The 66968-nt window shown below is 41.4% G+C and overlaps 1 protein-coding gene and 1 pseudogene across 1 annotated transcript; both read right to left on the reverse strand.

Annotated features, from left to right (window-relative positions):
- Nucleotides 1–1362: 1362 nt before the first annotated feature.
- Nucleotides 1363–49071, reverse strand: PARL (presenilin associated rhomboid like). The gene is made up of 10 exons (XM_055308281.1): nt 48916–49071; nt 39309–39504; nt 38515–38655; nt 36162–36210; nt 20785–20880; nt 20045–20194; nt 18115–18185; nt 5643–5744; nt 5406–5503; nt 1363–1690 (listed from the first exon to the last, which is right to left on the reverse strand). Exons 1-10 carry the CDS (start codon nt 49038–49040, stop codon nt 1579–1581), a joined length of 1140 nt encoding a protein of 379 aa, XP_055164256.1. The 5' UTR covers nt 49041–49071; the 3' UTR covers nt 1363–1578.
- On the reverse strand, nt 15631–16191 carry LOC129498769 (nascent polypeptide-associated complex subunit alpha-like; annotated as a pseudogene).
- Nucleotides 49072–66968: the final 17897 nt, after the last annotated feature.

Consider the following 66968-nt stretch of genomic DNA (forward strand, 5'->3'; position numbering starts at 1 on the left):
CCTAGTGGGCAAAGAGTAGTAGGGACGACTGCCAAAGCTACAGACAGTAAGACTCATGCTTCCAGAGCCGGGCTCTGACTCTTCATGAGGCCTCTCATGGGGAGAATGGCACTTGGCTGTTCAAAGGCATCAGCATGGAGGGATGTTATGGACAGAGAAGTGATTTAGGGACTTGACCTTCTAAATGCTCCTTCACTAACCATCACAAAGCAGGAAAATACATGTCCTCATGGCCTATGTCCCTAGTCGGCCCACAGCAAGACATAAATTTCATTTTGGACCCCATACAGAATGTCCATGTGATCTCAGCCTCCCATCCTATCTCTGAGAAATGCTTCCTGCCTCATCTGTGTATTGCAGGGCTGGTGGCATAATATATTCAGAAATGCCAAAGCACAGCAGTGTGACCCTGAGCAGTTCCCATACATGACCATCCTGCTTCCTTACCAGCAAAGAGAGGGCTAGGTTAAAAAACAAAACAAAACGAGTGACATTATAGTTTAGGATAGAATCCTTTCTGCCTAGTAAAAATAAAGTATTTCACACTAGAGAAGAATCTGGGGGGAAAAGTACAAAGAATTGTCAAATTCTAGACAATTCCAATGTGCGGGGACATGCTGCCATTCAGCTCTCACCACTGTGAGGTGGGCACAGCTCACTCCTTTCCATAAAGCTTGACACCTAGCAGGAAATATGGCTGCACTCCTCTCCAGGGGAGGGTGCAAAAACCGGGATTACCTACTGAGGCCACCAAAAGACTAACAAGTCTCCTATAAATCATCTCAACAAACACTACTTTTAAATTCTCAAAATGCATTTCCTAGAAATAATTTTCAATCATGAGGGCAAGAATTCTACTAGAGTGAAGCTGTTCTGATGACCACTGTCTGCTATTTCAGTATGATGCTTCAATTCAAAGAATGCACATTTTCAAATGTAAGATGCAATTAGGCTCAGATTCAAGTCTGAATTTCTCCAAGATATTTCCTTCTAACTCTTAATTTAGCTACAATTTTAATCTAGAAAGCAAAGCCTAAAAATAGCTTTTTGTATATGCCACTCACTGCCAGAAAACATTACCTTTCTTGGGAAAATTTAGAAAATACTACAGCTGTTATTTCAGTCCACGCCAGCCAGAAGATTTTTTTTTTTTTTTACCTGTCAACCAACCAAAGGAAAGGGTAAGTGAGGAAGCAGAGATGCAAGAAGGCCAAAGTACAAAAACAAGCGTCTCTGAGTTTCAATTAGGCCTTTTCCTGTGCACTCCTGCCAAGTTCACTACTCAAACTATGTCAGATATAACACTAATAGCAAGACTCCAGGGCAGCATTAGTGCTCTTCAAAAGGGACACACACCCTCTGTTTACAAACTAGAGATATAAACCTTTATTTCACAACTTTGTCATAATTCACTTTCTGGTAAGACATGTACTGGAGACAGAGTTTAAAATACTGGGAAAACTAGATGCTGAGTGTCTTCCAAGCAGGAGCAAAGATGTGGTCACTCCAGGGCTGATGAGTTCCTGGGACTCTCCAGGCAGCACGGGGCACATGCACCAGTATCATCTGATCCCAGTTCTACTTAGAGCCGCCTCCTTTTTTGGGGCTGTTAGTCCTCATTTCATGCCAAATTTTCACTAGAGGCTCCCTGTTCTTCCAAATGAGTTCATGACCATAAGTAATATACCATCTGGGGAGGAGAAAAACAAACCAGGCTCAACATTCAAACAGTATGACATACAAATGTTAAGTACCATGATGATATCAAATTGACATTTAAAAACTGAATGCCATGGTTATTTACTATCTTGTTTATTAAAATAGCTGATTGATTTATTTGATGTAGATCAATGACTCACTGTTAATATGGAGTGTATGACAGATCAAGAGGAAAAAAAAAAAGGAAGAGAAGAGGGATGGGACTATGTGTAACACACACTACTTTTGTTTTTTTGTTTGTTTGTTTGTTTTTTTCCACACACTACTTTTGATTCACTACTGCAACTGAGCATCACCTCCCCATTACAGACATGAGGAAACCAAGCCTCAGAGAAAGCAATCTTCTCAGGAGCTAACAGCTTCTAAGGACTCACCTGAAGGTCTAGACTGATCCTAAGCCTGGTCCCTCTTCACTACATTAAATGTAAGAAATGTCAGCATTCAAATTCACTAATGATGGCTTCAATAGTTTAAATGCTTCTCGTCATCTTCCACCTGGCTACACAAAGCTATCTGCTGATCCAAATTCTGCCCACCTTTAAAAATATAGTTCCAATCCCTATTCCGCTCTTAAATACTGCCAAAAAGCAGCCTAAAGCAATGAGCTGAGGAAAATGAAGCACCGAGATGTTCAGTAACTTACCTTGCCCAGGCTGCACAACTAGCGATCACCAGAATGGACACTAGAACCTAAATCTGATTCTGAAAGTGGTGCCATAATCACTACTGCTGCATCTAGGGAGAATCTACCGTAAGCTGAGGAACACAAAGTTGAGAGACCACTGAGCAATGCCTGCCTTTAGAAGCCCACAGGCCTAGGTACTGCAAGACCAGGAGCTCTACCTGAGGGAGGCACAGGATGTAAGTATAACTCGGGGGCACCTACCTCTTCCTCTCTTGGGCGAGGGGAAGGCTGTGAGGGCTTCCTGGAGGAGACGGGGTTGTCTGGAATGGCTGTCATTGAAAGCTATGACTGAAACTTTTATTTTTGCCCTCCTTGCCCAAATAGATTTTATGTTCCCTGAGGCAGAGACCAGACTGTGTTAATCTTTGCATCTCTTCAAACACCTGACTGAAAACATGCTCTATTTAAATGGCTTAGATTAGTATCAGAATAGCAATTTAATGTTTCAATTTTTTTTTTAAGATTTATTTATTTATTCATAGAGAGAGAAAGAGGCAGAGACACAGGCAGAGGGATAAGCAGGCTCCATGCGGGGAGCCTGTTGTGGGACTCGATCCCGGGTCTCCAGGATCACACCCCAGGCTGCAGGCAGCACTAAACCGCTGCGCCACCAGGGCTGCCCCTGTTTCAATTTTTTAAAAGATTTTATTTATTCATGAGAGAGAGAGAGAGAGAGAGAGAGAGAGAGAGAGAGAGAGGCAGAGACACAGGCAGAGGGAGAAGCAGGCACTAAACCGCTGAGCCACCCAGGCTGCCCTGTATCAATTTTTTTAATGTTCTGTGTATGTTTATCATAAAGTACTTGTATCTTTTTTTCCCCCAAGTACTTGAATCTTAATATTCACTAAATATATTTTTAAAAAGATCATGAAAATAGTCACCATTAAAATGTTAAAAAAAATCAGTAAATATAGAGAAAGAAAGAGGACACTTAAAGAACATGCAAATTAATAGGCATGTTACAAAATTATTTTGGGCCTAAATCAAATTTTGTGGTGAACTTATTTAGAACAACAGAAAAAGGATCACCTAAGATTCGAATGCAATTGTAAAACTCTTGCAAGAAATGAATCACTTGTCAGGAACTCTCCATTAATGAAGTGTCTTCCCAGATCTTTGTAATACACTTATTTCAAGCAGAAAGTCAACCAGTTTAATATTACAGGTAAACTGTTCTGATCATACTTGGAAGTTCAAATATAATTGGTCATTTGGCTAAATTAAAATTAGGAAAACACTTTAAAATGACCAATTTCTAAGTTTCAGTTTGGTTTTTTTTGCAACAGCTGTATAGCCTAGTGCTCACTCTGAAACTCAGCTCTGCAAGGACTAGCTGTGTGACTTTGAACAGTTCCCTTCTTTAAAGCAGTTTCTAACCTCACAAGATTTAAGAATATTAAATCAGTCCTTAGCTTGGGCACACAGCAAATATTCAAAATATGTTAGCTAGTATTACTGCAAAAGTACAGAGCAAAGACCATAACATCTGATGAGGGAACAGAGTCAAGGCAATGTGCAGGAGAATACTAATATGGTTTTTACCGTGAGTAAGGATTTCTAAATCTTTAACTTTATTAATTGAATTAAAGATGTTATAAAAGATGAATTCTGGATATGACTGAGATCTAGTAAATGAAAGGGGTTGAAATTAGAAGAGCAAAGAAAAAGGATTCCTCTGCCTTTCAGATCCTGCATTTTAAAATACATTTGATCTAATTATTTTCAGAATGGAAAAGGTCATCTAATTATAGTTCAGAAGAATAAAAACCTGCTGAAGAGAAGATCCTTTAAGTATACATGGGAGGATCCAGAGAGATAAATTTAGAGTTCATAAAACAGAATCCTGTTTCCTAAGTCTAGGTTTCTCCTACTGTAATATCAGGTCAGTTTCTACTATTTATAATGTGCTGCTGTTAAAGCCAGAACTCACATACGCAATTCTTTAATCATCACTGAAAATTATAAATGGCATAATGGCATTTAGTTCCACCGCCTACTGGGCAAAACTGCTCCACTTAGAATAGACTTTTCTTCTTCTTTTTTTTTAAATTAAAAAACTTCAGTTTTGCATTGTCATGAAACAAAGTAAAAACCAAGTGAGGGCAAAAAGCAACATTTATGTAGGATAAGTAAGATAGTCCATCAGGGGACCCAGTACATGAGATAGAAATTACTCTGCTGAAGGGACTCTCATGGTCAGATAGGCTCCAGGAGTCCTGAGGAAGTTCTATGATCAAGTCATTCCAATGCTACTACATTTTAGGCAAAAGTCCACTGTCTGACACACAAATGGGAGATCTTGTGAACATTATACTACTATATTCAATATGGTGTGACAGAGGTAGAAAGGACTCTGGATCTGGTTTTAAATCTTTGCTTTGCTCCTAGCTGTCTGACCTGGGAAAGATCACTTTTGAGCCTGTTTCCCATCAGTAAAATGGAAGTAATAATAGTAGAATGGAAACTACTAGCTCAGAGCCTGCCACATAACTGATGCCCAGTTAAGTGGTCAACACTGGTTTTATGATCCCCAGCCTCTACTTGTTCAGGTAGCACACACCTGGACACTTGTCACAGGCAGAGTGTCACTCTGACTGCCCAGTGCTGGTGACAGGGAGGTGAGCAGCAGCAGGACAGAGGAGGCCTGAGCATGAGGAAAGGAGAGGACAACGCACACGGGGGGCTGGCAAACAATAGCCCAAGAGGGGCTAGGAGTTCTGACAGCTCTGGACTTGGGGTGAGTGGAAGTTAAGTGTAGGGTAACGGCATAGTCTCTCTATAAATGACTGAGGCTGGGGCAGGACCTGCTCTTCTCCCTTCCAAGCTCACATGGTGGAACTGGGCAAAGCTGAAAACAACTATGTGGCAGGTTTCTCAACCTCCCACCCCCACTTGCCCCTGCTTTCGTCCAGAGTTAACTGCCTTGTTCTGCCTTCCTAAAGGGTGGGCAGGAAGAGAGGACCAAGGAGGCAGCTTAGCAATTGGTTATACTCAAACTTACATTCCAAAGAGAGCTCCCCCGAGATGTGCTGCATGATCAAAAAATTTCCAGCCCAGGATCATTCCTGCTGTATCCATGGCAATAATGGCTTTTAGGGCCTGAAAGCCAGCAAAAGAGAATAAAACTGGTACAACTTTGATTCCTCCAGCATTGACATTTCTAATTTAAGGGCAAGAATTCAGTCAATGTAAAAATATCACCACTGTCCCCAGCACTTCACTTCATAAAAATACTCACATTCCCTGCCGTGAATGTGAACATTGGAAGGAAGATAATGGCAAGCCTCCCTTCTGGGATCTTTGTGCAGACAGCAGCAAGGACGGTCATGATTGCACCTGACTGCAAACAAACACATGTGAAAATGTGAAACTCTCAATATGCAACTGTTTCATGACTACAACGTCTAATGTAGCAATACTTTTTCCACAAAGTTTATAAGCCATACATTTCTAGGATGAGTACATATCTTAAAAGCCTTTAGTTATTAACGTAGAAAATATCAGGCAAAGGGGCTTCAAGCCCACTGCAGAGTAACCACCTGGAAAGAACGAGGAGATGTGTAACCACTAGCCTGTGAGTACTTCATGAACTTCAGGGACAGTGTTAAGCATGATACATGCATCATTTCATTTAATGACTAAAAAGAAATTCTCAAATTTCCACAAAGCCACTTCACCTAGACTGTGACGTGAATTTGCCCAAAGAAACTCACATGCATAAATTTCTTCCAAGTATAATGTTTTATCTTAAAACAAAAAATACCCTGTGAAACTTATACCCTACTTCATAGTAAAACTAAACTTTTTTTTTTTTAAAGTAGATTTTTATTTATTCATGAGACACAGTGAGAGAGAGGCAGCAGAGGGAGAAGCAGGCTCCATGCCGGTAGCCTAATGTGGAACTCAATCCCAGGACCCCAGGGTCATGACCTGAGCCAAAGGCAGACACTTAACCATGGGCCACCCAGATGCCCCAAACATTTTCTTTAAAACCTTTGAGTACGGATCCCTGGGTGGCGCAGCGGTTTGGCGCCTGCCTTTGGCCCAGGGCACGATCCTGGAGACCCGGGATCAAATCCCACGTCGGGCTCCCGGTGCATGGAGCGTGCTTTTCCCTCTGCCTGTGTCTCTGCCTCTCTCTCTCTCTCTCTGTGACTATCATAAATAAATAAAAGTTTAAAAAAAAAAAACAAAACCTTTGAGTAAGGGAGACCTGGGTGGCTCAGTGGTTGAGCATCTGCCTTAGGCTCAGGGCATGATCCTGGTCTGGGGATCAAGTCCCGCATCGGGCTCCCTGCGAGGATCCTGCTTCTCCCTCTGCCTATGTCTCTGCCTCTCTGGGTCTTTCATGAATAAATGAATAAAATCTTAAAAAACAAACAAACAAACAACTTTTGAGTAAATGTTCTGCTCATGTCCCATGGCTCTACATGACCCACCCGTCACAGCATCCTCCCAGGGACACACATGCATCTGCCTGCCTGAGAAGCACTTCCCCCCAACAACCTCCTACTATTTTAGAGAATAAAAATCTAAATCTCAGGGCACCTGGTTAGCTCAGTTGGTAAATCATGCAAGTCTTGATCTCAGAGTCATGAGTTCAAATCCCACACTGGACCTAGGGCTTACTTAAAAAAGAAAATCTAAATGTCACAACCTTATGATCAAGAAGTCAACCATTTCTTATTATAGTTGAAATTATAATGGCTGTATTTTTTTAAATCACGTTTTTCCAGATTGCTACATAACCTTCATAACTTAAATGTATAATGGCTATGAAGTATCTCCTGGATAAATAATGCTAATTTAAGTCTTAATGTCAGACATGTTCCCACTTCCTCTAAATGGTAAAATACTTGAGAAATTAGATCGTAATCGCTAGTTCACATTAAATCTCATGATAATCATTCAACCAAATACTTGAGGCCTACTTCATACCAGGCACAATGCAAGACGCTGCGAGTATAGAGGAGCACAAAATTAGCAGTCCCTTCCTGAATGGAGCTTACAGAAGCACAGACATAAAAACAAAATGTGATGAGCTAGGATAGTGAACTAGGGCATGCTATAGTGGCATGTGAAAGGAAGAGCTCATTTAAGCTCAGGCTGACGTGACATCAAATTTTGCACGGAAGGGTCACCAGGCATTGGGCAAGTAGAAGGGGAGGAAATGGGAAGAGTGTTCCAGGCAGAAAATCAGCTTAAACCAAGCCTGGATATCAGAGAGGACAGTGAGTGGGAGAAATACAAAGAAGCTGAGTACAGCTGGAGGCCAGGGAGGAGAGCAAAGGGAGGTCAGCGATTTAACTTCATTTGTCTTCTGCCAAAGTTCTCAGTTCTAGTCACTTATTAAAAATAATAAAGCTCCGGGGCACCTGGCTGGCTCAGTTGGTAGAGCATGTGACTCAGTCTCAGGGTGTAGGGTGTAGAGATTACCCAAAAATCTAAATAAATAATAAAACTTCCATGATAGACATTCTACAAAACATGTATCAAGGTCATGAAAGACAAGATCAAGAAAGCACAACAGACTGGAGAATACTAAAAAGATACGATAATTAAATGCAATATAGTATCCTAGAACAATAAAAGAACATCGTGGGAAAATGGGGAATCCAAATATAGTTTGCAGGTTAACAGTGCTCTACCAATGTTAATTTTTTAGTTTGGTAAGTCATGGTTATAACAGCTGTTACCTAATGTACCCCTAATGAGATGTATCCTTCACCCTTATAATAATCACCAGAGCAAAAACTTCGAGCCAGGATAATCCATGGGGTGAGGAGGTTGACAAACAAGAGATCCCGATACTTACATAAATCCCAAAGCATCTTCTCACAGATTATACACTGATTTTAAACAGTAAAAGAAAATAGTAACTTTACAGTAGAGAAACTGGATAACAACCAGTCGATAAATGGACAATTAGGAGCAAATGAGCATTATGTGCTTCTAGTTGTGTTACCCAAGGACAGACCACCATTCATGCAGCATTTCAACCAAAAACACACAATCAGCATCTCATCATGAGGAAATAGACAAACCCAACTGATGGATATTCTATTAAATAACTGGTCCGTATGGTTCAAAACTGTTAATGACATGAGGGGAAAAAAAGGCTGATCAAAAGCAACAAGCAGAACTACATCAAACCCAAAAGCTTCTGCACAGGAAAGAAAACAATCAAAATGAAAAGGTAACCTTCCAAATGGGAGAAAATATTTGCAAATCATATCTAATAAGGGATTAATTTTGAAATATATACAGAACTATAATTCAAAAGCAAAAAAACACAATCCAATTTAAAATGGGCATAAGATCTGCATAGACATTTTTCCAGACTTTTAGATGGCCAGCAGTCACAAACCACAAGGAAATATCACCTCACACCTGTCTGAATGGCTATTGTTAAAACAGCATGGAAGTTCCTCAAAAAATTAAAAACAGAGGGGCATCTGGTAGTGGCTCAAGTAAGCTGGGTGTCTGACTCTTGAATTCAGCCCAGGTCATTATCTCTGGGTTGTGAGATACAGCCCCGTCAGGCTCTATACTCAGCACAGAGTCTACTTGAGATGCTCTCCCTCTCACTCCTTTTGCCCCTCCCTCTGCTCGTGTATTCTCTCAATAAATTAAATCTTTAAAAAAAAAAAAAAGGATGTTTTTTTAAAAATTAAAACCAGGGGATCCCTGGGTGGCGCAGCGGTTTAGCGCCTGCCTTTGGCCTAGGGCACGATCCTGGAGACCCGGGATCGAATCCCACGTCGGGCTCCCGGTGCATGGAGCCTGCTTCTCCCTCTGCCTGTGTCTCTGCCTCTCTCTCTCTCTCTCTCTCTGTGACTATCATAAATAAATAAAAATTTAAAAAAAAAAAAAAATTAAAACCAGAATTATCACATGATCCAGTAATTCCACTCCTGGGTATTCATCTAAAGACACTAACTCGAAAAGGTGTATGCACTCCCATGTTCACAGCATATTTACAATAGCTAAGATCGGGAAACAACCTAAGTGTCCACCAATGGATAGGCAGATAAAGAAAATGTGGTATGTACATATGTGTGTGTACACACACACACACACACACACACACACACAGAAAGAGGAATATTATTCAGCCATTAAAAAGAAGGAAATCTTAGGGCGTCTGGGTGGTTCAATCATTTGGGCATCGGACTCTTGATTTCAGCTTGGGTCATGATCTCAGGGTCATGAGATTAAGCCTGGTGTTGCACTCTGGACTCAGCATGGTATCTGCTTGGGATTCTCTCACTCTCCCTCTGCCTCTGTGCTTCTCCCTGCTTGTGCATGCTCTAAGTAATCATTTAATTATTATAACTTATATATTTATATAGTTTATATATTTATATAATTTAGAGACTATAATCTCTAAACAATCATTTTTTAAAATATTATTTATTTATTTATTTATTTATTTATTTATTCATAAGAGACACAGAGAGAGAGGCAGAGAGATAGGCAGAGGGAGAAGCAGGCTCCCCACAGGGAGCCCAATACAGGACTCGATCCCGGGACTCCAGGATCACCCACTGAGTCAGAGGCAGACACTCAATCACTGAGCTACCCAAGCATCCCTAAATATATACAATCTTAAAATTAAAAAATTTAAAAAGAAGGAAATCTTGCCATTTGTGACACACGAATTGATTTTAAGGGCATTATGGTAAGTGAGATAAGCCAGGGAAAGACAAATACTGTATGATCTCACTTGCATATGAAATCTAAAAACAAAACAAAACAAAACAAAAAGCAAGCTCTTGTATGTAAAAAAGATTGGTGGTTACCAGAGTCAGGGATAGGGAGGGCCAAAATGGGTGAAGAGGGTCAAAAGGTACAAACTTCCAATTATAAAACAGTCATAGGGAAGCAATGTACAGCATGGCAATCATAGTTAATACTACTGTGTTACATATTTGTAAGTTGCTGAGAGAATGTAACTTAAAGGTTCTCATGACAAGGAAAAAATATTTTAACTGTACCCTGTATATGGTAACAGACTTGTTAACCATGTTTAACCAGACTCATTGTGATCACTTTGCAATTTATACAAATATAAAATCATTATGTTGTATGCCCAAAGCTATAATGTTATGTCAATTATACCTCAATTTAAAAATTTTTTAAAAGCTATGGAAGGAAATGTTCCAGCTTTTGGGATACCAGAGAGACATAACCACTAAATGCAATATATGATATTAGAGGGAGAAAAATAGCTACAAAAGACATTACTGGGACAATTTACAAAACTGTAATATGTTCTATAAGTGAAACTAAAGTATTATATCACTTTTAAATTTCCTGAATTTGGGGACGTCTGCGTAGCTCAGCAGTGAAGCGTCTGCCTTTGGCTCAGGGTGTGATCCTGGAGTCCCGGGATAGAATCCCACATTGAGCTTCCTGAGTGAAGCCTGCCTCTCCCTCTACCTATGTCTCTGCCTCTCTATCTCTCTGTGTCTCTCATGAATAAATAAATAAAACCTTTAAAAAAAATAAGCAAATTTCCTGAATTTGATAACTGAACTGTAGAAAGAATCAGAACATTCATATTCTTAGAAATATACACTGAAGTACTTAAGGATAAAAGGGCATGATATATGCAACCTACTTGCAAATAGTTCAGAAAAAATAGTATGTATATATAAAGAAAATGACAAGTGAAATGTGGCAAACTGTTAAAAACTGGTGAATATAGTTCAAGAATATTTTGCAGTTCTTTCAAAGTGAAACACAGACTAAATGTAAAACATAAAATAAAAGCCTTTAAAGAAAGCATAGGAGAAAACTCCTTGTGACCTTATGTTGGGCAAACATTTCATAGCTATGAGACCAAAAAAGCATGATCCTTCAGAAAAAATAACTTAGTAAATCAGACTTTATATAAACCAAACAGTCTTCCAATGGACACTGTTGAGAGAAGACAAGATATAGGCAAAAGAGAATACTGGCTCACTACAGATAATCTAATATGAAAGAAAATTCTCATTACTATGCATTTAATTAACTGAATGAACTGAAGGTAGACGCTATTAACCAACTGTGCCCCTTAAATTGTTTTAACTGGACAAAATATTTGAACACTTCAGAAAGACATATGGATAGCAAATAAGGACATGAAAAGATGATCAACATCATTAATCATTAAGGAAATAAAAAATGTAAACCACACTATATATCACTATATATTGGTTACAAATTAAAAAGATTGACCACACTAAGTGTTGGTGAGGACGTGAAGAAACAAAATCTCACACTGCTGGTGGGAAAGTAAAATACTATAACCACTTCGGAAGACTGTTTGGGAGTTCCTTAAAAGTTAAATACTTATTTGCCATACTATCTGGCCATTCCACTCCTAGGTGTTAACCCAAGAGAAATGAAAGCACACATCCATACAAAGAGTTTTACACAAATGTTCATAGCAGCTTTTCTATAATAGCTAAAACTAGAAACAACCCAAATGTCCATCAGGTGAATGCATATACACATTCTGGCATATTCATACAATGAAACATGAGTCATCCATACAAAGGAATAAACTGATATATACAACTTTATGGATGAATTTCAAAATAACTACAAAGTAATGAAAGCCAGAACAATAATAAAAAGGACTATATGCTAGGTGATTCCATTATTAAACTGTAGACAGTAAATACAAATGAAACTATCATGACAGAAAGTAGAGAGGTTGCTGCCCTCTACTGGAGAAGCAGTAAGGGGGGGCTACAGAGGAACACAATGACACTTTTAAGATGACAAGTATATTCATTTATATTTATTCTAGCAATGGCTCCATGGGTATCCTCATGTCTGAGCTTGCCAAATTATAAACTTTATTATTTTTTCAAAGATTTTTATTTATTTATTCATGAGAGATGCAGAGAGAGAGAGAGAGAGAGAGAGGGGCAGAAACACAGGCAGAGGGAGAAGCAGGCTCCACGCAGGGAGCCTGACATAGGACTCAATCCCAGGTACTGAGGATCAGGCCCTGGGCTGAAGGTGGCGCTAAAACACTGAGCCACCCAGGCTGCCCTTCCTAGATTTATTTTTAAACAAACCTAAAAAGGCCAACTCAACAAAACCCAAAATCAAGCTAAGACCTTATATTTCCCTCCAAATGAGGCCACCAGAATTTGATTACTTGATGTTAAAGAACAACACTAAAATTAAAATGGTTAGGTAGCTCTAGATTACTTCTCCATAGATGACTGTTCTTCATCTAAAGTGCTCACTATAGCACCTGCCTTTGGCCCAAGGCGCAATCCTGGAGTCCCGGGATCGAGTCCCACATCCAGCTCTCGGCATGGAGCCTGCTTCTCCCTCTGCCTGTGTCTCTGCCTCTCTCTCTCTCTATCATGAACAAATTAATTAATTAATTAATAAAATAAAATAAAATAAAAATCACTCACCATACCAAGAACCAGGAAAAACCTCAAGTTGAATGAAAAAAAGACAACACCAACAAGATGACACAGGTATTAAAATAGTCTGACAAGTATATGTTTTTTTAATTTATTTATTGGGACACCTGGGTGGCTCAGTGGTTGGGTGTCTGCCTTTGGCTCAGGGTGTGATCCCCGGGTCCTAGGAGAGAGTCCAGCTTCAGGCTCCCCGCAGGGAGCCAGCCTGCCTGCCTCCCTCTGCCTATGTTTCTGCCTTTGTGTCTCTCATGAATAAATAAAATCTTTTAAAAAAGATTTATTTATGAGAGAAAGAGAGCATGCAAGCACAAGCAGGGAGGATGGGCCAAGAGAGAGGATACGAAGCAGACTCTCCACTGAGTGTAGAGCCCAAAGCAGGACTGATCCCACGACCCATGAGATCATGACCTGAGCTGAAATCAAGAGTCAGATGCCCAACCAACTGAGCCACTCAGACGTCCTGACAAGCATTTTAGAGCAGCAATTATAAAAATGCTTTAATGAGCAATTACAAACATGCTTGGAACAAGTGAAAAAATAGCACAGAAATAGAAAAGCTCTCAAAGAAACAGAAGACACTGCTAACAATGTAAACTTTAGAACTAAAAAATACAGTACCCTAAAATAGAAACACTCAATAAAGGCCAAGTAGAATGGAAAGGACAAAATAGTGAACTTGAAACAGAGTATCAATTACCCAGTCTGGACAACAGAAAGACAAGACTGAAAAAATTAACTAAATTTCAGGGACCCATGAGATTGTAAGTGATCTAACATTATGTCATCAGAGTTATAAAGGAGGGAGGAAGGGTGAGGCTGAAAAAGTATTTGAAGTAGTAATGGCTAAAAACGTCCCAAAAGACAAACTCTAGATTCATGAAGCTAAGCAAATCCTAAACAAGATCAACACAAAGATATCCATGACAAGACAGAGTCAAACTTCTGAAAACTAAAGACAAAGAAAAAAATTTTTCAAAGAGATCAACAACACCTTACCTATAGGCAAAAAGCTATTTGAACAACAAAGAATTTCTCTTCAGAGACTATTGTGGCCAAAAAGAAGTGGCACAACATTTTTTCAAGTGCCCAACGAAATGTCAGCCTAGAATTTTTTATCCAGTGAAAATATCCAGAAATGAAGAGGCAGACATGTTCTAAGAAAAACCTAAGTATCACCAGCAGACCTACCTAAACGAATGGCTAATTCTCCAAATAAAATGAAAATGATGGAAGAATCCTGAAACATCAGGACAGAAGAACAATGGAAAAAGTAAAAATTATGCATAAATATAATTGGTTTCTCCTCCCTTGGACTTTTCTAAATGATGCTTAATTATTGTAGCACTTATAATAATAGTGGCTAATATTGTAAATATATGTGGAGCAAGTATTTAAGACAAGTATAATTTGGAGAAGACATAGGAATGAAAAGGGAGGTAAGGTTCACTTCACTCAACCACCACCAGCAGACTGTAATAAGTGATGTGTGTATATATATTGGAATACCTAGAGCAGCCACTAAAAAAGTTATACAAAGAGATATACTCCAGACACTATAGGTAAATCAAAATAGAACTCTATATGAATCTGGTCTAGTGACCATTTCATTTTACTTGCAACCCTGTAGGAAGAGACTAAAGATACTCTCCCCCCTCCCCCAAAAAAAGATACTTTCCTAACTTAGCAGAGAATTTTTATATACAGATTAAATGTGATACTTACATCAATGAAGTTATAGTAAGCAAGTTATCATAATGCTACTGAGCAAATCCACCCTATGAGAAACTACATCATTAAGTGAAAAAAATTTCTCTAACATTTTAACAAATGCTGTTTCCTACAACAAACATTTTATTGATCTTTGCCATCTCAAGATTAAGGGTTATATTTCACAGACAATAAACCTTTGAAAAGTAGAGTAGGGAAAGCTTCCTACCAATAACTACTAAGAAACAATTTTTAAGTGAGATTCTGAAAACACAGAGGTCTAACAAAACCGTTATCAAAATCCCGTCAGTATTCTTGCTCTCTAGTGCCAATATGTTAATTGGCAAATATTCTTTAATGGTCCTTTAACAAAGGATTATGATGAAGCCCATCATCTAATACAACTTTGTCGACAATATTTTTTTTCTAGCTTTCTCATTAAAAATGCCATTATTTCTGATGATTTCATTTCTTTATTATTGGGGACAATTTTATCCTGACATGGCTGTACAGAATTTTGATTTCTGAGCAGGAACTACCACTACCACATTTCTTAGTACATGCTCCTTATTATGCTAAGCATTCTAAACACACTTGCACTGCAGATCAGAAGAGATGTGCTATCCCCATTTTACATAGAGAAATTAAAGCTCAGAAAGGTTCAGGAATATGTTCTAGAAATCATAGATAAGTGGCAGAGCTGGAATGCAAACCCAGTCTAATTCCAAGTATCTGCCACACTCTTTTCATCTTGGACTTCAGTTTCTTATCTGTAAAATGAGTATACTTGTCCGGAGGCACATCAAAATGCCCTCCCAGGAGCGCCTGGGTGGCTCAGTTGGTTGGGCACCCAACTCTTTATTTTGGCTCAGGTGATGATCTTGGGGTCTTGGAATTGAACCCTGTGCTGGGCTCTGAACTCAATGCAAAGTCTGCATGAGGAGTGGTCTATCTCTCCTCTCTCTTCTCTTTTTTTTTTTTCATCCAACAAGAAGCCATAACTTTATTAATGATAGAAAACAGTACAAAATTTCAAACCAGCCAGTATTATTCTTTGAAACACCAAAAAAAGTCTCGTTATCATACGGTTACATTGTTACATTCCATAATAGCAATTACAATATCATTACTGTTGTTCTCAGGGCTCGGACTGCCTTTGCTCTTGACACATTTGCTTGTGACATGACCAAATTCTATGTCCTTAACCTCTACACCCGTTTCATCAACCTCCTTCTTCTTCACTCTCCTCTTTTTACCAGTTGAGTCTGTTGTTTTCTTGAATGTTTTGAGACAGCTTCACCTGAACTTTGAATTTCTCAGCAGCTGCTAGCTGTGCTTGCTGAGATAATCCCTCAATCTTGGCTTCCCCAAAATCTATTTAGGTACTGAAGCTGGCTCTTGTAGACCATCTGGTTTTTTGACAAACAGGATATCTTAGATTTCCGGATAGTGACTCTTGTTACCCTGTAACCTGTCGAAGACCCAGTTTGGACATAGCCTTTCGTGCACTTCTTTTCACTCCGGCTCTTTTTAGCTTACTGACTGGTCTTCATCGATTTCCAGCTCTGCTGCCAGCTGGGCTTGTTGTGTGGTTGCTTGTGTGGAATCCTGTTCCCTCAAGTTTCTGGTACTCGGATTCATCACTGTCAATTCTGTTCCATTACCCTGTCTCAGCCTGGGCTGTGGCAACTCCTGCGCGTAGCAGGGACGGTTTTCTGTGGCTTCAAACCAGGCATTTTGTGCGCGAACGCGGAACCAAATGGCGGCGGAAAGTATCTCTCTCTCACTCTCTACTCTGACCGTCCCCAACTCTCTTCCCAGAAATGAATAAATCTTAAAAAAAAAAAAAAAAAAAAGCCCTTCCAGATCCTCTCAGTTAATGAAAAAAGTCTCCCCACATTCAGAACACCTGAAGACTTCTGGAGAACACTAAGCCCTTTCAGTGTGTATTACATATAGTGTATAATGTTTTTTCCCCAACTAAAGTCAGAATCTATTTCTGACTCATACCAGTGGTCTTTGTTGCCTTCACATAACAGGTGCTTAGTTGGTTAATGAGGTAAAGGATAGGATTTGAAATATGTAAATTATATCAGCACAAAATTTTATAAATAAAACATTCCATTAAGGGAAAAGCAGGGCTTAAGAAATCCAGTAGGTTATAGGAAAAAGTATAGGTCTCATTAGAAAAATTAAGAACACACAAATTATGGGCTGATTACATAAGAATTCTTCTAAAACTGAATATCCTTAGAGTTGTTTTTTTTTTTAAGATTTATTCATCCATCCATCCATTCATTCATGAAAGACACAAAGAGAGAGAGAGAAAGGCAGAGACACAGGCAGAGGGAGAAGCAGGCTCCATGCAGGGAGTCCAACGTGGGACTCGATCCCAGGTCTCCAGGATCACATGCTGGGCTGAAGGCAGCACTGAGCCACCTGGACTGCCCTTCTTAGAGTTTCTTTAAATATGAAACCCCCTATTTCAATGCATTTAAGTGATCTGCATTTATATACGTAGAAAATAGGGTGCCTGGATGGCTCAGTTGGTTAAGCCACTGCCTTTGGCTAGGGTCTGCGGTTGTGATCTCCAGTTCTTGGGACAGAGCCCCGCATCCAGCTTCCTGCTTGATGGGGAGTCTGCTTCTCTCTCTCCCTCCAACTGCCACTCCCACCACTCTCTCTCAAATAAATAAATGAATCTTTTAAAAATAATAAATATGTATAAAATGAAGTCTTTAGAGAAATGTCATGCAAAGATTTCCATGTGCCTATAAATCTGCCACTAAACTCAAAAGAAAATGTATTTGTCTTTATGTTTTAAAGCATCCAGAACTTAGCTCCTAAAGACAGGTACTATGATCATCTTGCTCACTGGCTGTAATCCCCAGTCTTGAGTAGAGTGCCTACTAGTCTAATCTGCCTAGCAGACACTCAAGTAGTGACTAAACATCATAATCAAATCTGTAATTATTTTGAATTTTCCAATGCTAGATTAGGCTATCTGGTTTTAGAGACTGAACACTCATTGTTTTCACTACTCCTCTTGATTTGTACTGTTCCATCAAATATATATAAATGACCAATGGTTAAAAGCTATAGCCTGAGGTTTAAAGGGTCTACAAACATATAAATTCTAATTTTTTTTTATTTACTTATGATAGTCACAGAGAGAGAGAGAGAGAGAGAGAGAGAGAGAGAGAGAGAGAGAGAGAGAGGCAGAGACACAGGCAGAGGGAGAAGCAGGCTCCATGCACCGGGAACCCGACGTGGGATTCGATCCCGGGTCTCCAGGATCGCACCCTGGGCCAAAGGCGGGCACCAAACCGCTGCGCCACCCAGGGATCCCTATAAATTCTAAGTTAGATACAGATTAGTTAGTAGCATTGTCTCAAATGTTAATTTCCTGGCTTTGATAATTGTACTGTGGTTCTGTACTTAACAGTAGGGTAATGGGTATATAGGAAGTCATCATAATAATTATGCAACTTTTCTGTAAGCCTCAAATTATGTCAAAATGAAGCTAAAAACTAAATTTAGAAAATCTACATTAGAAACACTTACTGCACCAAGTGATGGTCCATATCTTCCTGTGGCAACTTTACACACGTAACTGACAAAATTGGAAATCACACCTGGGAAAAAAGTCACATTTCGATCATTATAGTGAAGTATAAAAATGGTTTCCATTTCTGATCTCCACCTCACAGAGACTAACAGTGTCGGATCTCTACCTAGGTCAGTACAAGGTGCAGGCACAAACACTTACCCTATCATTCTAGATATTTTAAAGAAGAGTCTGACCAACTGCACAACTTACTGAGTGACACAGATCATTCACTTTACTTCTCAGTCCTCACTTTTCTCATCTATAACATGAAAAAGACTATTTCCAAACTCACCAACTGTCTGGGAATCCTCTAGGCCATACTCCAAACACTAAATCAGATTCTCTGGAATAGGACCAGAGAATCTATATTTTACTCAGCTTGCCAAATGACTCTGCCACAGATCTAGACTAGATGATCTTTTTCAAGTCCCTCTGGCTCCGATGTCATCTAAGCTGAACATGGCTCATTTTAAACAACTTCCTACAGAGCAGGAAATGGCAGCTGACAGACTCATCTTACCTACAACACAACTAGTGCTTGAGAAAAGAACTACACACTTCTGTTGAAGGCCAAAGATATTGCTCAGTTTCTAGTTTGAAGGGACCAGATGCATGGATATTTAATTAACACTAAGCACTCATTCTGCGCCTTGCGGTAAATGCTTCTATTTAATCCTTTCTAAACCACCTTGTCAGGAGAGACTAAGTATCATTACCTCAGAGAAGTATATGGTCTTTTCCACAACATCACACAGCAAGTAGCAGAAATAGGATCTAATAAAACTAGGACTTCTGTCTTCATACTCTCAAGTGCTTTCTTTCACACTACAGTATGATTCCCAGATATACTGCTTTTAAATGAAGGGAGTTCAGGGGCGCCTAGCTGGCTCAGTCAGAAAAACATGTGACTCTTGATCTCAGGGTTCTGAGTTCAAGCCCCATGCTGGGTACAGAGATTATTTTAAAAAAATAAACTTAATTTTTTTAATTAAAAAAATGAAGAGAGGGCAGCCCCAGTGGCGCAGTGGTTCAACGCCGCCTGCAGCCCAGGGTTTGATCCTGGGGACCCTGGATCGAGTCCCGCATCGGGCTCCCTGCGTGGAGCCTGCTTCTCCCTCTGCCTGTGCCTCTGCTCCTCTCTCTGTGTGTGTGTGTCTCTATGAATAAATAAATAAAATCTAAAAAAAAAAAAAAAAAAGAAGAGATTTCAGAAATGAATTTTTATGCTGTGTGGTTTTTAATTAAGTATATTTTACAAAGAGAGGGGTAAAATTTAATTGACCAATTGCCAGTTTAGTAGCATCTAGAACCTGGAATCTACTACCACCATTTCCTAGTTGAAATAAGGAAATGGTGTTATCTCCAGGACCATGACTGGAACTGTTCCAGACTAAGATATATGCTTGCAGCAAAGTTAGAATAAACTCATTCTTGACAATTTATTACAAAGCTCTGATCCAAAGCTTTCTGGAAACTGAACACACCATGGGAAATGAGTTTATGGTTATTTAACAAAGATCCAGATGACTGAGACAGCCAGCAAGTCTTGGAAACACTGATTTATAAAAATGGTAGGCCTGATCTAAAGAAACCAAGCCTAATGAGATAAAAATGACATTTGTAAAATCTATACTAAACCTTAACTCCTGTCTATCCTGATTTAAAACTAAACATACCTATAATCTTAAGAAGAAACCAGCATGATGAGAAGCAGAAAAGAAAATAAGCCACCAGTCTGTGGCATCCTTCTCTATATACAATTTATACAATTATCTACATACAGTCTTCATATGTAGACTATGACTATAATCATTCCCTTAATTTCTCCTCCAGGTAGGTGGGAATGCTTATACTCTGAAAGATCCCCAGATTAAAGTTTATTACCTGCAGATAGGTATACTGCCATGAACTGCTCTTGACCCAGAATGTTCACTATGCTGGAGGAGAAGCTCCACAAAACATACATATTTGCAGCCATGTGAAACAATGAGAAATGACTGAATGTTGACAGCAACATTGGAGAACAAAGGACCTCTACAAGAGAATGAAAAACAGTCTGGTAATCATAGGACACACGACCATGATCTAAAAATGATCTGTTTTAGATTTTTTTCATTACTATTATAAAAAATTCAAACATAGTAAATAAAAATAGAGCCAGTTAAATAAGACGGTTTACCACAGTATTTTTCAAAGTGGCAAAAAGTTATCCTAAATTTCTCTCTTCTACTTTAGCAAGCAACCAATAAAAATTCTCAGTTCAACGAAAGCAACTTATCCTTACAGCAAAAATCACTTAGAAAAAGGATTTCATAAATTATTTCAATTACAGATATGCAGTTGTACATAATAGTATCCTCCAAGAGTAAACTTGTAGTGATCATGCATCTTATGTCAGTAAAAAATACTTATCTACTAGGTGCAAGGCACATTTTAGGTACCTGAGACATAACACTAAGAGAAATGAGGTCCCTTTACTCAAGGAGCTTACTTATAGTCTATCTTCTAGATTCTGCTTATAATATTGACAAGTAACTCATCCTTTTTATAGCATTTCAATTAACATAAAGCATATTTCTTTCATATTACATCTACTTCAAAATAAAGTCATTAAGTAGACTTACTTGAAGCTGGGTTTGATGTGAAATATCTGATCATTGTCCGCTGTAGAGAAGGTACTCTCCATAAACAGAATACAAAAACATTTGCTGCTATGATACCTACAAAATAAAGATTTATAATTTAGGGAGGTTAAAAATAGGAACAAAGAAAGTCTGATTGAAAGTCCACCTGAATAAGATTTTCTACCACAATTATTTAAGATTACTATATACTTATGGGTTGGGTGGGGGCAGGGCAAGCTAAGGAAAGTTGAGTGAATCAATGTTTTTAAGTATCAAACTATATGCACTGGTACAGTCAGAAAATTCCTGGGAAACTGCAAATGCTCTAGAAGCTAACTTCCTTCACTCAGATCCACTTTCTTCAGAACAGTTTACTCTTCTCAATAAGCAATAATCAGATCTATAATTACTGTTGCAAAATGGCAAGCCAGAGATAAGTAATATACAGATTTGGGTTCTTTGGCCAAGATCAGAAAAGCTATATTGTATAACACACTTCTTTTTCCACAGGGAATAATATACTTCTCAAACTTACAGAAACATCTATGTGTCATTGGGTAGATGAAGATCCACTTGTCTGAGAAAAATACTTCTTAGATAAGAATTCAGGAATGACCTGGAAGAATTTTCCAACTGCTTTTGAAACTGTTTATATGTGGGAGGTGAGTAACTTTCACTTTTAAGAAACTGATGTTGCTAGAACTATCACTAAATTGAGGTTTATTATTTAATGATAGAATTAACTATTCAGTAACATTTTAGTGAAAAATTGTTATTCTTGGGGTGCCTGGGTGGTTTAGTCAGTTAAGCATCTGCCTTTGGCTCAGCTCATGATCCCAGAGTCCCAGGATTGAGCACTGCATTGGACTCCCTTGGTCGGCAGAGAGCCTGCTTCTCCCTCTCCCTTTGCCCTTTCCCCTGCTCCCACTCTCTCACTCTCACTCACCCTCTCTCTCAAATAAATACAATTATAAAATTTATTCTTAAAAGTTACAAACGTTAAAAAACACATTAATTTTAAGGTACCACAACTCCTTGCCCATATAGTAGGCACTCATCTATTTGAATTAAAGGAATTTATTTTTTTGTTTTTTTTTAATTTTTTTTTAATTAAAGGAATTTAAACATTTATTCATTCCTCCAGTTTCTTTCATCAATAAGCAACTAAGGCCTTTCAGCTTCTTCAATCATAGTAAACACTGATTCCAGCAACATTCTGGTAAGAGGATTTATTTTAGAAGATATTCATTGTATAATCCCCACCGGCTGCTGTATCTTGGAGTTTCCTTTGGCTTTTATATTTACTCACTAAGGCTCTCAGGTATACCCTGGTATTACTAGTCTCTCCAGTTTTCACTCTCCCATTTGAGAGTCAGGCAGGAAATGAAGCTACCATTTTTCATAGATTCTAAGACATTTCCTCCATTTTAATATCTGTAATCAGGATGCATCTTACAACTGGTGGGTGTGTCATAGATGAACTAGAAACATTTTTTTCTTCGTGGCACATGAAACGGTGTTTTGCTGCATTAACTGAATGATTCCATCAATTTTATCATGTCTTACTAGTGGGAACTGACAGCTGTTATACACCTTCAGTAAATAACTAATTAGAAGTCTTTCAAAGATGGTGAGAAGGACAATATTCGTGAAAGGATGGAGAAAAGAGGTCACAAGCAGGGCAAGTGAGAGTACAATGTATACCTCCCAACAAGGAGCCTGAAACCCTGGGCAGGAAAGGTGGACAGAGGAAGGGTAGAGCCTCCTCAGGTGAAGGAACAGACCTCAAAGGGTTTATCCTAAGGAAGTGAGCAGTGATTAGTGTTGCTTGGGTTTCCTTAGTTACCCAAGAAATATAAGAAATATCTTTATTTTTTTTTATAAGAAATATCTTTTATAAGAAATATCTTTATTACCCAGAGAATTCTCTGAGGCCTAGGTTGTACATAGTGATTGGTACCTTGGGATAAAGAAGATCTGAGAATAGTTTGGCTCCAGGACTCCATGATCGCAAAGACAATCAGGCTTAAACAAAATTACTGCATGCACTCAAATGCAGTATTCAGAAACTCAAATAATGGTTCCCTCCTCCTCCTTTTCCTTTGAGAAGTAGCACTGCTTTTTTTTTTTTTTTTTAATTTTTTTTTATTTATTTATTTATGATAGGTACACAGTGTGAGAGAGAGAGGCAGAGACACAGGCAGAGGGAGAAGCAGGCTCCATGCACCGGGAGCCCGACGTGGGATTCGATCCCGGGTCTCCAGGATCGCGCCCTGGGCCAAAGGCAGGCGCCAAACCGCTGCGCCACCCAGGGATCCCCGAGAAGTAGCACTGCTTAAGGTCTTTGCTTTTATCTCCATTTAGAAGGAGTATTACTTGCCTCCTCCTGACTCAGTAAACTCTTAGACAAACTTGACACTGTTGATTTGGTAAGTGTGCTGCTGCCTCAACACCTACCTTTACCAAAAGGGATGCATGGATTACGTTAGAGAGAGTAATGAAGTAATAAGGACTTTGAAAAATTCTTTCCTTCACAAAGCAATGAAAAAATTGGCAAAAAAAAAAAAAAACTGTCAGAATCAACTTATTCAGAACTCCTGGAAACTAGCTAAAGGCCTGTAGCAACTCAGTATTTAAGAAAAATGGCAAATCTCAATAGGAATAGAAAATTTGGGGCATTTTAACTTGCCCTGGTCCCATTCCTTTTCCAGCTACAAGTTGAAGCAATAAGTTATGAAAACAATCCACATTTCCCATGCAGTCTCACAACCACGAGAGGTAGCACAATGGAGCTGGAACTCTTTTAAAGCCTCCTTCCCAAAGAATCGCTATCATCTGACCTGATAATAGTTCCCTGCAAGACTCCACTTGCAAGGATGTCTATTTTGGACTTGACTGAAACCTCAAATGCAAAATTCCTTTTCATAGGGGCCACTTGTCAGAAACAATATCAGGCAAGTGTTTTTACGTTCATGGCTGCCTAAGATGGTGGATAATTTTTGGAGTAAACAAAAGACCAAACAAAAATCTTAAAAGGAAAAGCTGAGGAATGAGATGTCCACAGGAGCTTATAAAGCTTCAATATAGTCCTAGGTTCTTGTATACCACAAACCTAACAAAAAAAAAAAAGACTTTAAGATAGTATTTGTTATTAGACACAAAGAAGGACATTATAGAATGATAAAAGGATCAAGAAGATATAACATCATCTTGATATATCAATATAGCAATTACAAACATACATGCTCCTAACAATAGAATCCCAAAATATATAAAGCAAAAATTGAACTTAAAGGAGAAAGAAATAGTTCAATAGTAATAGTTGGAGACTTCAATACCTTATTTGTAGTAACAGATAAAATGATCAGCAAGGAAATAAGACTTGAACAATACTATAAACCAAGTAGGCCCGACAGACATCTATATAACACTCAACAGGGGCACCTAGGTGGCTCAGTTGATTAAGTATCTGACTTTTGATCTCAACATGGTGAGTTCAAGCCCTATGTTGGGCTCCACACTGGATGTGACGCCTACTTAATAAAACAAAATACACAACAAGGCAATACATTTTTGGGACACCCCACTGGCTCAGTTGGTAAAGCACGTGACTCTTGATCTTGGGGTTGTGGGTTAGAGCCCCATATTGGGTTGTAGAGACTGCTCAAAAATAAAATCTTAAGGGGTGCCTGCATAGCTCAGCCAGTTAAGCTATCTGCTTTCAGCTCAGGTCGTGATCTCCAGATCCAGGGATCAAACCCTGCGTTGGGTGGGGAGTCTGCTTCTCCCACTCATGCTTCCTTTCTCTCTCAATCAAGTGAATAAATAAAATCTTAAAAAATAAGTAAAGAAAAACACAAACAACACATTCTTTACAAGCACACATGTAACATTATCCAGGATAGACCAGACCATATGTTCGGCCACAAACCAAGTCTCAATGAATTTTAAACACTGAAATTATATAAAGTATGCTCTCTGACCACAATGGAATAAAATTACAAATCAATAACACATTGGGTGAAGTCATAAATTTGTGGAAATTAATATATTCCTAAATAACCACTGGGCCAAAGAAGAAATCATGAAGTAAATTAGAAAGTACTTTGAGATGCTTGAAAATATAAATGTAACTTAGCTGCTATGGACTGAATTATGTTCCACTAAGATTCATTACACAGCCCTAATGTGATGGTATTTGGGGACGAAGTCTTTGGTAGGTAATTAGACTTAGATGAGGGCATGAGGGTGGATCCCCCTTGAGGGGATCAGTTTCCCTATAAGAGAGATAAGATACTGAAAAGCTTGCTCTTGCTCTCTCTCTGAAATATGACACAGCAAGAAGGTGGCAGAAGAGAGAAGAGACTTCTTACCAGAATCCAACCATGATGGCACCTTGATCTTGGACTTCTACCCTCCTGAATTTTGAGAAAATAATTTTCTGTTGTTTAAGCCACTCAGTCTATGGTATTTTGTTTTGACAACCCAAGCTGCTAAAACAATACTAAAACTTACAGGGTACAGCAAAAGTAGTGCTATAAATGCCTACATTAAAAAAGAATAAAGATTTCAAATCAATAACCTACATTCTACTTTAAAAAACTAGAGAAATAAAAAGAGCCAACCCAAAGCAAGCAAAAAGAAGGAAATAATAGTTTGGATGAAGGAACAGAAAAATAGAGAAATAAAAAAAAAAAATCAATGAAACCAAAAGTTGGTTATTTGAAATGACCAATAAAATTGATAAACCTTTAGGGAGATTGACAAAGAAAAAAAAACAAAAAATACAAAAAACACCACCTCAAGTTCCTAAAATGAGGAATGAAAGAATGTTACTACTGACCTTACAGAAATAAAAAGGATTATAAGAGAATACTATGAACAATTGTATACCAACAAATGAGAAATCAGATGAAACTGACAAATTCCTGGAAAGATACAAACTATTGAAACTGACTCAAGAAAAAGTCATGGGCACCTGGATGGCTCAGTGGTCGAGTGTCTGCCTGTGGCTCACACTGTGATCCTGGGGACCCGGTACTGAGTCCCTCATCAGGCTCCCTACAGGGAGCCTGCTTCTCCCTCTGCCTATGTCTCTGCCTCTCTGTCTCTCCCATGAATAAAGAAATAAAATATTTTAAAAAAATGAAAAACAAAAAGAAAGTCTAAATAGGCCTATAAGAAATAGTGAATTTATAATTTAAAAAAAAAAAAAAAAAAACTTCTCACAAAGAAAAGCCCAGAACCAGATGGCTTCACCAGTTTATTACTTTCCTAGGGCCGCTATAATAAATTACCACAGCCTTGGTGACTTAAAACCACAGAAACGTATTCTCTTATAGTTCTGGAGGCTGGAAGTCTGAAATCAAGTTGTTGCTAGGTCATGCTTCTTTCTGAAGACTCTTGGGAAGACTCTTTCCTTCCCTCTTCCTAGCTTGTGGCAAATCATGTATCTAATAAGGCTCTAGGATCCAGAATATACAAAGAACTCTTAAAACTCAATAAAAAGACTACTCTAAAACAGGCAAAGAATTTAAACAGACATTTCTCCAAATAAGCATGAATGGACAGGGGTACCTGGGTGGCTTTGTCAGTTTCAAATGTCTGACTCTTGACTTTGGCTCAGGTCATGATCTTAGCAGTTCCTCAAAAATTAAACAGAATTATTACATGATCCAACAATTCCACCTCTGACTATATATACCCCAAAGAACTGAAAGAAGGGACACAAAGTAGAAACTTGTACACGAATGTTTGTAGGAACAGAATTCATAACAGCCAAAGACTGAAACCCAAATACCCACTGACAGATGAACAAAATGTGGTGTACACATAAAATGGAAAAATGACCAAGCCTTAAAAAAATAAAAAATGAAATTCTGATACATGCTACAATATGGATGAACTGCAAAAACAGTATGCTAATAAGCAAAAGAAGCTGACACAAAAAATGTATTTTACAATTCCACTTATATGAGGTATAGGCAAATTCAGAGACAAAGAAATCGTGGTCACCAGGGGTTAAGAGGAAGGGGAAATGTACAGTGTCACTGATATACTAGAAAACAAAGACAATAAATGGAATCCTCATACAGTTCTTGAGGGAATGTAAAATAGTGCAGCCACTTTAGAAAACAATTTGGCAATTCTTCTAAAAGAAAATATGGAGAAAAATAGATATCCACATGCAAACAAATGAACTTAGACTCTTAACACCACATACAAAAATTAACTAAAAATGGATTAAAGACTGAAATGTGAAAACAAAAACCATAAAATTCCTAGAAGAAAACACAGGGGAAAAGCCTTGTAACATTGAACTTGGCAATGATTTCTTCGACAGGACACCAAAAGCACAAGCAATACAATCAAAAATAGACAAATGGGACATCAAACCTAAAAACTTTTGTCCAGGGATCCCTGGGTGGCGCAGCGGTTTGGCGCTTGCCTTTGGCCCGGGGCGCGATCCTGGAGACCCGGGATCGAATCCCACGTCGGGCTCCCGGTGCATGGAACCTGCTTCTCCCTCTGCCTGTGTCTCTGCCTCTCTCTCTCTCACTGTGTGACTATCATAAATAAATAAAAAATTAAAAAAAAAAAAAACTTTTGTCCAGGGACACCTCAGGGGCTCAGTTGGTTGGGCGTCTGACTTTTGATCTCAGCTCAGGTCATGATCTCAGGATACTGAGACTGAACCCCATGTCGTGTTTCTCACTGACAGTGGAGTCTGCTTGGGATTCTCTCTCTCCCTCTGCCTCTGTCCCTCCATTCCCCATCCCCTGCTCAGTTTCTCGCTCTTAAAAGCCCATGCACGCACACACACACAAAACCACAACAAACTTTTGTCCAAAATATACAACACAGTGAAAAAGGCAATCTACAGAATGAGAGAAAATATTTGCAAATCATTTATCTGATTAAGGGTAAATATCTAGAATCTATAAAAAACAATGACAATCAAAAAAAGAGTCAAATAACCTGATTAGATAGAATAGGTAAAGAACTGGGATAGACATTTATCCAAAGATGATAGCCAAATGGCCAACAAACATATGAAGAGATGTGTAATATCACTAAACATCACAGAAATGCAGATCAGAACCACAATGATGTGTCATCACCACACACCCATTAAGATGGCTACTATCAAAAAAAAAAAAACAGAGGGACGTTTCGGTGGCTCAGCGCTTGAGCATCTGGCTTTGGCTCAGGGTGTGATCCCAGGGTCCCAGGATCAAGTCCCACATTGGGCTCCCTGCATGGAGCCTGCTTCTCCCTCTGCCTGTGTCTCTGCCTCTCTGTGTCTCTCATGAATAAATAAAAAACAAAACCAAAGAAAACACAGAAGTAAGTAAGTCCTGGCAAGGATGTGGAGAAATCAGAACTCTTGTGCACTGCTGGTAGGGTTGTAAACTGTGCAACCACAGGGCACCTGGACGACTCAGTCAGCAGAACATGTGACTCTTGATGTCAGGGTTGTAAGACTGAGCCCCATTTTTGACGTGGAGATTACTTAAAAATAAAATACACAGTACAACCACTGTGGAAAACAGTATGGAAATTCCTCAAATTCAGAATAAAACTACCATATAATCCAACAATCCAACTTTTGAGATATACCCAGGTATATATCCAAAAGAACTGAAAGCAGGATCTCAGAGATATTTGTATATTGATGTTCACAGCAGCACTATTCACAGTAGCCAAGAGGTAGAAGCAATCCAAAAGTCTATCAATGAATAAATGCATGAACAAAATGTGGTATGTACATACAATGGAATAAACTACTTAGCCTTAAGAAGGAAGGAAATCTTTTTTTTTCTTTTTTTTTTTCTTTTTTTTTTTTGAAGGAAGGAAATCTTATCACATGCTACAACATGGATGAATCTTGAGGATATTATGCTAAGTGAAATAAATGAGCCAAAAAACAGAAGTACTGTTTGATTCCACTTAAATGAGGTAGATTAGTCAAATTTATAGAAACAAAGTGGCATGGTGGTTACTAGCGGCTGAAGGGGAGAGGGAAAAGTTGAAATTGTCCATAGAGTTTCAGTTTTATAAAACAAAAGAGTTCTATAGATGTTTTATAACAAAGTAAACAGACTTAACACTACTGAACTATAAACTTAAAAATGGCTAACATGGTACATTTTTTGTTTCTACCACAATTTTAAAAAGTTAAACAAGGGCAGCCCTGGTGGCTCAGCAGTTTAGCGCCTGCCTTCAGCCCAGGGTGTGATCCTGGAGACCCAGGATCGAGTCCCACGTCGGGCTCCCTGCATGGAGCCTGCTTCTCCCTCTGCCTGTGTTTCTGCCTCTCTGTGTCTCAAATAAATAAATAAATAAATAAATAAATAAATAAATAAACAAACAAACAAACAAATAAACAAACAAATAATAATAAGTAAAATCTTTAAAAAAAAAAAAGTTAAACAAGAGTACCATACAACCCAATGATTCCACTAGAGGTATATATTAGCAAAAGAAATGAAGGTACATCTACATGAAAATGTATACAAAAGGGTGCCTGGGTGGCTCAATCAGTTAAGGGGCTGCTTTCAGCTCAGGTCATATGATCCCAGGGTCCTGGGATTGAGTCCAACACCAGGCTCCCAGCCTGTTTCTCCCTCTCCCTCTGTCTGCTACTCCCCCTGCTTGTGGTCTGTCAAATTAATAAAATAGAAAAGAGACGGAGGGAGGAGTGAGGAAGAAAATGTAAAGTCCACTGCATTATCATAATAGCCAAAAGTGGAAAAAACTCAAATATCCATCAACATATGAGTAAACAAAATGTGATATATCCTTATAATGGAATATTATTTAACCATAAAAAGAAATCAAGTACTGACATATGCCACAACTTAGGTGAACCTTGAAAACATCACACGAAGTGAATGAAGCAGACATAAAAGGTCATGTATGTGATTCCATTTATATGAAAAATCCAGAACAGGCAAATCTATAGAGAGAAAATAGATAAGGGGATGCTTATGGCTGAGGGGAAGAGGAGGATGGGGAGTGATTGTTAACAGGTATGGAGTTTCGTTTTGAGATAATGAAAATGTTCTGGGATTAGAGTATGATAGTTGCACAACCTTGTGAATACAATAAAAACCACTGAACTGCATACTTTTAAAAGGCAAATTTTAAGATATATGAATAATATCTTGAGTAAAAGAAATATACATTAATTTGGGAATCACTCCTTGGTTCAGTAATCTCAGTCTATTTTTCTCATTTTCTCTAAAAGGACCTACTATCCCACCTGGAGTCCAGTAGCTAAGAACAAGATCCCCTCCGCTGATGCAGTGGGCCAGCTCACCTCTCCACAGCTTCTCTACCTGAGGGAGGCTAGACCTGGCCAGTCCAGACACTATCAAATATATACATCCACGACAACCAAAGAACTGAGCTCAAGTGATTCCTACCTCAGGTTCCCTGGGAAGCACAATTATAGGCATAGGGATCACCCTATTGGCTTCACGCAGTGACTGTAATTTCTCTTCCTGGGCACCATCAACAAAACTAGCTAAGGACTGGTCCTACAGCTTCCTGGAATCAAGAGGAAATTCAGAAAGACCATCTATCTTAAATCTTCCAACTGGGATACAGATAGTTAGAACTGATAAAGGCAGATGGAAAGAATGGGGCAAATTCACAGTAAGGTAGACAAAGACATTTACACTAACCACAGAAGGGGTTATTTCTCTGCACCTTCCCTATAAATGAGAATACGTAATCTCCCCTGTGAGCAACTTTTAGAAATAAATGACTTAGATTCTGTAGGTTGTTGGAGGATGTTTAAATTTAAATAGATATTTATTTTTTTAATTTTTTATTTTATTTATTTATGATAGGCACACAGTGAGAGAGAGAGAGAGGCAGAGACATAGGCAGAGGGAGAAGCAGGCTCCATGCACTGGGAGCCCGACGTGGGATTTGATCCCGGGTCTCCAGGATCGCGCCCTGGGCCAAAGGCAGGCACTAAACCGCTGCGCCACCCAGGGATCCCCTTAAATAGATTTAAATAAATATTTAAAACTTATTTTAAGACAATCTGACAATAAACTTTTAAGAGTACATACTCTTTGACCTACGAAGTCTATTTCTACTAACTCATCCTAAAAATATGCTTGCAAAAGGGTGCAAATATCTCTACATAAGGATATTCACTGCAATATTATTTATTGAAGACTACAACTAACCTAAATATCCATTAATAGAAGACTTGGTACATAGTAATCATTTGCATGAACTACTACACGGCTATTAAAAAGAATACTCTGAGCCCAGGGTGCTGGTAATTTCCATTTTTGAACTTGAACTAGGTGCTAATTATAATTACATGGATGGGCTCATGTGAAAACTGTACATCTGACATGTGCATATTCTTCTATGTACATTATACTTCTATAAAACAAAGAATGTAATAGACTTATTTGCACTGATACAGTGTCCTTTAAGATATTAAGAGAATAATAAAATCAAGGTGCAAAGGAGTATAAATGCCTATATATAAATACTTTGGAAGAATATACAAATATAACTAAAAAGGCAGTAGTTAATATGGGAACAGAAACTGCAGAACTAGGGCAGCCCCAGTGGCTCAGCGCAGCCTTCAGCCTAGGGTGGGATCCTGGAGTCCTGGGATCGAGTCCCACGTCAGGCTCCCTACATGGAGCCTGCTTCTCCCTCTGCCTGGGTCTCTGTCTCTCCCTCTCTCTCATGAATAAGTAAATTTTTTTAAAAAACTGCAGAACTAGAAATCTATAGAGATTTTTCACTTTATATATTCTTTAACACTATTTTATCCCGTTACCATGCACATTTATTCATTTTACAATGACAAAGACTAACCTAAGTAGACAAAAAGGGCTCCCATTCATCCCTGAGTGCCAGCCTGCTGTATTAGGACAAGCCACTGCAGTTTGGGCTGTCAATAAACACCCAGATACCTTGGTTTGGGAGGTGGCAGTGTGGTTAACAGAAAGGTAAGTTAGTGGTGAGGTGATCTGCTATAGTAGAAAGTGAAAAGATATAATAAAATGTATATTAAACTAGGAAGTGCACTTGAGGGGGGGAAAAAAAAAGTTTATTTCCCTCATCCCTACCCTTTCTAGCTGTGTGAGCTCAGACAAGTTATTTAACTTCTCTGAGCCTCAGTTAGTCAATGTGAACAATCAGAATACCACCAAAAGGGCTCTTACAATTAAGATTAATAATAAGGGGGATGCCTGGGTGGCTCAGTGGTTGAGCATCTTGCCGTCAGCTCACGGTGTGATCCCACGGTCCCAGGATTGGGTCTGGCATCAGGCTCCTTGTGGGGAGCCTGCTACTCCCTCTGCCTGTGTGTCTCTGCCTCTCTCTCTGTCTCTCTCGTGAATAAATAAAATCGTAAATAAAAAGATTAATAATAGGATAACAGCACATATGTAAAGTACCTACCCTAGTACTTGAAGCCTAATTGGCACTCAAACATTAGTTTTGTTTTTCTTTACCCAGAAATAACTTGTCAGAAGACTGATAAGCTAAGAATTTCAGGAAAAAGTGACAAAAGTTTAAGATTAGTTAGATCCAGTTAACACTGCTTACCGCAACTTCAGGAGCAGGGAGGCAGACCTTAGCCTAGGAGGTATAGATCAAAATCTTTGAAAGGTATAAAGGGAAAGAAAATTGAAACTAGGGGCACCTGGCAGGCTCAGTTGGTAGAACATGTGACACTTTTTCTTTTTATTTTTTTAAAGATTTATCTATTTGAGAGAGAAAGAGAGCAAAACAAGAGTGGGAGGGGCAGAAGGAGAGGGAGAAGCAGACTCCCCACTGAGCAGGGAGCCCAACATGGGGCTTAATCCAAGACCCGGGGATCTTGACCTGAGACAAAGGCAGACATTTAACTGACTGAGCCAGTGAGGTGCCCTGAGCATGCAACTCTTATCTCAGGGTTGTGAGTTCAAGCCCCAAATTGAGTGTAGAGCCTACTTAAAAATGGAAAGAAGGAAGGAAATAAAAACTCAAAAATAAACTATTCCTGGTAGAAGGAAAATAGCAAAAAGATGAAATAAAAAAAAAATACACTTTTAGAGGTTGGGGCAGAAGGCGTAAGGCCCTAGGGTGCGATAGTGACTAACTTTGGAGCTGACGATACACATGGACTAGCAGAGAAAATAGGGCACTGTTTTCTGAGGTTTCTCTTCCCCTCCTCCTCCTCTCCATGTCCTCCTCCATCAGATACAACAATTTGGCAGGTTTCTCTCTCTCTGCTTTACCTAAATCCCGAAATAGTAACGTCAGCATTCTGCTGAGCTACTAGAAAACCTGGCAGGTATCTCACAGACATACCTGAAAGCTAGAAAGGTAGGGGAAATACTCTCCTTATCTATTTGAGAGAAATTGCGGGTTGCCTAGGGACCTCCAGTACAGGCTTAAAACCCCTGCAGAACAAGGCAATACAATAGGAAACTAACTGAAGTGTAAAAGCACCAGGGACAAGTCTAACTTGAAGAATGCTAATCAATGCTCCCACAAATACCAAGTGAACTTTTTTTTCAAAGCAAGGTGAAGTTTGGGAAGATACTTCTGTGTAGTAATTAAGATTAACACCAGAAAAAAAAAAAAAATCCCCAACCAACCAAAGGGAGAGCAGGGAGGATGAAGATCAGTTCTCTAGGGGCACTTTGGTGGCTCAGTTGGTTAAGCATCTGCTTCTGCTCAAGTCATAATCCCAGGGTCCTGGGGTCAAGCCCTGCATCGGGCTCCCTGCTCAGTGGGGAGTCTGCTGCTCCCTCTGACCCTCCCCCTGGCTTGTACTCTCTCTCTCTCTCTCAAATAAATAAATAAAATCTTTAAAAAAAAAAAAAAAGGATCAGTTCTCTAGTTCCTTTGAAAAAGTTACTCCCAGGGACAGCATCTCCTCAGCACTTAAAAGTCACTCAGATAACCTCATAATAAGGAGTTAGCATGACTGTTCATGTTTCTGTGATTCAAAGCACTTTACACTCAAGCTGCCAGTTAGATCAAAATGTCTGTCTCTCTCTACTGCTGTATCCTATGTGTCAAATAACGGATTTGACTAAGATAAAAAAAAGGCTGGGGAAAGAATTCTGATTTTTAGTGGTCTCCAAATACCAACTTCTTTGTATAAGGTATTTACTGGCATGAGAAATGTTTTACATTTTAATCCCAAGGTTTCTTCAAATATTTAATGACAAAATCTTTACTATCTTCAAAAAACACTAGGTGTCAACTAACTATGAGATACTTTGAAAATATCAAAGGAAATCAAAACTTTGCTACCCTAAGGAAATAATGCTAACTTTAGTTACTTTCAGAAAACAAGCAAACAAACGAAAAACCCTGTTAATCCCAATGAAAACAGATGAGCTATTATGGAGCTGTCTTTGAAGGTATTCTATTTATTAAGACCTTACTAAGCAATTCTACAGTATAGCAATATACCTTTGAAAAATCTCAATCTTTTGATTCAAGAGCCCATTCAATATTCATTCACTCAGCAGATTTTTAGTCAAGTGCCATTACTGTGTGCAAGACATGTGCTAGTTGCTCTAAAAAATGAAAAATCTCACTGCTGTCCTTAAGGATGTTGTATGTACAATTACATAAGGCAAGCTGTGCTATAAATGATTAAAAAGTACAGGGCACCTGGACAGTTTAGTGGGTTAAACATCGGACTCTTGATTTCAGCTCAGGTCATGATCTTGGGGTCCTGGGATCCAGCCCCGCCTCAGGCTCTGCATTCAGCAGGGACTCTGCTTAAGGAGCCTCTGCCTCTCCCTCTGCTCCTCCCTCTACTTGCACATGCGTGCACTCTCTAAAATAAATAAAATCTTAAAAAATAAATGATTAAAAAGTGCAATGAGAGGTGCATGCCTGGGTGGCTCAGTCAGTTAACTGCCTGCCTTCAGCTCAGGTCATGATCCCGGGATCCTGGGATGGAGCCCAGCATCAGGCTCCCTGCTCAGAGGGGAGTCTGCTTCTCCCTCTGCCCTTCTCCCATGATCTCTTTCCCTCTCAAATAAAATCTTAAAAAAAAAAAAAAAAAGTGCAATGAGTTCAGAAATATTAAAGCACTTGTTACTGACAAGATCTCATGACCCACTAAACCTAGGACACTCCCAGAAGCTTCGGCTTGTCACTTTCATCTTTTAGAAACTAATGAACTGCTATAACAGGAAAAGAAATATTTGAGGAGGAAGCCTGTGCAGGTGAGTCAGAAAGTGCCTGCTACCTCAGCTTCATTATATTAAAATCTTTTACCCTTCTGAATATTCACCCCAAGCCCTGATGAAAGGAGTCATAGCTTTGGAAATTATTTCCCATGGTCTCATTTGTACAAATAAAGATAACTCTGAGCAACTCCAACCTGATATAGTCTCTGTCTATAATTCACCAAGGAACAGATTCACTTTGGTCTGGTAACAGTACTGCAGGAAACAATGTCTATACCATAAGCTCGAAGACCAGTTCAGGTTCTAACAAGGAGAGAGAAAAAGTAAATCTTCTAGACAAAGAGCCCAAAGGAAGAAAGATGAGCATTTTTTCTCCTCTTAGGTAAAGAAAATTAAGAGTACCATTAAGTCTAACCATATTTAAGAAAAAGCAGTATTTTGCTATTTCTCTAGGAGACATTTTCCCTATCTGCACAATTGTTAAACTTTCAAATCCATTTCCCCAAATTCTCAAATAACTAAGTCCATAAAATCCTGTACAAGTATTATATTGAAGAGCTGGATTTATCTTTCCATGAAAATTGACAACGAACAAAAATTATCATGGTGACATGCATGGCATGCTTACACTTATTTAATAAATAAAGACTTTAAAAACAGCATGGTGCAGTAAAGAGAAAATTAGCTTTAGAATGAGACAGACCTGGGTTTCAAAACTTAGCTCTACTACTTACTAGCAGTGTGACCTTTGAAAAGTTCCTTCTCTGAAAGCCAGTTTCCTTATTGGTAAAAAGGGAGAGAACTACCCGGTAAGCAACCCTGTGAGGTAGGGAGAGAATGTGTATAAAGCATTCTGCATAAAGAAGGTACTTAATCAATGTCCCCTTTAATTTCTTTAACAGGGGAAGTAATAATTACTCAGAACCTATTTCACAATCTAGGATTCTACAACAAAGATTATTTGATCAGTATCATACTAGGTCAAATTAGAAAATAAGTGATCCAGAACATCATGCACACCTTTACGTCACACTACTTTTTATAAAATATTACATTAGCCTGAAGGTACAGACTCTGTCTTCTAAACCACTGGTGAGCAGGGTACACAAAAGCCATTGACTGTGACATACTGTACCTTTTGGTTTGATTTCTCTTCCCTTGAATGGCTAAAACGTGTAAGCTAACACAAACCTGTCACAGTCCGCTGGCCATCACTTAGGTTATTCCACCACTTGTTAATCTAAAACAGAAGGAAAATTGCCTATCATCATATGGTAAATACTTTCAGGCTAGGAAAATGAAATAAATTGCTTTGTGCGTAAAAAGATTCCTGTGTAAATATTACCAATAAACAAACAATAGATATGTGGCAAAATAGAATCACAGGTGATTTAGTGAGGCTACAATCTCCATGCAGAGCCGCTGTTTAGCTCTGTGACCTCAGACAAATAATTTCTAAAAATGGAGACATAGGTACCTAGCAATATTGTTGTGAGGAATATTAATAACATAAAGCACCTAGCACACTATCAGATTATATACAGGTATCAAGGTTAAGTGATTTATTCACCAAGGTCCAATCAAGTTTTAAATTCTAGGTGCCCAAAGGGGCACCTGGGTGGCTCAGCAGGTTAGGCATCTGCCTTCGGCTCACACAGTGATCCCAGGGTCCTGAGATTGGCTCTGCATTGGGCTCCCTGCTCAGCGGAGAGCATGCTTGTCCCTCTCCCTATGCTGCTACCCATTCTTATGTGCTCATGTATATACTGCTTGTGTCACTTTTCACCATTCTAAAGAACCAATTTGGGTCATCAAAACTTTATAATATAGAGGCAACTGTGTGGCTCAACTGATTAAGCGGCCGACTCTTGGTTTCAGCTCAGGTCATGGTCTTAGGGTGTTGAGCTCAAAACCTGCGTTGGGCTCCACCCTCAGGGCAGAGTCCGCTTGAGATTCTCTGCTTCTCCCTCTCCATCTACCCCTCCCCTGCTCAAGTGCAAGAACACAAGCTCACATGCTCACACACTCTCCTCCCCACCAAGCTCATGATCTAAAATAAATAAAATCTTTAAAAATACTTTATAATATAGACATGCTGGAAACCTGTAGCTTTCTAAGGAATCCAGCATTATGAAACAGGTGTTACTATCTTCTTAAACATACTGTTCTGAATTAATCACTGTTAGCTACTGTGGCTTTCACATGCAAATAATCACACCCATTGTCCTCTTGACACAAAATCTCTCTAAACCAGGTAAGGCTCAGGCTTCTTGCATTTGTCTATGGAGAAGTGAAGAAGTGAATTCTATGGGGAAGTGAAGAAATGAAGAATGAATACTTCTTTGTACTTCAAAGGACCCTGAACTATCATTAGGAGAAAACTAATAGGAGAAACTCTCTCTCACACACGTATCAAAACAAATAAAAACAAACACAAAAACAAAAAACAAAGGTGTTTGAAAACCAAATGAACCTGGATCCACACATCAACTTAGGGCCTCCCTGCTCACTTAAGTATTGTCAGGTGAAAGAAGTATGTTTTATCTTATAGGCAGTATTTGTAAAAAAAATAAAAAATCAATTAAATTGAAAGAGGGTCACCAACTTGCATATGAAATAATGAAAAGTTCTAAAAGCTCTATATTTTGTGCCCTTTTCAACTTTATCCTCTGAGGGAGAAATATTCTACAGTGGGTAGTTAACAGAGGTGTGTAAACATCATGTCACCGAGTAGCTTTTTTTTTTTAAGATTTTATTTACTCATTCATGAGAGACACAGAAAGGCAGAGACACAGGCAGAGGGAGAAGCAGGCTCCTCCCAGGGAGCCTGATGTGGGACTCAATCCCAGGACCACACCCTAAGCTGAAGGCAGACACTCAACTGCTGAGCCAGCCAGGCGTCCCACACTGAGAAGCCTTTTAAAATCCACATAACAGGGGATCCCTGGGTGGCTCAGTAGTTTAGCGCCTGCCTTTGGCCCAGGGCACGATCCTGGAGTCCCAGGATTGAGTACCGATCCTGGAGTCCCAGGATTGAGTACCGCATCGGGCTCCCGGCATGGAGCCTGCTTCTCCCTCCTCCTGTGTGTGTCTTTGCCTCTCTCTCTCTATCATAAATAAATGAATCTTAAAAATTAATAAATAAAATAAAATCCACATAATATCTCTACACCTAAGGCATAGATGCTTTGAAAAAAAATGCCTGCGATTCTACTACATACTCTAAAACAATTCAGCAGGTAATGCAAAACAGTAGCCCTTAAACTTTGGTAGAGCTGAAACCCCAGCCCATTAGTTTTTAGCAACTATCCAGTGATTTTTGATACATGTGGGTAGAGGGACAAACCTCCTAGAATACCATCAAGTACATTACTGCCAGACATATAAAAAAGCACTGATATTGCAATGAAATGACCCTAAAGAAGAATACTAAGTTCAATAACTTCGTATCCCCTGATGTAAATGTTATCATCATTAAAAACACTTAACAAATAACCAGATTTCTAAACTTGTGATCAAGTAGAACAAAGAAAGCCATGTTTACCTCCTTTCTGAAGTCTCCTTCCTTTTGTGGTCTTATGCTATCCAACCAATCAGCTTTTATACCATCAAAATAACTCTGGACTCTGGATTTCAGTGATTCATACTGCCAAATAGCAGCTGATCCAAATGCACAGCCTGTAAACTATATAAAACATATCACAAAATAAATTCAAAAGAAAAAGAGATCAATACAAAGATCTAAGAACAATATTTCATTTTCATTGTTTCTTGCAAAATCAACAGAAGTAACAGAAACATCTGGCATAGTGAAACTTAATTAGGTGAAAAGAATATTTAACTGTTCTCCCCATTTTATTAACTTTACTGTACCCTGGGGGCCTGTTTACAGCTAGAAATTTTCAAATAAAATTCAAAATACCACATAAAATGATATCCCAAATAAGAGAGCCATAAGTTTCTTCTGCAGGGCATACAGAAGTGAACCAGATTCTAATAGCAATTATTAGGAGCACCTGGCTTGCTCAGTTGGTTAAGTGTCTTTGATTTCAGCTCAGGTCACGATTTCAGGGTCATGAGACAGAGCCTCATGAGCCCCCAATGGGCATGGAGGCTGTAAGATTCTTTCTCTCTTCCTCTGCCCCTCCCCCCCATGCATGCAATAGTAACAATAGCAATTGTTAAATTCATGTTTTCCCAAAATCATTCATGACTCCCCAGATACCCAGATCCTTTAAATCCCCTTCTACTTGTCTTTAAGGGAGCCCAAATAAGACAAATATACTTCCTTACTACAGCAGCAGCAAGATAAATAACTCTGGTGACATGAGCACTTACCCCAACAGTAAAAAACAAGGGCTTCACAAGGGTCCTTATAGGATAGGGAGAAGGATAAAAGACTGTTTCTTCTACAGGAGGAATCAAAGCACTTCTTTTGTATGCTTCACCACTTGTTCCTGTGTCTGATCTTCGGGGTTCAACCTTCCTGGGTGCTTTTCTGAATCCACATTTTTGCTGAATAAAAAAGTAAAACCTTTAAGGGGAAAATGAGAGATTAGCAACAGCTGCATTTTGCAAACATCAACCTCCATGACCCTCACCCTCAGCCTGCATCTGCTCTCCTTCCATAGCCCCAAAGAAGCCAACATTCCTACTTCCAGCTAGGGTTCTAAGTCAAAATACTGAACTGTGCCCTTCTAGAAAAGGGGACAGAGACACACAAACCACAGCAACTTTAAAGTGAATTTGTCTGGGCTGTTAACTTGTGTTATCAATCAGCAAAATTATTTGTCTCCCTCCTCCACACACAGTTCGAAGTCTGGGAAAAAGCTGGAGAACTCCAACTTGTCAGTGTGAATTTGCACAGAATGGCTTTGTTATTTTGTTTGAAGTTTGTTCAATTTCTAGGACAAACATTTAAATATAAGGATTATCCTCAAAGTCACTCCAAATTCAAATAATTGCTTTCTTTTATAGAAATACTGATCATTCTAAGTTGATGGATTTTCCCTACTTCTCCCCCTATTTATTTCACTCAGCTCTGGGGACACCTGCCAAATGTTTTATAAAGGGTTTTGTTGTTTTGAGTCCTCATAGCTTGACCTCAAAACATGGACACTACTGACCACACTTACCAGCCCTACCCAGTTCCTGTAAGATCTCATTCCTTTTCTTCAAATTCACTTTCTTGATGGCTTCTCCCCATTCTTCCTATCCCTTAGTGATAGATACGTTCAAAGTCTCCAATAGTTCCTTTACATGCTCTTCTTTCAAACTCAACCCATATAAATTCATGAAGAATTTTTTCTTTTGTAAAATTTCCTTAAGTAGACAAAGTAGAGGCCCTTTCCTGTTTGTTCTCATTGTACTCTAAATATACCATCCTCCTAGACTCAAAGCTCCTTGAAAGCAGAAATCAGACAGGCCTTCCAACATTTTAGCTGAATAAATGTATTTCTGTGGCCAGTGATGACTTCTAAATATATTTTCTTAGTCCTAATTTCAATCTTGCGGTCTTGTATTTCCATCTGTATACTGAATTTGATTTGGATATGCTCTTAATTATTTTAAAACCAATATATTCAATAAGAAACTCCTCCTCTACAACCAGTTCCATTTTCTGACTTCCTCAGTCTTTCTGAGAAAGACTTTCAGAGAAACCACAGCTCTCTCAATCGCTGAACTTAAAAATCTAAATGTCATTTTGGTGTTTTCTCCTTTATTTTTACCATCCAATTAAAAACAACTCTGTCAAATAAAAAAAATTTTTCACTCCTAATCCCTCACTTCATGCTTGTAGTACAGCAACAATTTACTTAACTTCAAACATTTTAACTTGTATGTTGTTCTTAAATCACTTTTCCTCATTCAATAGTTCCCAGATGCCTTCTCAGAGAACCAAAAATCTCTCGAGTTCCAATACAACTCCTAGCTCATCTCTTCTGACCTAGAATGCCCTATTTCCTCATTACTTGAGGAATGCCCATACCTCATTACTTCCAATATTGCCCCACTCCAATTCATCTTCATTTTATTAAACACAAATGTAGTATCATTCCCCTGCTTTAAACTCCACAATAATTTTTCATCCTCCCATCAAACTCAGCAATGCTACTCCCTTGTTCTGATACATCCCTTTGTTAAAACACTCTTGTGCCCCTCAAAATTCAGTTCATCTATCTCATCCTCCAGGAATCATTCATTAACCAGGGTGAGTGTCTCCTTTGTACTCCTAGAGTCCTAAAGCATCCTGTACAGACTCTTTTGCTTATGTGAGAGTTATTGCCTGTACCACAACTAGACAATTACTTTTGTATTCACTGTATCTCTATCACCAAGATCAGCCCCTAATAAAGATCAATAATTATTAGAAGAAAGAAGGGGGTCAAGAATGATCGTTCTATTTTGAATAACTGAAAGGAAGGTGATACTATTCACCAGGACAAGGGAAATCAGGGGGACCAAAATAGGAACTTGGAAGATAAGACATGAAGAATTCCATCTTGGGCAGTCTTTCAAATGCTTGTCGTCACAGCAGCTCTATTCTAACAGCTAAAAAACCAGAACTTCAATTCCTATCAAAAAGGGAAAGGACAAACTGTTGTATATTCATACAATGGAGCACTACTTAGCAAAAAACAAACTACTGATTACACACCATGGATAAAATTCAAAAACATTGTTGAGCAAAACAATGTATATCTTTAGGTGATGGTTCCACAGGTATATACATTTGTCAGAATCCATGGGCTATACCTTAATACTTACACAAAATAAAGTATTGTTAGCAACTGTAGGATACCCAGGTAGTGTCTAGTAGATATCTGGAAAAAACTGAAACTCAGAAAAATGGCATAGCAACTATTATTACTATTCCTTGCCTAGTATGCTCTTTCTTCAACACTGAGTCCACTCCACAGTTCAACTTCTCAGAAGTCACATGGTGAGGATGGGTGATGGTGATAAAGGAATTTGCCTTGAAACCTTTAATAATTCATAATTTATACTTCCAAATAAGTGCTATTCCTTTTGAGGAAATCTATTTGGAAAAGCAATGCACTTATTCAAACAAAGCAATGCTGCTTTGAATGGCTCTGAACTTCCTTCATAGCCCTGTTACCAGTATCATGAATATCCTTTAGCAAATACCATTAAACAGCTAATCCTAAATCTATTTCTTTTTCTATTGCCTTTTTCTGCAGAGGCTATAAAAGGTAAGTACCTTCACTTTTCCAGCCTCCGTTATGGCACAGGGTAGCCATATTAGAGTTCTCAGAAAATGAGAGACTTAAGAATTTTTATGTGCCTCTTGGGAACATTTGTTTCTCTATAACAATGGACATATCATTAGTGTCATTACAATAACCCTCCCCCCTTCATTTTTGCCTTGAAGAAGGCTGTAATGCCTAGAGTTGGGGCAGTCATCTTGAATGCCAAGAGAAAGGCCAAGGGATTAAAATACTAACCTTGGGATTTTTGAGCTACTGAGCAGAGAGCAGCCACTGACCTCCATCACTTATGCTAACTACCCATCCCCTCATTTATTTAAACAGCAAATTTACTTACAGCCAAATGCATTCCTAACTGAAAATGCCTTTAAAGTGGCAAATGTTAATCCCTTGCGTTTGGATTTTTTATTTATTTTGGGGGAGGGGATATAATTTTTATTAAATAATTAAAAGTAACCTAGAGCATGGCTGGTAAATAAAGTACCACCACTTTGGGTCAAAAGACAAAGGTGTGACATAAAGTAACAAGAGTATGTTCCCTTTAAAGACCACAAGTTAAAAAAAAAGTAAAAAAAAAAAAAGTTAAAAAAAAGACCACAAGTTGTAACCAAGTGTTGTTTTCTAGCATTTTTTTCTTATTAGACCAAGAAATGTGAAGAATGAGACTCCTTTATGTTTCCAATAGTGTAATACTAGAAGACACAAAATTGATTCTAATAAAAGATTACTTCCATAGCTTATCAACTCATTTAAAATTCTGAAGTGCAGGGCACCTGGGTGGCTCAGTGGTTGAGCATCTGCCTTTGGCTCAGGTTGTGATCCCTGAGGTCCTTGGATCAGAGTCCTGCATCATGCTCCCACAGGGAGCCTGCTTCTCCCTCTAGATTTCTGCCTCTCTCTCAGTCTCTTATGAATAAACAGAATCTTAAAAAAAACAAAAACAAAAAACAAAAATTCTGAAGTGCACGTTTGAAAAGAAACACAAATACACCAGTTTCGGAACCTAACTTTAAGCAAAGCCAGACCTTTTGCCTTGAATAATATTCACCTTAGAAATAAGTGTGGGATGGTGGAAGGGAATAAAGGGGAAAGGATAAAAAATGAGTGGGAAATATCAGAAAGGGAGACAGAAGATGAGAGACTCCTAACTCTGGGAAACGAACTAGGGGTGATGGAAGGGGAGGCGGGCGGGGGGTGGGGCGTCACTCTGGGTGACGGGCACTGAGGGGGCCACTTGATGGGATGAACACTGGGTGTTATTCTATATGTTGGCAAATTGAACACCAATAAAAAATAAATTTATAAAAAAAAATAAGCATGGGGCCAAGGACACTGAGAATATGTTACACAAGTTGGCCCCAGGGTTAAGGTCAGATGCAGAATATATATATTAAGAATATATACATATGAAAAGAGTATATACAGGGACATCTGGGTGGCTCAGTGGTTTAGCTGCTGCCTTCGGCTCAGGGTGTGGTCCCGGGGTCCTGGGACTGACTCCTGGCATTGGGCTCCCTGCAGGGAGCCTGCTTCTCCCTCTGCCTATTTCTCTGCCTGGGTCTCTCATGAATAAATAAAATCTTTTTTTTTTAAGTATATACATATTGGGAATTATAATTGGACATACAGAACTTGTTCAACAGGGGTGCCTGGGTGGCACAGTTGGTTAAGCATCTGCCTTTAGCTCTGGTCATGATCCAGGGATCCTGAGATTCAGACCGCAGGTGGCTCCCTGCTCAGCAGGGAGTCTGCTTCTTCCTCTCCATCTCCCTCTCCTGGCTTGTGTGCATGCTCTATAATAATAAAATCTTAAAAAAAAAACTTGTTCAATAGAACTAAAACTGGTTCACTGAACACCTATTCCTATTATCTGGCACATATTTATATGCTGCAGGAGCTGGAAAGCTAAAAACTTTATTTCCCAGGGTTGATCTACCACAGATTTGGGGAAAACTTTAGTATCCATACAAATCACCTGGGTGTCTTGTTAATATCAGATTCCAAATTAGTAAGTGTGAGGCGGAAAAAAATAGGAGATTCTACATTTCTAAACAAGCTCACAAACTGACAAACTTCAGCTTGGAGGATGGAGTTGGCCCTTCAGCTAAGAGTGTTTTTTAATTTTTAAAAGAGTTATTTAAAGGAAAAGGAAGAGTATGTGACAGAAACCATATGCGACCCTGTCATTTTCTACCTGGCCTTTCACAAAATAAGTTTGCCACCCCTATCCTAGACGAGGCCTAAACTGCCAGTTCATGAACCACTTACAATGGAGCTAGAACCTAATTCCTGGGCAGCCCTGGTGGCTCAGCGGTTTAGCGCCGCCTTCAGGCCAGGGCGTGACCCTGAAGACCCGGGATGGAGTCCCATGTCAGGCTCCCTGCACGGAGCCTGCTTCTCCCTCTGCCTATGTCTCTGCCTCTCTCCCTCTCTCTGTGTCTCTCATGAAAAAATAAATAAAATCTTAAAAAAAAAAAAGAACCTAATTCCTAACAAAACTTCCACTTCAATTAGAATGGTTATATACAGGGTAATCCTATCTGACTAGGACTAACAAAAATTTGGACTTATAACAAAGAATTTAAACACAAAAGTTTCATTAGATCTGACAGTAGGGAACGTTTCTCGCTGACTCCCAGCATCTAAGTCCTTTCCCCCCCCGTTCTAACAGTACACTGGAATTTCCAGCCATTTGGTTGGGAGAGGCACACCAGCTCCTGACTGGCTTAAACCAACCTAGAGAGCCCCTACTCCTGCCAATTTCGAGGAATTCAAAAATGGACACGTATCCCAAATCAGGCAAATCTAGTCCAGTGAATTTCAAGATTTTGTTTGTAATACTGGAAAACTTTTTTTTTTTTTTAAGATTTTGTTTATTCATGAGAGAAAGAGAGAGAGACAGAAACACAACACAGGCAGAGGGAGAAGCAGGCCCCATGCAGGGAGCCCAATGAAGGACTCAACACCAGAACCCCAGGATCATGTCCTGAGCCAAAGGCAGACACTCAGCGGCTGAGCCACCCAGGCATCCCTGGAGAACTTTTTCTGCTGGATGTGAACCTAAGAGTATATAGCCCCAAGAGCTACTACTGACAGCCATCTTACAACAAGGAGAGCACGCCAAGAGTAACGCCAACGTTTAGGAAGCAGAGCCAACCCATGGAGAAAAATGGAATCCTGGTGACAATCTGAAATACTGAATCTTGCCTCATTAGAAGCCAGTCCTACTTCTAGACTTAACCTCATAAGCCAATAAATTCCCCTAATTACCTAGGTTGGTTAGAGTTGGGTTTCCTGTTAGTACAAAAATATTTTTAGATCAAGTACTTCATCACACATTGTAGGAAAGGTACATTATGTTCGTAAGGAGCTTTTGTTTTAAATTTCTTAAAATGCAAAAACAAGGAAAAAGCATCATAAACGTTTCTAACTGCAAAATGTTTGAGATCATATTTACAAGCTTAGGTTCTTTAGCTCTACTCATTCATATCAGTACAAAAGGGAGAAAAATAAATGAATAAATCACTTACCTGAAAAAGGTTCAGAAAACAAAGAGAAACAGCATGATAAAATGGATGGTGTGAGCAGAGAGTAGAAAGGGAGGAGAGGACCACTAGAGGCATATACTAACTCATGAAAACAGGCCTGCCTTTTAGCTCTGCTGCTCTGGTCCTTCCTCCAATAACCAGTCATTTGTGAGAGCAGTAATGTACTCAAAGTCGGAAGATCTCATGAATACCCGTTACTGCTGGCCATATGATTGTTATAGTTCTGTTTTTTTTCTTTAAGATTTTATTTATTTATTCATGATAGACATAGAGAGAGAGAGAGAGCAAGAGAGAGGCAGAGACACAGGCAGAGGGAGAAGCAGGCTCCATGCCAGGAGCCCAATGCGGGACTCGATCCTGGGACTCCATGATCGCGCCCTGGGCCAAAGGCAGGGGCCAAACCACTGAGCCACCTAGGGATCCCCCTATAGTTCTGTTTAACATGATCCCATAACTTTTAAATAGGAAAAGTCGGGATGCCTGGGTGGCTCAGTGGTTGAGCGCCTGCCTTTTGGCCCAGGGCATGGTCCTGGAGTCCCACATCGGGCTCCCTGCCTGGAGCCTGCTTCTCTCTCTGCTTATGTCTCTGCCTCTCTGTCACTCTCTCTGTCTCATATGAATAAATAAAATCTTTTAAAAAAATAATTTAAATAAATAAATAAATAAATAAATAGGAAAAGTCGTATCTATGAATTAGTTGGCTTAACGAGTGAAAACAGTCTTGTGAACTGTTTTTAACAATGCAACTTAGATATATGTACGAGTCAGCACTAATGTCTGTTACTACAGATTTTCATGAATAAATTGAGTAGAAATAGCCTAATGTTCAAATGAAGACAACATGTGTCTAAGCGTACAAGCAATAGATTCATTACACTTAAAAAGAAATTAAACATATTTAGGGGAGGAGGAATTCTACATAAACACTTTCATGACAAAATTATTCTCTTAAAACCCATCTTGAGTCAATAGATGATAAATTAAACAGAGAAAGTAGCTGAACAACCAATTAATCTCTTGGATAGTTCCATACAACTGAAATTGTGCAGGCTTCTTTCAAGCCTAAACCATTTCTTAGAAGTGCTGCCAGAAATTTGATAATGGTAAAGCTTCTGAAGAGCCTGAGATTTTCTTTTTCTGTAAAGGGACAGATAGCAAATATTTTAGTTTTTATGAAGAACACATTTGTCACATATTGTTTTGCTTTGCAACCCTTTAAAAACATAAAAATCATTTTTACCAGGTGGGCTGCATTGGGCCTTCCATAGTTTACAGAACTCTTCTATCATTACTTATACTGCAAATTTCCAGCCATGCTTCAGGTCTATCACATCAGAATGACAAGGATTGGGCCCAGAACTCTGCTTTTTAACCTCACCTCTAACTATAGTCTGTATACTAATCTTAGAACCACAGGAAGTCAAAGCAGAGCAAATAAAGTAACTCCTTCCTATTTAAGTGCTTATTTCCATAGGTGAGCCGCCATATCTATTTCAGGCTTACCTACATTCTCTTGTAATGCACATTTTTCTATGCAACCATAAAAAAATGTCATTTTCAAACTTTGCAAATAAAAGGCAAACTTAAAAAAAATAGATGCTAAAAAAAAATAGATGCTAACCTTCTACATCACACTTTCATTTGTTTTTTTCAAATGGTTTCCAATTTTTACCAGAAGTTCTTCATTAATCAAGGTATTTTTCTTTTGCTTTCCCTTAATACTTATTTTTAATATTAACACACCTGTTGCTTCCTAATAGTGATATTCATTTTTGCTCCCCCCACCCCCAAACCATGCAGTTTTCACAGGATTTGGAAGAAATTATGGAATCTGGACCACTGAAATCTGTCACCACCTCCAACAACCTCCAGATGGGATTCTCCATCTCCCCAGGAGTTTAAGGTTAGTGCCTGAAGTTCCAATGTTAAGATGTGTCACGAGGTTAAGCTACAATGTATGCAAGTTTTCACAAATTCCTAATTCAGTGGGGAGTGCTTGCCAAGAATTACAGGTTTTTCCACTCCCTCACCCCCACAACAATTTCTGAGTTGATAGAACTGGGATGGGGCCTGGGAAAAGTCTACAAACATTCCAGGTGATTCTTAAAATCAGGCAAAAACTCCCTCCACCACGTTTGAGGCTCCACTTGCCACTGGCTGACCACTCTGTTCAACACTCTACCTTAACTTGCTCTACCATCAATCAGATGGGATTCCAGGCATCTGGAACCAACTCAGGGACTGGGAAGGTTCGAACTCGAGATTAAACAACTGGAACAAATTTCGAATCGAACCACATCAAAATCTCGGACAGCCGATTTTTTTTTCTTCTCTTAATTCAGAATTGAATCAACAACAACAACAACAAAAAGCAGCAAATACTGAGTATACTCTTCATGCAGCTTCTACTTGGGAAAACCAATATTGTAGTTTTCTTTCCAAGTCATCTGGAAACCAATTATCCCACGGTCTCCATTCTTCAACAGAGAAGCCTCTCCTAAGACTTAGCAGAAGGCAAAGCAAATGCCCATGGACTCCGTCTTCCCTTAGTTCTCTAAACCGTAAAGAAGTTAGCTTGTAGGGCAGCCCGGGTGGCCCAGGGCGTGATCCTGGAGACCCTGGATCGAGTCCCGCGTCGGGCTCCCTGCATGGGGCCTGCTTCCCCCTCTGCCTCTGTCTCTGCCTGTGTGTGTGTCTCATGAATAAATAAATAAAATATTTTTTTAAAAATAATAACTTGTAGAACACAGGTTTATAAAGACGGATAGAGTCAGTTCTGCTATTCTCCCATCTGTGTAACGGCTTTACTTAAAAAAAAAAAAAAAAGTGGGTCTAATACCTTCTTCGCGGGATTATGCGGCGTGGCACGCAATTAGCCCTCAGAGACTAAGCTCCCTTCTCCTCACGTCCTTTCCGTTGGGAGAGGGGCGGACGGCGCGGGCTCACGGGAAGCTGCGCCGCGGTCGGTCACGGGCACCCCGGCTCGGCGCACGCTGGCACGGCGAGAAGCGAGGGCTGGCGAGAGGGCAAAGCGCGATGCATGGAGAGAGGAAGGGAGGGGTGACGACGGGGGTGAGCGAAGGCAGCCCCGCAGGCCCGCGCGGCCTGCGCCCCCGAGGATGCTCGGCCGGAGCTGAGGGTCTTAGGGGAAAGAAGCCCGGTCATTACCTGCGTCCGAGCAGTCGCGGGGGGGCCAGGGCCGCAGTGAGCTCCTCGCAGCCGCGACCGCCCGCCGGCTGAGCCCACGCCGGGCCGCAGCCCCAGCCTCTCTGCGCCCAGCCACGCCACGCCATCTTCCCAACCTCTGCCCCACCATGGCCCGACCTTACCAACTCTTGCGGCGGAACCACTTCCGGGGCGGAGGAAAAACCATAGAGCGCCGGAGTGTGCAGCCTAGAGCGCCACCACGCCGGGCTCGGCGGAGGCCGGAAGCTCGCGAGGCCGGCGGGGGGGGGGGGGCGGGGGGGCGGCGAGCTCCCCGCGGGGCCTGGCGCGCACGTGGGGACAGCGCGACCGAGTGGTCGGGAGGAAAGAGAGAAGGGCAAGGTAGCGTTTACCGAGTAATGCCGCCTATCAGGCCCTCTACCCAGGTTACTGCACTTAATCTCCACTAAACACTTGAGGCGGATGCGGTCACCCCTGGCTTACAGAGGCTCAGAAGGGAATGAGTGAAGAAACCATCATTGCAACCCACGTGTTCCTACATTATTTCTTTTTTTTTTTTTCCTGCGGTGGGGGATGGCGGGGGGGGGGCAGAAGGAGAGAGAGAGAGCCCCTCCCTGGGCCTGGATTTCTGGACCCTGGGATCCTGACCTGAGCCTAAATCAGGACTGCCACTGGCTCTAACAGACTGAGCCGCCCAGGTGCCCCTCGCCACTTCATGGTATGAGACATTTAAGAGGGTGTAAATGTATCTTTACAAAAAGTCAGATCTTTAACCAAAAGTCTAAATCTGAAATGAAAATCTGGATTCTAGATGAAATACAAACGTCATGATTGAACCCTCACCTACCTACCTGGCAGGCAGCCTTGTTTCCTGTCCCTCCAACCCACCCTCTGACCCCGGCTGCAGCCAGCTCTGCAGGATAGGCCAGTTTTTTGTTTTTTTGTGTGTTTTTTTTTTTAAGATTTTATTTATTTATTCACGAGAGACACACAGAGAGAGAAAGAGGCAGAGACACAGGCCGAGGGAGAAGCAGGCTCCATGCGGGGAGCCCGACGTGGGACTCGATGTGGGACTCGACCCCAGGTCTCCAGGATCACACCCTGCGCTGAAGGCGGCGCTAAACCGCTGAACCACCCAGGCCGCCCGGATAGGCCGTTTTCTTAAAGGCACCTGCTTTTTCCATGTTCCTGTTAACCATTCTCACCGTCTGAAACGCCCTTCTCTTCTCTCCCTACTGAACCTACCTAACCGACTTGTCCTTCAGACCATCCTCAATTGTCCTCTCTTCCAGGAGGCTGTAGGGGAGGAGAAAGTCTTCCTCAACTGTCTTGGGGGCTTCTAGCTAGGTCTGAGAATCATACAGACAAAGATTAACAGGAGAAAAAGCATACACATATTTGTTTAAGTTAGTTGAAAGAGAGAGAGCAGGGGAGGGGCAGAGGGAGAGGAGGATCTCCAGCAGGTGCCCCACTGAGTACAGAGCCCAATGTGGGGCTCCATCATGTGACCCTGGGATCATGACCTGAGCCAAAATCGAGAGTCAGATGCTGGACTGATGGAGCCACCCAGGCCTCCTAATAAAGCATACAAATTTTATTTTTACACTTACGTGGAAAGGCCAGAGAACAAAGATCTGAAGAAAAGACCAGAACAGGAAGGTTTTATATCTGTTAGGCAAAGAAACAATAATTTGTGAAGAATTGACAGAGGTTCAGGTTAGAGGTAGTCCAACTAGAGCAAGGTAGTCCTTATCTTCCTTAATGAGAAAGACAAGGATTAATTTAACGAGGTTTGTTTGCAGATCCTCTGGTGCATGGCCTCTGGTCTTTGGGTTGTTAAGAGTCTGTCTTTAGGAAAGGAGACATTTCCTGCTTTTAGGATTTACTGCTTCTTAATTGCCTTCAACTCAAAATAATTTTTATGTCAAAGAGGCATACTTTGGGGTGACATATTCTGGTTTCTTTAAAGGCCTTTCCCAGACCTCCACTCTTATTTAAATGATCTCCATTTATGCTGTTTTTTTTTTTACTACCACTTAATGCATATCACTCTTTTTTTTAATTTTTATTTATTTATGATAGTCACACACAGAGAGAGAGAGAGGCGCAGAGACATAGGCAGAGGGAGAAGCAGGCTCCATGCACCAGGAGCCTGACGTGGGATTCGATCCCGGGTCTCCAGGATCGTGCCCTGGGCGAAAGGCAGGCGCTAAATCGCTGCGCCACCCAGGGATCCCTATGCATATCACTCTAATTGTACTGTATTCATCAGATAAATATTTATGAAGCACTTTTTGTATACCAGGCAATGTATTAGGGTGTATTTTTTTTAAGATTTTTTTATTCATGAGAGACACGGAGAGAGAAAGATTCGATCCCAGAATCCCCAGAATCTCTGAGCCAAAGGCAGATGCTCAACCCCTGAGCCACCTAGCCATCCCAAGGGTCCCAAGGGCGTATTTTGGATGACAATGTCTCTGACCTCACAGAGATCCTGCTTTACTGAGGGAGGGAGGCAAGTAAATAAACAGGCAATTACAACACATTGTGAGAAGTGCTTGAGCCAGGAAACGGAAGGCTCTTTGGAGCCTTAGAAGAGGGGAAAATACTACAATTGACAGATGGGGAGCAGGAGGCAGGGGAGAAGGCTTCCTACAGAAACTGGTGGGGGTGACCAAAAGAAGAGAAGGGCTGAAATGTTCTAGGCAGAAAGAATAGTATTTGTGATGTCTTTCAGGGCATGACTTATTCGAGAAACTAAAATAAATTCACTTTGCCTAGGACATAGGTGTCAAGTCTGTAATTTAATTTTACCCTATTGAGAAGCTAATGAGTTTGGTTGCTGACAGAAAACAGGAGACTCCTGAGTCAAAGACAAAAGACTTACCCACAGCACAAACTAGCAGCATGAGCATTATTTTTGCATGGGTTCCCCTTTTTCTCCAGTTCCCACAGTGGCAATGCCATGGGCCAGCTGGAGGCTTACAGATACTCTGACACTTTGACTCTGATTCCTGTAAATTGGGATAATAATATCTACCTTGTCACTTTGAAAATTAAATGACTTTGTATCAAATACCCAGTTGCTCATGGTTAATACTCAATGCATAGTAGCTATCATCCTATTATTAGGAGGTAATAATTAGAAACTAATGTAGAAGCCCATCCACAGGTGAAGGCTTCCTCTCATTATCATCGTTTTTATTTTATGGCCATAAACAAAGGTACGAAGTGCTTATATGGGTGTATGGGAGAAAGAGATTCCCACCAACATGTATGGAGCACTTATCATATGCCAGGTTCTGTGCTGAGCCTTCCACACAACAATCCTAAGGGAAAAATTCCTATTGGCATCCCACTGGACAGATGAGGACACCAAGGCACATAAAAGTTGAGCTATTAAGAGCAATACTGGGATTTCAACCGAAGTCCAAGCCCATATGAGGGAAAGTTTCCTGGAGGAGTTGGCCTTTGAATGGAGTAACATGCAGGAAGCCAGGCAGCATGAAAGGAGACTGGAAGATGGCAGGGGTAGATGTTAGAGGGTGTTGCAAGCTCCAGATAGAAGCTCTGAGGTGTGTTTTTCAAAACCACCAAGGAATCAACTCAGTTCTGAAACTTTCTACCTGTAGATAGTGTGAGATTCCACAGGTTAAGAGCTCAATCCCCCAAGACTGTCCCCATGCCCCCACTTGAGATGTCAGTTACAAGTTCAGGTCATTACCTGTGCTTCTGACCCACTGGCTAGAGATCAGAGGTTTCCACAACTCTCTAGGTGAGTTCAATTAATCTGCTAGAGTGGCTCACAGAACCTCTAGAGAAACATTTACTTACATTTCCCAGTTTATTATACAAGATGTTATAAAGGATACAAAAAGTCAGATAAAGAGGTACACAAGGTGAGACCTGGTAGGGTCTCCTGAATTGGAACATCTGTCCTTATGGAACTGGGGTGTGCCATCCTCCCAACAAATGGATGTATTCACTAACTTGGGAACTCATCAAATCTCATAGTTTAAGTATTTACAGAGCAAATCTACAGCCTCCTTTCCCCCTTCCCAGAGGCCCGGTAGGTAGGGCTGAAAATTCCAATCCTTTAAACTCTTGGTCTTTCTGGTGATCAGCCCCATTCTGACTTTGTCCAGATCACCTCATTAGAGTAAACTCAAAAGGGCTTCTTCTGAATGACAAAAGACACCCTTGTCGCTTAGGATAATTCCAAGGGTTTGTGCTAGGCAAAAAACCCAAATATATTTCTCACTATACCAGCGAGACTCTAACAGGGGGAGAACTTCTAAAGAGAAGCTTTAGGAGGGAGGCAAAAAGCAGTTGGATTAAGGCTGCTGTGTTTTCTCCACCCTATGGCCTACCTGGGCCACAAACAGGTGCCAGTCTTGGGGAGGGGTGGGGGAGACTCTCCCAGGCAAGAAAACCCCAGTCTTTCTGCTGCTTTCTGTGACCCAAGTTGCTCAGTGGATCGCAGTCTGGACTCTCCAGGTTATAGGTGTGGTTCCACACAGAAAATGAGTTGCTGTGAGAGAGCTTCAGGATTTCATGAAGTCTAGAGGAATGGCTAGGCTTGCCTGCAGAAAAGCCAGAGGCTAATTAATACATCAAGTTTCCTTAATTCTGATGGGGATTCTCCTAGCTCAGCGCAGCAGCAATAATTGAGATGCTACTAACTGAAATGTTGGTGCACTCACATGTGCATATTTTATTTTATTTTTTAAATTTTATTTTTTATTCATGAGAGACGCAGAATGAGAGGCAGAGACATAGGCAGAGGGAGAAGCAGGCTCCATGCAGGGAGCCCAACGTGCATCTTTTAAATAACTCAAAGGAGAATAGTAAGACATGCCTTCTTAGGGATGCCTGGCTGGCTCTGTTGGTAGAGCATGTGACTCTGGATCTTGGGGTTGTAAGTTTGAGCCCTGTGAGTTTGAGTTGGGTCCAGAGTCTACTTTAAAAAAATAAAATATAAAAAAAGACATGCCTTTCTTAGAAGTCAGATTTATTGAGATATGATTTATATAAAATAAAATTCACCCTTTTAGATGTATAGTTCCATGATTTTTAAAAAAGATCTCATTTATTTATTCATGAGAGACACACACACACAGAGGCAGAAGGAGAAACAAGCTCCCTCCAGGGAGCCCAATGTGGAACTCGATCCGGGGACCCCAGGATCACGCCCCGAGCCGAAGGCAGACGCTCAACCATTGAGCCACCCAGGTGCCCAGTTCCATGTTGACAAACATATCCAGTTGTATAGCCATCACCAGTTATAATACAGAACATTTCCATCACCCTAGAAATTTCTTTCATGTCCCCCTCCTTTTTTAAAAAGATTTTATTATTTATTCATGAGACACAGAGAGAGAGACAGAAGCAGGCTCCACGCAGGGAGCCCAACGTGGGACTTGATCCCGGGTCTCGAGGATCACACCCCGGGCTGAAGGCAGCACTAAACCGCTGAGCCACCGGGGCTGTCTTCCTATCCCCTTTATAGTCAACCTATATAATCCTACTCCCAGACCCCAGGAACCACTCATCTGCTTTAATTTCCTGTAGTTTTGTCTCTTCAAGAATACCATACAAATAGAATCATATAGTATGTCTTGGTGCTAACATCTGTTTTCATTTTTTGGGGGGTAAATGCCCAGGAGTGGGATGGCTGGGTTGAAGTGTTTAATTTTACAAGAGATTGCCAAACTGTTTTCCATTGTGGTTGTACCATTCATAGGGTTTGCTCTGTACCCTTTCCAGTGCTTGGGATTGTCAGGGTTTTGTTTTTAGCAATTCTAAAAGATGTGCAGTGGTATCTCTTTTTGATTTTGACTTCATATAAGTCAATCTTTTTTTTTATAAAATATATTTTTTTAATTTTTATTTATTTATGATAGTCACACACACACAGAGAGAGAGAGAGAGGCAGAGACACAGGCAGAGGGAGAAGCAGGCTCCATGCACCAGGAGCCCGACGTAGGATTCAATCCCGGGTCTCCAGGATCGCGCCCTGGGCCAAAGGCAGGCGCCAAACTGCTGTGCCACCCAGGGATCCCCCAAGTCAATCTTTTTTTAAAAGATTTTTTATTCATTCACTTGAGAGAGAGAGAGAGCACAAGCGGGGGAAGAGGTAGAGGCAGAGGGAGAAGCAGACTTCTCACTGAGCAGGGAGCCTGACTGACACAGGGCTCTATCCCAGGACCTGAGATCATGAGCTGGGCCCAAGGCAGATGCTCAACCGACTGAGCCACCCAAGCACCCCTAACTCAGTCTTTTTAAAATAAACAAGGCTTGTCTGGAAACATACTGTTTCAAAATTTGGGGACCTTGGCTGGAGCTAAGGGAAAAGTAAAGGGAGTGCTTGGTAGATAATTTGTTGAGAACAGTCCTATTGTGGGCAGCCTGGGTGGCTCAGTGGTTTAGCACCACTTTCAGCCCACGGTGTGATCCTGGAGGCCCGGGATCAAGTCCCACGTCAGGCTCCCCACATGGAGCCTGCTTCTCTCTCTGCCTGTGTCTTGGCCTACCCCCCTCTCGTGAATAAGTAAATAAAATATTAAAAGAAAGAGAGGGAACAGTCCTATTGGCTGCTAGTTTTGTGGGATAACAGACTGGGAAGAGCTTTCCTGCGTTGTCTGGAGCGGCCTGAACTTCTTCCCTTTGGTCAGGAGAGGGCAGGAGAGGGTAGAAAATAAACTGCCCAGTTTGGGGCTTATTCATTAGGCACCAGCATCAATATTATTTGCACACTGTATTATATTGGCAGTTTTTCTCAAATGGCTTTCCCTCTCAACCTATTTAGCTGCCATCGCGTGAGGTTTGACTCCCCAGATTAATCTTGTGAAATAATTCAATGCCAAATCTTAAATAACTTTGTAAAATCCTTTCTTCCCAAAGCATAACTAACCTAAGAACTAAACTACTGAAACTGAGCTACTGTTGGAGAATCCTTATTAAGTCTCCTGTCTAATGTCACTCCACAGAGCCTGTATGAGGGGGACACATGAAAAGCTGAGCTGGGGAACCCTGTTCTTCTACAACTTTGCTGAAGCTGAGAGAGACTGAGGATGGACTTTGTGGGGGACAGGTCTCCAGATCCCCTGCTGGCTACAGATCCTCCCACACGCCCCCCCCTCCATGGCCCAGGCTGGGGTGACTCAGATGGGGGCACTGCACAGATCTTCTGGGGCTGGGGCTACAAAGTGCCCCAAATGTATTGTAGGTCTCACCCTAGGCTCCCTTCTGGCAGTTGGAACCAAAAGTTCCTGAAGGGGTTGGCAAACATCAAGAAGAGTTCCATCAGAGCCAGCTGGTCCCCTGGGCCCACTTGATGCCCCAGAAGCAAAGAGAAAGTTTAGATGGTGGTAGCTGTCTCTGTGCCTGTCCCATCACACCCTCTACCTACCACCCATAACCCAATGCTTTGCCCAGTATCTGCAGAGAATAGCAGGAAAGCCTCATTGACCAGGAAGTTTCCACCCATGTCCAAAAAGAGGCCTGGGTTGAACTGTTGAGGGGTCTCCCAACACTCAGGATCGAGGAGCACAGAGGCTAGATTGGGCAAAATGATGGTGCCCTGCAGAGAGAAGCTGGTGTGGCTCCAGGAGCCTCAGCTGACCCAGCATCTAGCTCTGACAGTAGGCTAAAGTGAGCTCTGAGAACACCCAGTGTGCTGGTGAGAGTGGCCCAGGAGAGTGGCCAGGGCTGAGAGTGGCCCAGAGAGAGGCCACCGAAAGGTTTAGCAGCCAGCTCTCCTTGGGTTCCTTTTGTCCAGGCTCACATCAGTGAAGTCGCTGAGCATTACGCTGTCCTGGCTAGGGGCCACCCACCTTTATCCTGAAGACTCCCAGCCCAGGTCTAGAGACACAGCTACTGCCACTTGTGGAGAAGGCCAGCAGCTGTTGGGTATGACTGAAGAGGACCAGGTTCTGTGCAGGACAACTTTATTGTAGGGAGAGGGGGAGTGGTGGTGGTAAGTGAACGAGAAATGGAATGACAGAGAGAAAGACTGCGTGAAGAGGCAGAGAGAAGGGTAGGAGACAAAAAGCTTCCCTCTTTTGGAGTAGGGAGAGGAGACGTGAACCCTAACCAGCCCTAGCCCCAACCCTAACCCTCTTTAGGATAAGGGAGAGAACTTGAAATCTACACAGCCCTAGCCCTCACACTAACCTCAAAGGAGAAGTGAGTGAGTGGGAAGACAATCAGCCTGATTAGGTGGGAGCCCAAAGAAGCCAAAGGCCCCTACAAGAGGGTTCCTCACCCTCTGGCCCTGGGCTAACAAGAAGGTCAAAGTGGAACCAGGATGGGGTCGGTTATCCACCCAGGACCTGGGACACTCAGCTCCAGGGGTTCTGAGGAAGGCTTCGTACCTTGCAGCTCATTTAACAAACACCAGAGAATTCATCAATCTCTCCTGTGGGGACCAGAGGACTGGCAGCAGGATTCTTGATTTTGACAAAGGTGTCTTGAAATTGAATACAAAGGGGCGCCTGGGTGGCTTAGTGGGTTAAATGTCTGCCTTCAACTCCGATCATTATCCTGGAGTCCCTGGATGGAGCCTGCATCAGGCTTCCTGCCCAAGGGGGAGCCTGCTTCCTCCTCTCCCTCTGCGCCTCCTCCTGCTTGTGCTCTCTCACTCCTGCACTCTCTGTCTCTCAAATAAAACATAAGATCTTAAAAAAAAAAAAAAAAAAAAAAAAGAGGGTGCCTTGGTGGCTGAGTTGGTTAAGTGAAGCAAACCATCAAACCTTGGGCTCCCTGCTCAGCGAGGAGTCTGCTAATCCCTCTACCCCTCCTCCCTGCTTGTGATCTCTCTCTTTCTCAAATAATAAATAAATAAAATCTTTTAAAAAAAATACAAAACGAAAAAACTTGGAGAGTTTGAAGCGTACATCCTAAACAGAAGCAAATAAAGAATGCAGAAATTTAGCTGATGTAAATACTTTCAGAAGGCACTTTTCTTTTTCTTTCTTTCTTTCTTTCTTTCTTTCTTTCTTTCTTTCTTTCTTCTTTCTTTCTTTCTTTCTCAACTTTTTAAAAAAGTGATCAATATGGGGCTCGAACCCACAACCCTGAGATCAAGAATTGCATGCTCTACCAACTGAGCCAGCCAGATGTGCCTTTTCTTTTTTTTAGTTGCACTCTGCAGGCTTAAGGAAAAACGTGATCCCAGCCATCTGGACCAAGGGTCACCCAGCAAAAGTGGTCACTCCATGGCTTTAAGTGGAGGGGCTGGGGGGCACATGCTTTTGCTGCTGTCTGACTGAGCTATCCATTTCCTAATTATGGTCCTGGGAGATTTCCCCTACCAGGGTGAAGGAATCTCTGCAATCTATTAATAATCATCTTCAGTTGCAGAGGGCTTTGGAAAAATGCTCTTTTCCCTCCAGAATTATTTATTTCCTGTTTCGGGTGACATTCCAGATTCCTTACAGAGTGCCTGACTGATCTTAGTCCATAGAATGGCCTCAGAGGACAGCTTATCCAGTACACGAAAAGGCCCACCCTCCCTGTCTCCCAAATTACAGAGCCATCTGGCTGCTGGGGGACTCTATGCCAGCTTCCTCCCAGGAAATTGCAATTTGGAGCTCACAATCAAATAGAATGAGAAGACAGGCTTGAAGTGCCATCACTGTATTAGAGATCCTTGCTGTTTTTGCTATCGCTCAACTTGATGGAATGATTGAGGATAGCTTTGGAAATACCTGTAACATTTACTGATCTGCTGGCAATCTTTGAATTCCTCTTTCAGGAAACATTTCCCACACAAGTTGCAATAGCTCAGGCTATTAATGACTCCAGGTTATTAATGGGCCTCTGGAGATCTTACACAGAATAATTCCTAGAATCACATTGGTAGAAATGGGCTCTTAATAAGGAAATTTCTGATCCCAATTGGTATAAAACAGAACTGAACTCTGGTTCCCTCCTCTTTTCTTTTTTTTTTTTTTAAGATTTATTTATTTATGTTAGAGAGAGAAAGAGCAGGGAAAGGGGCAGAAGGAGAGGGAGGGAGAGAATCCTCAAGCAGAGTCTCTGCAGAGTGTGGAGCCTGGCACAGGGCTTGATCCCAGGCCCCTGAGATCATGACCTGAACCAAAATCAAGAGTTGGATGCTCAACTGAGCCACCCAGATGCCCCAGATTCCCTCCTTTTTAACTTGACCTAATTTGACACAGCTTTTAGACCATCAGGGCTCAGGGCCTCTTGCCATGCCAACAGCAAGAGAAGCTAATGACGTGGTTTATGGTCTTGTACTCACATTCTAGTAAACATTTGTCAAACCTATGATGACTTGCTGGACAGTTATTGCCAAGGATAGTTCAGTATCAGCCAGTCTGGCAGACCAATGGGCAACAAAACATCTCCATTCAACAGTCAGCTCATTGACTTCAATAGAGAACATTTTTGGAGTAATCAGAATGTCAGGGAATGTGGTAGAAAGAGCTAAAACTTTGGAATCAGAGGGAGAAGAATTTGAAGCTCAGATAAGTCAGTTAGTTACTGTGGGTTTGGGGCCCTTACCTGAGCTCTCTAACCTGGTTTCCCTGTCTGTAAAATAAGAATAACAGTAACAACAACATGTAAATGATAGCATTGTTAAGAAGAAGAAATGTGTCAGCGTGCCTGGGTGGCTCAGTCAGGCATATGATTCTTGGTTTCAACTCAGGTCATGATCCTAGGGTCTTGGGATCGAGCCCTGCTTCAGGCTCTGTGCTCAGCGGGAGTCTGCTTGAGATTCTCCTTCTCCCTCTCCCTCTGCCCCTTCCCCCCTCAAACAAATAAATAAATCCTAAAAGAAGGAGAAGAAGAAGAAAATGGAGGCCAAAAAAGAAAGCAAAAGACAAGGACTGAAAACCCCGGTTTGTCAACTCCCAGTGCAGTGTTCTTCTCACTGCATGAAGAGCCTGGGGACCAGTCAACTAGTATCCTCAACCAAAACTTAATATTAAAAAATATTTAGTCAACATTGATTGAGAGCTGACTGTTGTCATGGGGAAGGGAAGAGCCTCCTGGTACCCAGAGTTCTCAGCAGCCATTCATCTCTGACTTGGACTTCAAACCCCACTCAACACAACAGAAGCCCTCCAACTGCTGAGATCCACTGGCCCTAGAAGGTGGCTTAGTGTAGCCATTGGTACTTGGGTGTGCCAATTTCCCCCATCTCCCATCACAAATGGCTTTTCAGAAAACCCCTTCCATCCACACACACAGGCATGGTTCTGTTAGTTTTCCTGGTAGTGTCACATTCAAGGGCACCAGGCTTCTCCCTCAGAATCCTCTTCTGGGCAGAGATAGGCTTTGCACAGTCTTTTTGTTTTTTTAAAGATTTTATTTATTTATTCATGAGAGACACAGAGAGAGAGGCAGAGACAAAGGCAAAGGGAGAAGCAGGCTCCCTGTGGTGGCCTGATGCAGGACTCGATCCCAGGACCCTGGGATCACACCCTGAGTCGAAGGCAGACAATCAACCACCAGCCACCCAGGTGCCCCTCTGCACTTTACCTTCAATTTTTTGCAATCCCTCCAACATTCCTGCATTTGACAGATGCGGAACTGAAGGAAGCTCAAGGCCACAGAGCTAGTGAGTGGCAGGACCAGGATTCACCCCCACGTGTCTGAGCCCAGTTCCTTCCTTCTAGTGTCCCTGGGCTGAGAGAGGGAGGCTCATCTGCCTACCCCTTCAGGACCTCCAGTAGAGGACCAATTCCCACCTAGAGCAGTGTCTCTGGGTATAGCTGAAAGCTTAGCTGCCATGGGTTCTCAGATGGGAAGGGGAAGGAGCCAGGAGGACGCTCCCTTTCCAGTAGAAGGTGCCAAGTTTCCAGGGCAGGAAAGTGAGTAAAGCCAGCCTGCTGAGCAGAGGCAACATTTGGGCCTCCCCATACCCCTCAGATTCCCGGTCCCAGGGTTTCCAGTGCAATCCAGCCTTCTCCTTAGCCTCCTCTGGCCACTCTCCTCACCCACCCTGCCTGACCTCCACTTATATGTCAGCATTCTCAGGCAGCATCACAGAGGGACACAAGTTCCGGGAGTCTTTCCCAATGGAGTAAATCCATTCGGCCGTGCCAGTCACAATGAGGTCCTGCTGCTCAGCCTGGGACAGCTTGGGATACCTTCTCTCCCACAGAAGCCTCACCTCTGGCCCATGGAGCTCAATGCTAGTCAGGCTCCTTTTAGCCTCTGCCTAGGACTCTCAGAGGACTACATGGGTGGGCTCAGCAAGGGATAGGGGGCAGCCCCTGGAGTGGCGTCGTCTGCCCTCAGGATATGCTACTCCAGCTCAGGATATGAAACTGGAACTCACACTTCCTGCCCTTCTCTGTCCAGGCACTAAGCAGCCTCCATGGAGGCCTCCCCAGCATCCAGTCACCGTCCTCCACCTAGCTCCAAGCTCAGGTCAGGTTTGGACTCCTCCCTTGCCTGGGGTCTCCATTTGTTTGTCCATAGTCAAGCTCTGTAGTCTTTGCTTCTAAAGTTTCATTTGTCCTCAAGCCAGACTGCTGGGTCTAGATCCTAGCTCTTCTCTTACTGGGTGAGTGACCCCAGGCAAGTGATTCAGCCTCCACTTGCCTCAGGTTTTGCATTCGTACAATTGAAAAAACCATCTGCCCCATAGAACTCTATACCCTTACCAGTGCCAGCAGGAGGTAGATGGTGCACTCAAGTTGAGTAAATTAAGGTTAGTTTAATAAAGAGATAGTTTACAAAGGTGTGTGGGCAGGGGTTAGGGGAACCACAAAGCATAGTGCAGTGCTCAAGCCTAGCCACAGTGGGGAGCTTTTACCACTCAAAAAAGTCAAGGAACATTGTTTAATGGGTAGAGTTTCAGTTTGGACAGATGGGAAAATTTTGGAGATGCTTGCTGGTGGTGGTTGGCAACAGTGTGAATGTACGTAATGCCACTGAATCGTACACATAAGAATAGTTAAAATGGAAAATTTTGTGTTATGTATATTTTACTACTTTTTTTTTTTTAATGTAAAAGGATAGAGATGTTGGAAGAACCTGGAGCCCCTAGCTGGGTGGAGAGGGTCACTGGCAAAAGCTCAGGCCTTTGCTAGCCAGATGCAGCTGGTTTATGGCAATTCTACGGGGATAAATACCCAACCTTTACTTTCCTTCACTCTCTGATCTCTGTCAGTGCCTCCCACTGGTCAAATCCAATTAGCAGCTGGAGGGTAAGATATCCCATAGAGAATGTAAAATGGTGCAGCTCCTTTGGAAGCAGTTCCTCAACTAATTAATTGTAGAATTAACATATGGCCCAGCAATTCCACTCCTAGGTATATACTGAAAAGAAACGAGAATATGTGTTCACACAAAAACTTGTGCACATATGTTTATAGTGGCATTATTCATCAAATCCAAAAAGTGGAAGCAACTCAAATGTCTATCAACTGATGAATGGATAAATAAAATGTGGTATAATCATACAGTGGAATATTATTTGGCAACAAAATAGAATGAAGTACTAATATATCCTGTAACATGGACGAACCTGAAAACATGCTAAGTGAAAGAAGCAAGACACAAAGAACATATTGCGTGATTCCATTAATGTGAAATGTCCAGCATAGACCAATCTAGGGAGATGGAAAGGAAATCAGTGATTGCCTAGGACTGGGGACAATGGGGGGGGGGGGATTAGACAACACTCCATGGGAGGGCTGTGGATAATGTTCCATGCTTGTACAATATTTGTTACTGATGCCATTCCCACAAAACTGCTACCTGTTTGTTAGAAGTTGCCTTTCCCTCTCCAGCAAATCATGTTCCTTCCTCCTCATAACATTTTTTTTTTTTTCAGAAACTTCACCCCTCCAAAATCTTCTCTAGTCAACCCCACCAATCCCTCGCCACTTCCTGAAAACATGCCAGCTGTCTCCCGTGGTGGTCCTTGCCTTATTCTGGATTGATTCCTTGGTTTTGTTGTCTACGTTTTGTGTCTACGCCATCTTTCCCACAATATGTCAAGCTCCTAAAGGCAACCAGATCTCCCTTTCTTCGGGTTTCTGCAGAAGTGTTATCCAATTGCTCAGAGTCGTGAGTAGCCATTGAGTGATGTGGACTCACTGACAGAAAGACTTGGTGGCCCTGGGATCCATTCCTACAGTGCACAATCTTCTTCTCTTGTGAGCACACCAGTGGCCCATTTACAGGAGCTTCTACATGGGGCTCCTTTCATGCATGCCCAGACTCTTTGACCGCCTCCTCTCCCCACTGCAGTGTGAGCTACTCGAGACCAGCGACCATTTTCAACAGAAATATGTCACCTAGAATAACGGTCTAGCCTCCAATTTAATTCAGATGGTTTGGCAGTTTGGGTACATGTGGATGGTAGTTTTGGGGGTGCTGGTGGTCATGAGGGTTTTGATAGAGGCTTTAGCATAGATGAAGGTAGGCAGCGCTTTTGGACTCAGTGACTCTGCTTTTGGAGATGGGGGTAGTTTAGAAAGATGGGTCTATTGTCTGCCTGTGACCTCAATGACCACATTCCATTTGGCTTCAGCTGTCGTCTCTGTATCTTGGCCAGGAATGCTGTCCAGAGCCTCCTCCAAATCAGCTATGACATTTGAGGACTTTTCTTGAAGTTGTAGAAAGGTATTATTCAAGTGGAAGACTTGCCTGCTCAATGCTTCCAAGTGTATTGAACCCTGAACCTGCCCTCCTCCCTCTCTTGCCCAAGGTCACACTGTCTGGCTGCTGAGGATGGGATGTGGCTCCTAAGCCAGAGACATCCAGCACACAGGGCCAGATGACCACTGGATTCCAGGGATGGCAGATCCAGGGATACAGATCTAGAATGGAGGCTCCAGCAAGGTACTAACTTCTTCTTTATTGCTGGGCCAAGCCTTTGTTGTGAGATTGTGAGGTGGGGGCTCCCAAGTGAGATGGTGGATGTGGACCACAAAGCTCCTACTTAAAGGGAAGCCCTCATGCAGAGTATGTCTGCCCCTCCAAAAGCTCAGAGGGCACCTTCATAGGCAGTCTCGTGATTCTAGCCATCATCATCACCCAAGCCATGGGGTTCCCTGTTTTCTCTTTCAAATGCTAAGCCGAGGATGGATGAAACTCAGACCCCTCTCTCCTGGTCCTCTAGGAACAACTTAAATCAATAAGATGTTTTAGTTGAGCACCTTGCCTGTAGGAAGTAATTTCACATCAAATTTCTAAACCAGTCCTCTCTAGGATACTGTGAAGAAAGTTATTGCTTCCACTTTCCAGATGAAGAAAGTGAGGCTCAGAAGGTGAGCTGATTTGTTTAATAATCCAGGTTTTCTGTCTCCAAATTCAGTTTTCCCGTTCCACAGCTGTCTCCCAGGTGGGACAAGCCAGCATACTCAAAAGGAAGCTTGCTAAAGGCAAAGAGAAAACGGGTGTGAAACAGTCATGTTTCCAGAGGTTCTTTTTTTTTTTTTTTTAAGATTTTATTTACTTATTCATGACAGACACACACACACACAGAGAGAGAGAAAGGCAGAGGGAGAAGCAGGCTCCATGCAGGGAGCCTGACATGGGACTCGATCCTGGGACTCCAGGATCACGCCCCGGGCCAAAGGCAGGCGCTAAACCACTGAGCCACTGGGGCTGCCCTGTTTCCAAAAGGTTCTGATGCAGCTGTAGAAGCCTTCTGTGCAAGGGCTTGCTTGGCTTTGGGTGTGCCTTTGCATCCTCTCTGATGCTGACCCAGGAATCGTGTCTTCAGAGCTGAAATGCCCTTTCCTCTCCTCCTCCCTTCTCTGCCCACAGGCCCCCATCCAGACCCTCTTCTGTGGCCCTTGGAGAAACAGTGGGTAAAGACCACATATCGCATCTTTGGCCCAGGGGTCTATGCCCCAGGCAGGAGCCATGTCCCATATCACACTGAACACCAGTGAAGATCTCTCAGCTTCCCCAGTAGGCGGGGCTCAGGTGGTTTCTCCCACTTCCAGATCTACCCAAAATCAGTGCTAAATCCAAGCTCAGTGCCTGAAGGATGTTCCATCCCCCCCAACCCCCCCATCTCCATCCACTACAAACAGGAGAGGAGATAAATATCGAGAGATACAGAAACCACTAGAGATGAAAGAAATGAGAGGTGAGGCAGGAGAGGTCCCCAAACTTCACACACCTGAACAAAGAGGGGATTTTATTTCTTATGCTTGTGTTTAATTTGTACAACGTGCCCCAGTAATTCATGGAAGTGAATGCAAACAAATACATGTGGCCTGACTGCCTCTGGACAGTTAGGTCAAGTCCTCAGGGGACTGTAGCTGTTACTAGGGAGGGTTGGGAGACCCAGGAATCCCTAACCAAAGGAGGATTCTAGACTCAGACACCACATGCAGGCACTCAAGGCAAGGGCCAGTGCTAGAGCACACAGCACTGTTTTGTACACTTTATTATTAATTGTGCCTTCTTTCACTCATGCAAGTATCCCAGTTTGCTCCCCATCAACACTCCACAACTGCTGACTCTAGTCTCCAGGCTTTGTAGAAGGGGAAATGATACTGTGACATCTGACAGTTGCAATAAACTTGGCATCTAGAATTCTGCTGAGTGTCCATTGGGGTTCCCACAGGGAGCTGCTTTCTTTCAACCTCAGCTTTGAAGGGGGGGTGGGGAGGACAGCCCTATTCAAGAGTCAGCTGAGTAATGTGATACTTATTAAGCATCTACTATACGTAAAACATAATATTTAAGCCAGGAGTTATAAGGTACACAAAGATGATTTACTGCCTTTAAGAAGTTTATATTCACGGGCAGATATATGAAAATAATGTTATAATATGTAAGGAAAAAGGAAATAAAAGTAGATGTGTAAGCAAAGGGTTATAGGAACCCAAGGGAATCTGAAAAGAAAGGCTAGTAAAGGAGATAATAGTTGATCTGAGTTTTAAAAAAACATGGCTTGGGATGCCTGGGTGGCTCACCAGTTTAGCATCTGCCTTGGCCCATCTGCCTTTGGCCCAGGATCCCAAGATCAAGTCCCACGTCGGGCTCTCTGCGTGGAGCCTGCTTCTCCCTCTGCCAGTGTCTCTGCTTCTCTCTTTCTCTCATGAATAAATAAATAAAATCTTTAGAAAAATAATAAAAATAAATAAATAAATAACCATGGCTTATTTATTTAAGTGCACTCAATGCCCAATGTGGGGCTTGGACTCACGACCCTGAGATCAAGAGTCATACCCTCCACCAACTGAGCCAGCAGGTACTCCAAAACATGGCTTTTTAAAATTTTTTTTAAAGATTTTATTCATTTATTCATGAGAAGCACACAGAAAGAGGCAGACATAGGCAGAAGGAGAGGCAGGCTCCCCGAGGGAAGTCCGATGTGGAACTTGATCCCAGGTCTCTGGGACCACGCCCTGAGCCGAAGGCAGATGCTCAACCACTGAGCCACCCAGGTGTCCCCAAAACATAGGTTTTTTAAACAAGAGGATTGGGGCACCTGGGTGGCTCAGTCAGTTAAGGGTCAGACTCAATTTCAGCTCAGGTAATGATCTCAGGGTTGTGAGATCAAGCCCTGAGTCAGGCCCCACAATGGGCATGGAGCCTGCTTGAGATTCTTTCTCTCTCCCCCTCTGTCCCCCACCCCATCCTTCTCAAAAAAACAAACAGGAGAGGATCAATTGTTTCCAGGCTAATAGCAAAGACTTCAAGGTGTGAAAATATTGGATTGTTTCTAGGAATACCGAGTAGAAATAGAGGGTTGGAGCCAGGTAATGGACACCGTGAATGCCAACCTAAGGAATATGGGCCGTTTTACGAGCAACTGTCCCCTGAAAATTTTTGCTGGGCAAAGTATTTGACCAACTTGCATTTTTGGTCAGCATTTTGACAATAGTATATACAATAGTCCGGAGAAGGCCACTGAAGCAGGGAGACTGGTTATGAGCTGTAGCCACAATATGAAAAAAGAAGGGAGGTGGGCCTGAATTAGGGCAGAAGCAGAGAGAGAAGGGGGTGGTGGTGGGAATGTGTAGGCCCTGGAGTGACGGATTTTATCAGGAAGGGACAGGAGAGCTGAAATCATTCAAGGTTTCTAGACTTAGTCTAGAGACTAA

The sequence above is a fragment of the Nyctereutes procyonoides genome, unplaced genomic scaffold, assembly GCF_905146905.1.
Source record: "Nyctereutes procyonoides isolate TBG_1078 unplaced genomic scaffold, NYPRO_anot_genome, whole genome shotgun sequence".
NCBI lineage: Eukaryota > Metazoa > Chordata > Mammalia > Carnivora > Canidae > Nyctereutes > Nyctereutes procyonoides.

Coding starts and splice junctions, on each gene's coding strand:
- PARL (XM_055308281.1), bottom strand. CDS start 49,040: ATGGCGTGGCGTGGCTGGGCGCAGAGAGGCTGGGGCTGCGGCCCGGCG. Junction 20,881..36,161: donor TGGCCAGCGGACTGTGACAG/GTTTGTGTTAGC, acceptor TTTATTTTGTAG/GTATCATAGCAGCAAATGTT. Junction 18,186..20,044: donor GGCAGTATACCTATCTGCAG/GTAATAAACTTT, acceptor CTTTTTTCCCAG/GTGTGATTTCCAATTTTGTC.